The sequence below is a fragment of the Heptranchias perlo genome, unplaced genomic scaffold, assembly GCF_035084215.1.
Source record: "Heptranchias perlo isolate sHepPer1 unplaced genomic scaffold, sHepPer1.hap1 HAP1_SCAFFOLD_191, whole genome shotgun sequence".
Lineage (NCBI taxonomy): Eukaryota > Metazoa > Chordata > Chondrichthyes > Hexanchiformes > Hexanchidae > Heptranchias > Heptranchias perlo.
In genome coordinates this window covers 397,722-469,810 of record NW_027139176.1, presented here as the reverse complement: position 1 = coordinate 469,810, position 72,089 = coordinate 397,722, and positions in this window count along the sequence as shown.

Sequence of the window (72,089 nt, the reverse complement as noted above, 5' to 3'; positions counted from 1 at the left end):
TCAGACAGGAGGAGATTGGTGTCAGTGACTGTGGGATTGGTTTATATCAGACAGTCGGAGATTGGTGTCAGTGACTGTGGGATTGGTTTATATCAGACAGGAGGAGATTGGTGTCATTGACTGTTGGATTGGTTTATATCAGACAGGAGGAGATTGGTGTCAGTGACTGTGGGATTGGTTTATATCAGACAGTCGGAGATTGGTGTCAGTGACTGTGGGATTGGTTTATATCAGACAGGAGGAGATTGGTGTCAGTGACTGGGATTGGTTTATATCAGACAGGAGGAGATTGGTGTCAGTGACTGGGATTGGTTTATATCAGACAGGAGGAGATTGGTGTCAGTGAGTGTGGGATTGGTTTATATCAGACAGGAGGAGATTGGTGTCAGTGAGTGTGGGATTGGTTTATATCAGACAGGAGGAGATTGGTGTCAGTGACTGTGGGATTGGTTTATATCAGACAGGAGGAGATTGGTGTCAGTGACTGTGGGATTGGTTTATATCAGACAGGAGGGGATTGGTGTCAGTGACTGGGATTGGTTTATATCAGACAGGAGGAGATTGGTGTCAGTGACTGGGATTGGTTTATATCAGACAAGAGGAGATTGGTGTCAGTGACTGGGATTGGTTTATATCAGAAAGGAGGAGATTGGTGTGAGTGACTGGGATTGGTTTATATCAGACAGGAGGAGATTGGTGTCAGTGAGTGTGGGATTGGTTTATATCAGACAGGAGGAGATTGGTGTCAGTGACTGGGATTGGTTTATATCAGACAGGAGGAGATTGGTGTCAGTGAGTGTGGAATTGGTTTATATCAGACAGGAGGAGATTGGTGTCAGTGAGTGTGGGTTGGTTGATATCAGACAGGAGGAGATTGGTGTCAGTGACTGTGGGATTGGTTTATATCAGAAAGGAGGAGATTGGTGTCAGTGACTGGGATTGGTTTATATCAGACAGGAGGAGATTGGTGTCAGTGACTGTGGGATTGGTTTATATCAGACAGGAGGAGATTGGTGTCAGTGAGTGGGAATGGTTTATATCAGACAGGAGGAGATTGGTGTCAGTGACTGTGGGATTGGATTATATCAGACAGGAGGAGATTGGTGTCAGTGAGTGTGGGATTGGTTTATATCAGACAGGAGGAGATTGGTGTCAGTGAGTGTGGGATTGGTTTATATCAGACAGGAGGAGATTGGTGTCAGTGACTGTGGGATTGGTTTATATCAGACAGGAGGAGATTGGTGTCAGTGACTGTGGGATTGGTTTATATCAGACAGGAGGAGATTGGTGTCAGTGACTGGGATTGGTTTCTATCAGACAGGAGGAGATTGGGGTCAGTGAGTGTGGGATTGGTTTATATCAGACAGGAGGAGATTGGTGTCAGTGACTGGGATTGGTTTATATCAGACAGGAGGAGATTGGTGTCAGTGACTGGGATTGATTTATATCAGACAGGAGGAGATTGGTGTCAGTGAGTGTGGGGTTGGTTTATATCAGACAGGAGGAGATTGGTGTCAGTGACTGGGATTGGTTTATATCAGACAGGAGGAGATTGGTGTCAGTGACTGGGATTGGTTTATATCAGACAGGAGGAGATTGGTGTCAGTGACTGTGGGATTGGTTTATATCAGACAGGAGGAGATTGGTGTCAGTGACTGGGATTGGTTTATATCAGACAGGAGTAGATTGGTGTCAGTGACTGTGGGATTGGTTTATATCAGACAGGAGGAGATTGGTGTCAGTGACTGGGATTGGTTTATATCAGACAGGAGGAGATTGGTGTCAGTGACTGGGATTGGTTTATCTCAGACAGGAGGTGATTGGTGTCAGTGACTGGGATTGGTTTATATCAGACAGGAGGAGATTGGTGTCAGTGAGTGTGGGATTGGTTTATATCAGACAGGAGGAGATTGGTGTCAGTGACTGGGATTGGTTTATATCAGACAGGAGGAGATTGGTGTCAGTGACTGTGGGATTGGTTTATATCAGACAGGAGGAGATTGGTGTCAGTGACTGTGGGATTGGTTTATCTCAGACAGGAGGTGATTGGTGTCAGTGACTGGGATTGGTTTATATCAGACAGGAGGAGATTGGTGTCAGTGAGTGTGGGATTGGTTTATATCAGACAGGAGGAGATTGGTGTCAGTGACTGGGATTGGTTTATATCAGACAGGAGGAGATTGGTGTCAGTGACTGGGATTGGTTTATATCAGACAGGAGGAGATTGGTGTCAGTGACTGGGATTGGTTTATATCAGACAGGAGGAGATTGGTGTCAGTGACTGGGATTGGTTTATATCAGACAGGAGGAGATTGGTGTCAGTGACTGGGATTGGTTTATATCAGACAGGAGGATATTGGTGTCAGTGACTGGGATTGGTTTATATCAGACAGGAGGAGATTGGGGTCAGTGACTGGGATTGGTTTATATCAGACAGGAGGAGATTGGTGTCAGTGACTGTGGGATTGGTTTATATCAGACAGGAGGAGATTGGTTTCAGTGACTGTGGGATTGGTTTATATCAGACAGGAGGAGATTGGTGTCAGTGACTGTGGGATTGGTTTATATCAGACAGGAGGAGATTGGTGTCAGTGACTGTGGGATTGGTTTATATCAGACAGGAGGAGATTGGTGTCAGTGACTGTGGGATTGGTTTGTATCAGACAGGAGGAGATTGGTGTCAGTGACTGGGATTGGTTTATATCAGACAGGAGGAGATTGGGGTCAGTGACTGGGATTGGTTTATATCAGACAGGAGGAGATTGGTGTCAGTGACTGTGGGATTGGTTTGTATCAGACAGGAGGAGATTGGTTTCAGTGACTGGGATTGGTTTATATCAGACAGGAGGAGATTGGTGTCAGTGACTGGGATTGGTTTATATCAGACAGGAGGAGATTGGTGTCAGTGACTGTGGGATTGGTTTATATCAGACAGGAGGAGATTGGTGTCAGTGAGTGTGGGATTGGTTTATATCAGACAGGTGGAGATTGGGGTCAGTGACTGTGGGATTGGTTTATATCAGACAGGAGGAGATTGGTGTCAGTGACTGTGGGATTGGTTTATATCAGACAGGCGGAGATTGGTGTCAGTGAGTGTGGGATTGGTTTATATCAGACAGGAGGAGATTGGTGTCAGTGACTGGGATTGGTTTATATCAGACAGGAGGAGATTGGGGTCAGTGACTGGGATTGGTTTATATCAGACAGGAGGAGATTGGTGTCAGTGACTGGGATTGGTTTATATCAGACAGGAGGAGATTGGTGTCAGTGACTGGGATTGGTTTATATCAGACAGGAGGAGATTGGTGTCAGTGAGTGTGGGATTGGTTTATATCAGACAGGAGGAGATTGGTGTCAGTGAGTGTGGGATTGGTTTATATCAGACAGGAGGAGATTGGTGTCAGTGACTGGGATTGGTTTATATCAGACAGGAGGAGATTGGGGTCAGTGACTGGGATTGGTTTATATCAGACAGGAGGAGATTGGTGTCAGTGACTGGGATTGGTTTATATCAGACAGGAGGAGATTGGTGTCACTGACTGTGGGATTGGTTTATATCAGACAGGAGGAGATTGGGGTCAGTGACTGGGATTGGTTTATATCAGACAGGAGGAGATTGGTGTCAGTGACTGGGATTGGTTTATATCAGACAGGAGGAGATTGGTGTCAGTGAGTGTGGGATTGGTTTATATCAGACAGGAGGAGATTGGTGTCAGTGACTGGGATTGGTTTATATCAGACAGGAGGAGATTGGTGTCAGTGACTGTGGGATTGGTTTATATCAGACAGGAGGAGATTGGTGTCAGTGAGTGTGGGATTGGTTTATATCAGACAGGAGGAGATTGGTGTCAGTGACTGGGATTGGTTTATATCAGACAGGAGGAGATTGGTGTCAGTGACTGTGGGATTGGTTTATATCAGACAGGAGGAGATTGGTGTCAGTGAGTGTGGGATTGGTTTATATCAGACAGGAGGAGATTGGTGTCAGTGAGTGTGGGATTGGTTTATATCAGACAGGAGGAGATTGGTGTCAGTGAGTGTGGGATTGGTTTATATCAGACAGGAGGAGATTGGTGTCAGTGAGTGTGGGATTGGTTTATATCAGACAGGAGGAGATTGGTGTCAGTGACTGGGATTGGTTTATATCAGACAGGAGGAGATTGGTGTCAGTGACTGGGATTGGTTTATATCAGACAGGAGGAGATTGGTGTCAGTGACTGTGGGATTGGTTTATATCAGACAGGAGGAGATTGGTGTCAGTGAGTGTGGGATTGGTTTATATCAGACAGGAGGAGATTGGGGTCAGTCACTGGGATTGGATTATATCAGACAGGAGGAGATTGGTGTCAGTGACTGTGGGATTGGTTTATATCAGACAGGAGGAGATTGGGGTCAGTGACTGGGATTGGTTTATATCAGACAGGAGGAGATTGGGGTCAGTCACTGGGATTGGATTATATCAGACAGGAGGAGATTGGTGTCAGTGACTGTGGGATTGGTTTATATCAGACAGGAGGAGATTGGGGTCAGTGACTGGGATTGGTTTATATCAGACAGGAGGAGATTGGGGTCAGTGACTGGGATTGGTTTATATCAGACAGGAGGAGATTGGTGTCAGTGACTGTGCGATTGGTTTATATCAGACAGGAGGAGATTGGTGTCAGTGAGTGTGGGATTGGTTTATATCAGACAGGAGGAGATTGGTGTCAGTGAGTGTGTGATTGGTTTATATCAGACAGGAGGAGATTGGTGTCAGTGACTGGGATTGGTTTATATCAGACAGGAGGAGATTGGTGTCAGTGACTGGGATTGGTTTATATCAGACAGGAGGAGATTGGTGTCAGTGACTGTGGGATTGGTTTATATCAGACAGGAGGAGATTGGTGTCAGTGACTGTGGGATTGGTTTATATCAGACAGGAGGAGATTGGTGTCAGTGAGTGTGGGATTGGTTTATATCAGACAGGAGGAGATTGGTGTCAGTGACTGTGGGATTGGTTTATATCAGACAGGAGGAGATTGGTGTCAGTGACTGTGGGATTGGTTTATATCAGACAGGAGGAGATTGGTGTCAGTGACTGGGATTGGTTTATATCAGACAGGAGGAGATTGGTGTCAGTGACTGTGGGATTGGTTTATATCAGACAGGAGGAGATTGGTGTCAGTGACTGGGATTGGTTTATATCAGACAGGAGGAGATTGGTGTCAGTGACTGTGGGATTGGTTTATATCAGACAGGAGGAGATTGGTTTCAGTGACTGTGGTATTGGTTTATATCAGACAGGCGGAGATTGGTGTCAGTCAGTGTGGGATTGGTTTATATCAGACAGCAGGAGATTGGTGTCAGTGACTGTGGGATTGGTTTATATCAGACATGAGGAGATTGGTGTCAGTGACTGGGATTGGTTTATATCAGACTGGAGGAGATTGGTGTCAGTGACTGTGGGATTGGTTTATATGAGACAGGAGGAGATTGGTGTCAGTGAGTGTGGGATTGGTTTATATCAGACAGGAGGAGATTGGTGTCAGTGACTGTGGGATTGGTTTATATCAGACAGGAGGAGATTGGGGTCAGTGACTGTGGGATTGGTTTATATCAGACAGGAGGAGATTGGTGTCAGTGAGTGGGAATGGTTTATATCAGACAGGAGGAGATTGGGGTCAGTGACTGTGGGATTGGTTTATATCAGACAGGAGGAGATTGGTGTCAGTGAGTGGGAATGGTTTATATCAGACAGGAGGAGATTGGTGTCAGTGACTGGGACTGGTTTATATCAGACAGGAGGAGATTGGTGTCAGTGACTGGGATTTGTTTATATCAGACAGGAGGAGATTGGTGTCAGTGACTGTGGGACTGGTTTATATCAGACAGGAGGAGATTGGTGTCAGTGACTGTGGGATTGGTTTATATCAGACAGGAGGAGATTGGTGTCAGTGAGTGTGGGATTGGTTTATATCAGACAGGAGGAGATTGGTGTCAGTGACTGTGGGATTGGTTTATATCAGACAGGAGGAGATTGGTGTCAGTGACTGTGGGATTGGTTTATATCAGATAGGAGGAGATTGGTGTCAGTGACTGGGATTGGTTTATATCAGACAGGAGGAGATTGGTGTCAGTGAGCGTGGGATTGGTTTATATCAGACAGGAGAAGATTGGTGTCAGTGACAGTGGGATTGGTTTATATCAGACAGGAGGAGATTGGTGTCAGTGACAGTGGGATTGGTTTATATCAGACAGGAGGAGATTGGTGTCAGTGACAGTGGGATTGGTTTATATCAGACAGGAGGAGATTGGTGTCAGTGACTGGGATTTGTTTATATCAGACAGGAGGAGATTGGTGTCAGTGACTGGGATTTGTTTATATCAGACAGGAGGAGATTGGTGTCAGTGACTGGGATTTGTTTATATCAGACAGGAGGAGATTGGTGTCAGTGACTGTGGGACTGGTTTATATCAGACAGGAGGAGATTGGTGTCAGTGACTGTGGGATTGGTTTATATCAGACAGGAGGAGATTGGTGTCAGTGAGTGTGGGATTGGTTTATATCAGACAGGAGGAGATTGGTGTCAGTGACTGTGGGATTGGTTTATATCAGACAGGAGGAGATTGGTGTCAGTGAGCGTGGGATTGGTTTATATCAGACAGGAGGAGATTGGTGTCAGTGACTGGGATTGGTTTATATCAGACAGGAGGAGATTGGTGTCAGTGACTGGGATTGGTTTATATCAGAGTGGAGGAGATTGGTGTCAGTGACTGGGATTGGTTTATATCAGACAGGAGGAGATTGGTGTCAGTGACTGGGATTGGTTTATATCAGACAGGAGGAGATTGGTGTCAGTGACTGTGGGATTGGTTTATATCAGACAGGAGGAGATTGGTGTCAGTGAGTGTGGGATTGGTTTATATCAGACAGGAGGAGATTGGTGTCTGTGACTGTGGGATTGGTTTATATCAGACAGGAGGAGATTGGTGTCAGTGACTGTGGGATTGGTTTATATCAGACAGGAGGAGATTGGTGTCAGTGACTGGGATTGGTTTATATCAGACAGGAGGAGATTGGTGTCAGTGAGTGTGGGATTGGTTTATATCAGACAGGAGGAGATTGGTGTCAGTGACTGGGATTGGTTTATATCAGACAGGAGGAGATTGGTGTCAGTGACTGGGATTGGTTTATATCAGACAGGAGGAGATTGGGGTCAGTGAGTGTGGGATTGGTTTATATCAGACAGGAGGAGATTGGTGTCAGTGACTGTGGGATTGGTTTATATCAGACAGGAGGAGATTGGTATCAGTGACTGTGGGATTGGTTTATATCAGACAGGAGGAGATTGGTGTCAGTGAGTGTGGGATTGGTTTATATCAGACAGGAGGAGATTGGTATCAGTGACTGTGGGATTGGTTTATATCAGACAGGAGGAGATTGGTGTCAGTGAGTGTGGGATTGGTTTATATCAGACAGGAGGAGATTGGTGTCAGTGACTGGGATTGGTTTATATCAGACAGGAGGAGATTGGTGTCAGTGACTGGGATTGGTTTATATCAGACAGGAGGAGATTGGTGTCAGTGAGTGTGGGATTGGTTTATATCAGACAGGAGGAGATTGGTGTCAGTGACTGTGGGATTGGTTTATATCAGAAAGGAGGAGATTGGTGTCAGTGACTGTGGGATTGGTTTATATCAGACAGGAGGAGATTGGTGTCAGTGACTGTGGGATTGGTTTATATCAGACAGGAGGAGATTGGTGTCAGTGAGTGTGGGATTGGTTTATATCAGACAGGAGGAGATTGGTGTCAGTGACTGGGATTGGTTTATATCAGACAGGAGGAGATTGGTGTCAGTGACTGGGATTGGTTTATATCAGACAGGAGGTGATTGGTGTCAGTGACTGTGGGATTGGTTTATATCAGACAGGAGGAGATTGGTGTCAGTGAGTGTGGGATTGGTTTATATCAGACAGGAGGGGATTGGTGTCAGTGACTGGGATTGGTTTATATCAGACAGGAGGTGATTGGTGTCAGTGACTGTGGGATTGGTTTATATCAGACAGGAGGAGATTGGTGTCAGTGACTGTGGGATTGGTTTCTATCAGACAGGAGGAGATTGGTGTCAGTGACTGTGGGGATTGGTTTATAGTAGACAGGAGGAGATTGGTGTCAGTGACTGGGAATGGTTTATATCAGACAGGAGGAGATTGGTGTCAGTGACTGTGGGATTGGTTTTTGGAGACAGGAGGAGATTGGTGTCAGTGACTGTGGGATTGGTTTATATCAGACAGGAGGAGATTGGTGTCAGTGACTGGGATTGGTTTATATCAGACAGGAGGAGATTGGTGTCAGTGACTGGGATTGGTTTATATCAGACAGGAGGAGATTAGTATCAGTGAGTGTGGGATTGGTTTATATCAGACAGGAGGAGATTGGTGTCAGTGACTGTGGGATTGGTTTATTTCAGACAGGAGGAGATTGGTGTCAGTGACTGTGGGATTGGTTCATATCAGACAGGAGGAGATTGGTGTCAGTGAGTGTGGGATTGGTTCATATCAGACAGGAGGAGATTGGTGTCAGTGACTGGGATTGGTTTATATCAGACAGGAGGAGATTGGGGTCATTGACTGAGATTGGTTTATATCAGACAGGAGGAGATTGGTGTCAGTGAGTGTGGGATTGGTTTATATCAGACAGGAGGAGATTGGTGTCAGTGACTGGGATTGGTTTATATCAGACAGGAGGAGATTGGTGTCAGTGACTGGGATTGGTTTATATCAGACAGGAGGAGATTGGTGTCAGTGAGTGTGGGATTGGTTTATATCAGACAGGAGGAGATTGGTGTCAGTGACTGAGATTGGTTTGTATCAGAAAGGAGGAGATTGGTGTCAGTGACTGGGATTGGTTTATATCAGACAGGAGGAGATTGGTGTCAGTGAGTGTGGGATTGGTTTATATCAGACAGGAGGGGATTGGGGTCAGTGAGTGTGGGATTGGTTTATATCAGACAGGAGGAGATTGGTGTCAGTGACTGTGGGATTGGTTTATATCAGACAGGAGGAGATTGGTGTCAGTGAGTGTGGGATTGGTTTATATCAGACAGGAGGAGATTGGTGTCAGTGAGTGTGGGATTGGTTTATATCAGACAGGAGGAGATTGGTGTCAGTGACTGGGAATGGTTTATATCAGACAGGAGGGGATTGGTGTCAGTGACTGGGATTGGTTTATATCAGACAGGAGGAGATTGGTGTCAGTGAGTGTGGGATTGGTTTATATCAGACAGGAGGAGATTGGTGTCAGTGACTGGGATTGGTTTATATCAGACAGGAGGAGATTGGTGTCAGTGACTGGGATTGGTTTATATCAGAAAGGAGGAGATTGGGGTCAGTGACTGGGATTGGTTTATATCAGACAGGAGGAGATTGGTGTCAGTGAGTGTGGGATTGGTTTATATCAGACAGGAGGAGATTGGTGTCAGTGAGTGTGGGATTGGTTTATATCAGACAGGAGGAGATTGGTGTCAGTGACTGGGATTGGTTTATATCAGACAGGAGGAGATTGGTGTCAGTGACTGTGGGAATGGTTTGTATCAGACAGGAGGAGATTGGTGTCAGTGACTGTGGGATTGGTTTATATCAGACAGGAGGAGATTGGTGTCAGTAACTGTGGGATTGGTTTATATCAGACAGGAGGAGATTGGTGTCAGTGACTGTGGGATTGGTTTATATCAGACAGGAGGAGATTGGTGTCAGTGAGTGTGGGATTGGTTTATATCAGACAGGAGGAGATTGGTGTCAGTGACTGGGATTGGTTTATATCAGACAGGAGGAGATTGGTGTCAGTGACTGGGATTGGTTTATATCAGACAGGAGGAGATTGGTCTCAGTGACTGGGATTGGTTTATATCAGACAGGAGGAGATTGGTGTCAGTGACTGTGGGATTGGTTTATATCAGACAGGAGGAGATTGGTGTCAGTGACTGTGGGATTGGTTTATATCAGACAGGAGGAGATTGGTGTCAGTGACTGGGATTGGTTTATATCAGACAGGAGGAGATTGGTGTCAGTGACTGTGGGATTGGTTTATATCAGACAGGAGGAGATTGGTGTCAGTGACTGTGGGATTGGTTTATATCAGACAGGAGGAGATTGGTGTCAGTGACTGTGGGATTGGTTTATATCAGACAGGAGGAGATTGGTGTCAGTGACTGTGGGATTGGTTTATATCAGACAGGAGGAGATTGGTGTCAGTGAGTGTGGGATTGGTTTATATCAGACAGGAGGAGATTGGTGTCAGTGACTGTGGGATTGGTTTATATCAGACAGGAGGAGATTGGTGTCAGTGACTGTGGGATTAGTTAATATCAGACAGAAGGTGATGACTTAAGGCATCCACATTTGTCCCGTGTAATTAAACCGATAAAAAATACAACACACTAAAGTTCCTGGGGGCTTCCATCGAGTCTCGCTGAGGCTGTTGTCAGCAGTCAAGACGACAGGCTTGAGATTCCCTGAAGGAGTTCTTGGTCTGTGAGCAGAATTGGGGGCTGTAACCTGATTTTCACCGAATGTAAGGAGTTGTGATTTATTATCTCATTGATTTATTTCAATGATTTAAGCTTTTTCGGAATAATTGTTCATTATAAATAAGGTAACTGGATTTGTTATGATGAATATTGGAGAATGTCCATTTCTTAAGGATGCAAATTTCTTTCTAGAATTTCAGTCAGTAAACACAACAATGGTACAGATTGGGATATACAGTCAGTAAACATAACAATGGTACAGATTGGGATATACAGTCAGTAAACATAACAATGGTACAGATTGGGATATACAGTCAGTAAACATAACAATGATACAGATTGGGATACACTGTCAGTAAACATAACAATGGTACAGATTGGGATAGACAGACAATAAACACAACAATGGTACAGATTGGTATATACAGTCAGTAAACATAACAATGGTACAGGTTGGGATATACAGTCAGTAAACATAACAATGGCAGAGATTGGGATATACAGTCAGTAAACATAACAATGGTACAGGTTGGGATATACAGTCAGTAAACATAACAATGGTACAGGTTGGGATATACAGTCAGTAAACATAACAATGGTACAGGTTGGGATATACAGTCAGTAAACATAACAATGATACAGATTGGGATACACTGTCAGTAAACATAACAATGGTACAGATTGGGATAGACAGACAATAAACACAACAATGGTACAGATTGGTATATACAGTCAGTAAACATAACAATGGTACAGGTTGGGATATACAGTCAGTAAACATAACAATGGCAGAGATTGGGATATACAGTCAGTAAACATAACAATGGTACAGGTTGGGATATACAGTCAGTAAACATACCAATGGTACAGATTGGGATATCAGTCAGTAAACATAACAATGGCACAGATTGGGATATACAGTCAGTAAACATAACAATGGTACAGATTGGGATATACAGTCAGTAAACATAACAATGGTACAGATTGGGATATACAGTCAGTAAACATAACAATGGTACAGATTGGAATATACAGTCAGTAAACATAACAATGGTACAGATTGGAATATACAGTCAGTAAACATAACAATGGCACAGATTGGGATATACAGTCAGTAAACATACAATGGTACAGATTGGAATATACAGTCAGTAAACATAACAATGGTACAGATTGGGATATACAGTCAGTAAACATAACAATGGCACAGATTGGGATATACAGTCAGTAAACATAACAATGGTACAGATTGGGATATACAGTCAGTAAACATAACAATGGCACAGATTGGGATATCCAGTCAGTAAACATAACAATGGTACAGATTGGGATATACAGTCAGTAAACATAACAATGGTACAGATTGGGATATACAGTCAGTAAACATAACAATGGTACAGATTGGGATATACAGTCAGTAAACATAACAATGGTACAGATTGGGATATACAGTCAGTAAACATAACAATGGTACAGATTGGGATATACAGTCAGTAAACATAACAATGGTACAGATTGGGATATACAGTCAGTAAACATAACAATGGTACAGATTGGGATATCAGTCAGTAAACATAACAATGGCACAGATTGGGGCATCAGTCAGTAAACATACCAATGGTACAGATTGGGATATCAGTCAGTAAACATAACAATGGCACAGATTGGGGTATCAGTCAGTAAACATACCAATGGCACAGATTGGGATATACAGTCAGTAAACATAACAATGGCTCAGATTGGGATATACAGTCAGTAAACATAACAATGGTACAGATTGGAATATACAGTCAGTAAACATAACAATGGTACAGATTGGAATATACAGTCAGTAAACATACCAATGGCACAGATTGGGATATACAGTCAGTAAACATAACAATGGCACAGATTGGGATATACAGTCAGTAAACAAAACAATGGCACAGATTGGGATATACAGTCAGTAAACATAACAATGGTACAGATTGGAATATACAGTCAGTAAACAAAACAATGGCACAGATTGGGATATACAGTCAGTAAACATAACAATGTTACAGATTGGTATATACAGTCAGTAAACATAACAATGGTACAAGTTGGGATATACAGTCAGTAAACATACCAATGGCACAGATTGGGATATACAGTCAGTAAACATAACAATGGTACAGGTTGGGATATACAGTCAGTAAACATACCAATGGTACAGATTGGGATATCAGTCAGTAAACATAACAATGGCACAGATTGGGATATACAGTCAGTAAACATAACAATGGTACAGATTGGAATACACAGTCAGTAAACATAACAATGGTACAGATTGGAATATACAGTCAGTAAACATAACAATGGTACAGATTGGGATATACAGTCAGTAAACATAACAATGGTACAGATTGGAATATACAGTCAGTAAACATAACAATGGTACAGATTGGAATATACAGTCAGTAAACATAACAATGGTACAGATTGGGATATACAGTCAGTAAACATAACAATGGTACAGATTGGGATATACAGTCAGTAAACATAACAATGGTACAGATTGGGATATACAGTCAGTAAACATAACAATGGTACAGATTGGGATATACAGTCAGTAAACATACCAATGGTACAGATTGGGATATCAGTCAGTAAACATAACAATGGCACAGATTGGGATATACAGTCAGTAAACATAACAATGGCTCAGATTGGGATATACAGTCAGTAAACATAACAATGGTACAGATTGGGATATACAGTCAGTAAACATAACAATGGTACAGATTGGGATATACAGTCAGTAAACATAACAATGGTACAGATTGGGATATACAGTCAGTAAACATAACAATGGTACAGATTGGGATATACAGTCAGTAAACATAACAATGGTACAGATTGGGATATACAGTCAGTAAACATAACAATGGCACAGATTGGGATATACAGTCAGTAAACATAACAATGGTACAGATTGGGATATACAGTCAGTAAACACAACAATGGTACAGATTGGGATATACAGTCAGTAAACATAACAATGGTACAGATTGGAATATACAGTCAGTAAACATAACAATGTTACAGGTTGGGATATACAGTCAGTAAACATACCAATGGTACAGATTGGGATATCAGTCAGTAAACATAACAATGGCACAGATTGGGGCATCAGTCAGTAAACATACCAATGGTACAGATTGGGATATCAGTCAGTAAACATAACAATGGCACAGATTGGGGTATCAGTCAGTAAACATACCAATGGCACAGATTGGGATATACAGTCAGTAAACATAACAATGGCTCAGATTGGGATATACAGTCAGTAAACATAACAATGGTACAGATTGCAATATACAGTCAGTAAACATAACAATGGTACAGATTGGAATATACAGTCAGTAAACATACCAATGTCACAGATTGGGATATACAGTCAGTAAACATAACAATGGCACAGATTGGGATATACAGTCAGTGAACAAAACAATGGCACAGATTGGGATATACAGTCAGTAAACATAACAATGGTACAGATTGGAATATACAGTCAGTAAACATAACAATGGTACAGATTGGGATATACAGTCAGTAAACATAACAATGGTACAGATTGGGATATACAGTCAGTAAACATAACAATGGCACAGATTGGGATATACAGTCAGTAAACATAACAATGGTACAGATTGGGATATACAGTCAGTAAACATAACAATGGTACAGATTGGGATATACAGTCAGTAAACATAACAATGGTACAGATTGGGATATACAGTCAGTAAACATAACAATGGTGCAGATTGGAATATACAGTCAGTAAACATAACAATGGTACAGGTTGGGATATACAGTCAGTAAACATACCAATGGTACAGATTGGGATATCAGTCAGTAAACATAACAATGGCACAGATTGGGGTATCAGTCAGTAAACATACCAATGGCACAGATTGGGATATACAGTCAGTAAACATAACAATGGCTCAGATTGGGATATACATTCAGTTAACATAACAATGGTACAGATTGGGATATACAGTCAGTAAACATAACAATGGTACAGATTGGGATATACAGTCAGTAAACATAACAATGGTACAGATTGGGATATACAGTCAGTAAACATAACAATGGTACAGATTGGGATATACAGTCAGTAAACATAACAATGGTACAGATTGGGATATACAGTCAGTAAACATAACAATGGTACAGATTGGGATATACAGTCAGTAAACATAACAATGGCACAGATTGGGATATCCAGTCAGTCAACATAACAATGGTACAGATTGGGATATACAGTCAGTAAACATAACAATGGTACAGATTGGGATATACAGTCAGTAAACATAACAATGGTACAGATTGGAATATACAGTCAGTAAACATAACAATGGTACAGGTTGGGATATACAGTCAGTAAACATACCAATGGTACAGATTGGGATATCAGTCAGTAAACATAACAATGGCACAGAGTGGGGCATCAGTCAGTAAACATACCAATGGTACAGATTGGGATATCAGTCAGTAAACATAACAATGGCACAGATTGGGGTATCAGTCAGTAAACATACCAATGGCACAGATTGGGATATACAGTCAGTAAACATAACAATGGCTCCGATTGGGATATACAGTCAGTAAACATAACAATGGCACAGATTGCAATATACAGTCAGTAAACATAACAATGGTACAGATTGGAATATACAGTCAGTAAACAAAACAATGTCACAGATTGGGATATACAGTCAGTAAACATAACAATGGTACAGATTGGTATATACAGTCAGTAAACATAACAATGGTACAGGTTGGGATATACAATCAGTAAACATACCAATGGCACAGATTGGGATATACAGTCAGTAAACATAACAATGGTACAGGTTGGGATGTACAGTCAGTAAACATACCAATGGTACAGATTGGGATATCAGTCAGTAAACATAACAATGGCACAGATTGGGATATACAGTCAGTAAACATAACAATGGTACAGATTGGAATATACAGTCAGTAAACATAACAATGGTACAGATTGGGATATACAGTCAGTACACATAACAATGGTACAGATTGGGATATACAGTCAGTAAACATAACAATGGTACAGATTGGAATATACAGTCAGTAAACATAACAATGGTACAGATTGGAATATACAGTCAGTAAACATAACAATGGCACAGATTGGGATATACAGTCAGTAAACATAACAATGGTACAGATTGGGATATACAGTCAGTAAACATAACAATGGTACAGATTGGGATATACAGTCAGTAAACATAACAATGGTACAGATTGGGATATACAGTCAGAAAACATAACAATGGTACAGATTGGGATATACAGTCAGTAAACATAACAATGGTACAGATTGGGATATACAGTCAGTAAACATAACAATGGTACAGATTGGGATATACAGTCAGTAAACATAACAATGGCACAGATTGGGATATACAGTCAGTAAACATAACAATGGTACAGATTGGGATATACAGTCAGTAAACATAACAATGGTACAGATTGGGATATACAGTCAGTAAACATAACAATGGTACAGATTGGGATATACAGTCAGTAAACATAACAATGGTACAGATTGGAATATACAGTCAGTAAACATAACAATGGTACAGATTGGGATATACAGTCAGTAAACATAACAATGGTACAGATTGGGATATACAGTCAGTAAACATAACAATGGTACAGATTGGGATATACAGTCAGTAAACATAACAATGGTACAAATTGGGATATACAGTCAGTAAACATAACAATGGTACAGATTGGAATATACAGTCAGTAAACATAACAATGGCACAGATTGGGATATACAGTCAGTAAACATAACAATGGTACAGATTGGAATATACAGTCAGTAAACAAAACAATGGTACAGATTGGGATATACAGTCAGTAAACATAACAATGGCACAGATTGGGATATACAGTCAGTAAACATAACAATGGTACAGATTGGAATATACAGTCAGTGAACATAACAATGGCACCGATTGGGATATACAGTCAGTAAACATAACAATGGTACAGATTGGTATATACAGTCAGTAAACATAACAATGGTACAGGTTGGGATATACAGTCAGTAAACATACCAATGGCACAGATTGGGATATACAGTCAGTAAACATAACAATGGTACAGGTTGGGATATACAGTCAGTAAACATACCAATGGTACAGATTGGGATATCAGTCAGTAAACATAACAATGATACAGATTGGGATATACAGTCAGTAAACATAACAATGGTACAGATTGGAATATACAGTCAGTAAACATAACAATGGTACAGATTGGGATATACAGTCAGTAAACATAACAATGGCACAGATTGGGATATACAGTCAGTAAACATAACAATGGTACAGATTGGAATATACAGTCAGTAAACATAACAATGGTACAGATTGGAATATACAGTCAGTAAACATAACAATGGTACAGATTGGGATATACAGTCAGTAAACATAACAATGGTACAGATTGGAATATACAGTCAGTAAACATAACAATGGTACAGATTGGGATATACAGTCAGTAAACATAACAATGGTACAGATTGGGATATACAGTCAGTAAACATAACAATGGTACAGATTGGGATATACAGTCAGTAAACATAACAATGGTACAGATTGGGATATACAGTCAGTAAACATAACAATGGTACAGATTGTGATATACAGTCAGTAAACATAACAATGGTACAGATTGGAATATACAGTCAGTAAACATACCAATGGCACAGATTGGGACACGCAGTCAGTAAACATAACAATGGTACAGATTGGGATATACAGTCAGTAAACATAACAATGGCACAGATTGGGATATACAGTCAGTAAACATAACAATGGTACAGATTGGGATATACAGACAATAAACACAACAATGGCACAGATTGGGATATACAGACAGTAAACACAACAATGGCACAGATTGGGATATACAGACAGTAAACATAACAATGGTACAGATTAGGCTATACAGTCAGTAAACATACAATGGTACCGATTGGGATATACAATCAGTAAACATAACAATGGCACTGGTTGGGAAATACAGTCAGTAAACATAACAATGATACAGGTTGGGATATACAGTCAGTAAACATACCAATGGCACAGATTGGGATATACAGTCTGTAAACATAACAATGGTACAGGTTGGGATATACAGTCAGTAACCATACCAATGGTACAGATTGGGATATCAGTCAGTAAACATAACAATGGCACAGATTGGGGTATCAGTCAGTAAACATACCAATGGCACAGATTGGGATATACAGTCAGTAAACATAACAATGGCTCAGATTGGGATATACAGTCAGTAAACATAACAATGGTACAGATTGGAATATACAGTCAGTAAACATACCAATGGCACAGATTGGGATATACAGTCAGTAAACATAACAATTGCACAGATTGGGATATACAGTCAGTAAACAAAACAATGGCACAGATTGGGATATACAGTCAGTAAACATAACAATGGTACAGATTGGAATATACAGACAGTAAACAAAACAATGGCACAGATTGGGATATACAGTCAGTAAACATAACAATGGTACAGATTGGTATATACAGTCAGTAAACATAACAATGGTACAGGTTGGAATATACAGTCAGTAAACATACCAACGGCACATATTGGGATATACAGTCAGTAAACATAACAATGGTACAGGTTGGGATATACAGTCAGTAAACATACCAATGGTACAGATTGGGATATCAGTCAGTAAACATAACAATGGCACAGATTGGGATATACAGTCAGTAAACATAACAATGGTACAGATTGGAATATACAGTCAGTAAACATAACAATGGTACAGATTGGGATATACAGAGAGTAAACATACCAATGGTACAGATTGGAATATACAGTCAGTAAACATACCAATGGTACAGATTGGGATATCAGTCAGTAAACATAACAATGGCACAGATTGGGATATACAGTCAGTAAACATAACAATGGTACAGATTGGGATATACAGTCAGTAAACATAACAATGGTACAGATTGGAATATACAGTCAGTAAACATAACAATGGTACAGTTTGGGATATACAGTCAGTAAACATACCAATGGTACAGATTGGGATATCAGTCAGTAAACATAACAATGGCACAGATTGGGATATACAGTCAGTAAACATAACAATGGTACAGATTCGAATATACAGTCAGTAAACATAACAATGGTACAGATTGGGATATACGGTCAGTAAACATAACAATGGTACAGATTGGAATATACAGTCAGTAAACATAACAATGGTACAGATTGGGATATACAGTCAGTAAACATAACAATGGTACAGATTGGGATATACAGTCAGTAAACATAACAATGGTACAGATTGGGATATACAGTCAGTAAACATAACAATGGTACAGATTGGGATATACAGTCAGTAAACATAACAATGGCACAGATTGGGATATACAGTCAGTAAACATAACAATGGTACAGATTGGGATATACAGTCAGTAAACATAACAATGGTACAGATTGGGATATACAGTCAGTAAACATAACAATGGTACAGATTGGAATATACAGTCAGTAAACATAACAATGTTACAGGTTGGGATATACAGTCAGTAAACATACCAATGGTACAGATTGGGATATCAGTCAGTAAACATAACAATGGCACAGATTGGGGCATCAGTCAGTAAACATATGAATGGTACAGATTGGGATATCATTCAGTAAACATAACAATGGCACAGATTGGGGTATCAGTCAGTAAACATACCAATGGCACAGATTGGGATATACAGTCAGTAAACATAACAATGGCTCAGATTGGGATATACAGTCAGTAAACATAACAATGGTACAGATTGCAATATACAGTCAGTAAACATAACAATGGTACAGATTGGGTTATACAGTCAGTAAACACAACAATGGCACAGATTGGGATATACAGTTAGTAAACATAACAATGGTACAGATTGGGATATACAGTCAGTAAACATAACAATGGTACAGATTGGGATATACAGTCAGCAAATATAACAATGGCACAGATTGGGATATACAGTCAGCAAACATAACAATGGCACAGATTGGGATATACAGACAGTAAACATAACAATGGTACAGATTAGGCTATACAGTCAGTAAACATACAATGGTACCGATTGGGATATACAATCAGTAAACATAACAATGGCACAGATTGGGGTATCAGTCAGTAAACATACCAATGGCACAGATTGGGATATACAGTCAGTAAACATAACAATGGCTCAGATTGGGATATACAGTCAGTAAACATAACAATGGTACAGATTGGAATATACAGTCAGTAAACATACCAATGGCACAGATTGGGATATACAGTCAGTAAACATAACAATTGCACAGATTGGGATATACAGTCAGTAAACAAAACAATGGCACAGATTGGGATATACAGTCAGTAAACATACCAATGGCACAGATTGGGATATACAGTCAGTAAACATAACAATGGCTCAGATTGGGATATACAGTCAGTAAACATAACAATGGTACAGATTGGAATATACAGTCAGTAAACATACCAATGGCACAGATTGGGATATACAGTCAGTAAACATAACAATTGCACAGATTGGGATATACAGTCAGTAAACAAAACAATGGCACAGATTGGGATATACAGTCAGTAAACATAACAATGGTACAGATTGGAATATACAGACTGTAAACAAAACAATGGCACAGATTGGGATATACAGTCAGTAAACATAACAATGGTACAGATTGGTATATACAGTCAGTAAACATAACAATGGTACAGGTTGGAATATACAGTCAGTAAACATACCAACGGCACATATTGGGATATACAGTCAGTAAACATAACAATGGTACAGGTTGGGATATACAGTCAGTAAACATACCAATGGTACAGATTGGGATATCAGTCAGTAAACATAACAATGGCACAGATTGGGATATACAGTCAGTAAACATAACAATGGTACAGATTGGAATATACAGTCAGTAAACATAACAATGGTACAGATTCGAATATACAGTCAGTAAACATAACAATGGTACAGATTGGGATATACGGTCAGTAAACATAACAATGGTACAGATTGGAATATACAGTCAGTAAACATAACAATGGTACAGATTGGGATATACAGTCAGTAAACATAACAATGGTACAGATTGGGATATACAGTCAGTAAACATAACAATGGTACAGATTGGGATATACAGTCAGTAAACATAACAATGGTACAGATTGGGATATACAGTCAGTAAACGTAACAATGGTACAGATTGGGATATACAGTCAGTAAACATAACAATGGTACAGATTGGGATATACAGTCAGTACACATAACAATGGTACAGATTGGGATATACAGTCAGTAAACATAACAATGGTACAGATTGGAATATACAGTCAGTAAACATAACAATGGTACAGATTGGAATATACAGTCAGTAAACATAACAATGGCACAGATTGGGATATACAGTCAGTAAACATAACAATGGTACAGATTGGGATATACAGTCAGTAAACATAACAATGGTACAGATTGGGATATACAGTCAGTAAACATAACAATGGTACAGATTGGGATATACAGTCAGAAAACATAACAATGGTACAGATTGGGATATACAGTCAGTAAACATAACAATGGTACAGATTGGGATATACAGTCAGTAAACATAACAATGGTACAGATTGGGATATACAGTCAGTAAACATAACAATGGCACAGATTGGGATATACAGTCAGTAAACATAACAATGGTACAGATTGGGATATACAGTCAGTAAACATAACAATGGTACAGATTGGGATATACAGTCAGTAAACATAACAATGGTACAGATTGGGATATACAGTCAGTAAACATAACAATGGTACAGATTGGAATATACAGTCAGTAAACATAACAATGGTACAGATTGGGATATACAGTCAGTAAACATAACAATGGTACAGATTGGGATATACAGTCAGTAAACATAACAATGGTACAGATTGGGATATACAGTCAGTAAACATAACAATGGTACAAATTGGGATATACAGTCAGTAAACATAACAATGGTACAGATTGGAATATACAGTCAGTAAACATAACAATGGCACAGATTGGGATATACAGTCAGTAAACATAACAATGGTACAGATTGGAATATACAGTCAGTAAACAAAACAATGGTACAGATTGGGATATACAGTCAGTAAACATAACAATGGCACAGATTGGGATATACAGTCAGTAAACATAACAATGGTACAGATTGGAATATACAGTCAGTGAACATAACAATGGCACCGATTGGGATATACAGTCAGTAAACATAACAATGGTACAGATTGGTATATACAGTCAGTAAACATAACAATGGTACAGGTTGGGATATACAGTCAGTAAACATACCAATGGCACAGATTGGGATATACAGTCAGTAAACATAACAATGGTACAGGTTGGGATATACAGTCAGTAAACATACCAATGGTACAGATTGGGATATCAGTCAGTAAACATAACAATGATACAGATTGGGATATACAGTCAGTAAACATAACAATGGTACAGATTGGAATATACAGTCAGTAAACATAACAATGGTACAGATTGGGATATACAGTCAGTAAACATAACAATGGCACAGATTGGGATATACAGTCAGTAAACATAACAATGGTACAGATTGGAATATACAGTCAGTAAACATAACAATGGTACAGATTGGAATATACAGTCAGTAAACATAACAATGGTACAGATTGGGATATACAGTCAGTAAACATAACAATGGTACAGATTGGAATATACAGTCAGTAAACATAACAATGGTACAGATTGGGATATACAGTCAGTAAACATAACAATGGTACAGATTGGGATATACAGTCAGTAAACATAACAATGGTACAGATTGGGATATACAGTCAGTAAACATAACAATGGTACAGATTGGGATATACAGTCAGTAAACATAACAATGGTACAGATTGTGATATACAGTCAGTAAACATAACAATGGTACAGATTGGAATATACAGTCAGTAAACATACCAATGGCACAGATTGGGACACGCAGTCAGTAAACATAACAATGGTACAGATTGGGATATACAGTCAGTAAACATAACAATGGCACAGATTGGGATATACAGTCAGTAAACATAACAATGGTACAGATTGGGATATACAGACAATAAACACAACAATGGCACAGATTGGGATATACAGACAGTAAACACAACAATGGCACAGATTGGGATATACAGACAGTAAACATAACAATGGTACAGATTAGGCTATACAGTCAGTAAACATACAATGGTACCGATTGGGATATACAATCAGTAAACATAACAATGGCACTGGTTGGGAAATACAGTCAGTAAACATAACAATGATACAGGTTGGGATATACAGTCAGTAAACATACCAATGGCACAGATTGGGATATACAGTCTGTAAACATAACAATGGTACAGGTTGGGATATACAGTCAGTAAACATACCAATGGTACAGATTGGGATATCAGTCAGTAAACATAACAATGGCACAGATTGGGGTATCAGTCAGTAAACATACCAATGGCACAGATTGGGATATACAGTCAGTAAACATAACAATGGCTCAGATTGGGATATACAGTCAGTAAACATAACAATGGTACAGATTGGAATATACAGTCAGTAAACATACCAATGGCACAGATTGGGATATACAGTCAGTAAACATAACAATTGCACAGATTGGGATATACAGTCAGTAAACAAAACAATGGCACAGATTGGGATATACAGTCAGTAAACATAACAATGGTACAGATTGGAATATACAGACAGTAAACAAAACAATGGCACAGATTGGGATATACAGTCAGTAAACATAACAATGGTACAGATTGGTATATACAGTCAGTAAACATAACAATGGTACAGGTTGGAATATACAGTCAGTAAACATACCAACGGCACATATTGGGATATACAGTCAGTAAACATAACAATGGTACAGGTTGGGATATACAGTCAGTAAACATACCAATGGTACAGATTGGGATATCAGTCAGTAAACATAACAATGGCACAGATTGGGATATACAGTCAGTAAACATAACAATGGTACAGATTGGAATATACAGTCAGTAAACATAACAATGGTACAGATTGGGATATACAGAGAGTAAACATACCAATGGTACAGATTGGAATATACAGTCAGTAAACATACCAATGGTACAGATTGGGATATCAGTCAGTAAACATAACAATGGCACAGATTGGGATATACAGTCAGTAAACATAACAATGGTACAGATTGGGATATACAGTCAGTAAACATAACAATGGTACAGATTGGAATATACAGTCAGTAAACATAACAATGGTACAGTTTGGGATATACAGTCAGTAAACATACCAATGGTACAGATTGGGATATCAGTCAGTAAACATAACAATGGCACAGATTGGGATATACAGTCAGTAAACATAACAATGGTACAGATTCGAATATACAGTCAGTAAACATAACAATGGTACAGATTGGGATATACGGTCAGTAAACATAACAATGGTACAGATTGGAATATACAGTCAGTAAACATAACAATGGTACAGATTGGGATATACAGTCAGTAAACATAACAATGGTACAGATTGGGATATACAGTCAGTAAACATAACAATGGTACAGATTGGGATATACAGTCAGTAAACATAACAATGGTACAGATTGGGATATACAGTCAGTAAACATAACAATGGCACAGATTGGGATATACAGTCAGTAAACATAACAATGGTACAGATTGGGATATACAGTCAGTAAACATAACAATGGTACAGATTGGGATATACAGTCAGTAAACATAACAATGGTACAGATTGGAATATACAGTCAGTAAACATAACAATGTTACAGGTTGGGATATACAGTCAGTAAACATACCAATGGTACAGATTGGGATATCAGTCAGTAAACATAACAATGGCACAGATTGGGGCATCAGTCAGTAAACATATGAATGGTACAGATTGGGATATCATTCAGTAAACATAACAATGGCACAGATTGGGGTATCAGTCAGTAAACATACCAATGGCACAGATTGGGATATACAGTCAGTAAACATAACAATGGCTCAGATTGGGATATACAGTCAGTAAACATAACAATGGTACAGATTGCAATATACAGTCAGTAAACATAACAATGGTACAGATTGGGTTATACAGTCAGTAAACACAACAATGGCACAGATTGGGATATACAGTTAGTAAACATAACAATGGTACAGATTGGGATATACAGTCAGTAAACATAACAATGGTACAGATTGGGATATACAGTCAGCAAATATAACAATGGCACAGATTGGGATATACAGTCAGCAAACATAACAATGGCACAGATTGGGATATACAGACAGTAAACATAACAATGGTACAGATTAGGCTATACAGTCAGTAAACATACAATGGTACCGATTGGGATATACAATCAGTAAACATAACAATGGCACAGATTGGGGTATCAGTCAGTAAACATACCAATGGCACAGATTGGGATATACAGTCAGTAAACATAACAATGGCTCAGATTGGGATATACAGTCAGTAAACATAACAATGGTACAGATTGGAATATACAGTCAGTAAACATACCAATGGCACAGATTGGGATATACAGTCAGTAAACATAACAATTGCACAGATTGGGATATACAGTCAGTAAACAAAACAATGGCACAGATTGGGATATACAGTCAGTAAACATACCAATGGCACAGATTGGGATATACAGTCAGTAAACATAACAATGGCTCAGATTGGGATATACAGTCAGTAAACATAACAATGGTACAGATTGGAATATACAGTCAGTAAACATACCAATGGCACAGATTGGGATATACAGTCAGTAAACATAACAATTGCACAGATTGGGATATACAGTCAGTAAACAAAACAATGGCACAGATTGGGATATACAGTCAGTAAACATAACAATGGTACAGATTGGAATATACAGACTGTAAACAAAACAATGGCACAGATTGGGATATACAGTCAGTAAACATAACAATGGTACAGATTGGTATATACAGTCAGTAAACATAACAATGGTACAGGTTGGAATATACAGTCAGTAAACATACCAACGGCACATATTGGGATATACAGTCAGTAAACATAACAATGGTACAGGTTGGGATATACAGTCAGTAAACATACCAATGGTACAGATTGGGATATCAGTCAGTAAACATAACAATGGCACAGATTGGGATATACAGTCAGTAAACATAACAATGGTACAGATTGGAATATACAGTCAGTAAACATAACAATGGTACAGATTCGAATATACAGTCAGTAAACATAACAATGGTACAGATTGGGATATACGGTCAGTAAACATAACAATGGTACAGATTGGAATATACAGTCAGTAAACATAACAATGGTACAGATTGGGATATACAGTCAGTAAACATAACAATGGTACAGATTGGGATATACAGTCAGTAAACATAACAATGGTACAGATTGGGATATACAGTCAGTAAACATAACAATGGTACAGATTGGGATATACAGTCAGTAAACGTAACAATGGTACAGATTGGGATATACAGTCAGTAAACATAACAATGGTACAGATTGTGATATACAGTCAGTAAACATAACAATGGTACAGATTGGGATATACAGTCAGTAAACATAACAATGGTACAGATTGGGATATACAGTCAGTAAACATAACAATGGTACAGATTGGGATATACAGTCAGTAAACATAACAATGGTACAAATTGGGATATACAGTCAGTAAACATAACAATGGTACAGATAGGAATATACAGTCAGTAAACATAACAATGGTACAGATTGGGATATACAGTCAGTAAACATAACAATGGTACAGATTGGGATATACAGTCAGTAAACATAACAATGGTACAGATTGGAATATACAGTCAGTAAACATAACAATGGCACAGATTGGGATATACAGTCAGTAAACATAACAATGGTACAGATTGGCATATACAGTCAGTAAACATAACAATGGTACAGATTGGGATATACAGTCAGTAAACATAACAATGGTACAGATTGGGATATACAGTCAGTAAACATAACAATGGTACAGATTGGGATATACAGTCAGTAAACATAACAATGGCACAGATTGGGATATACAGTCAGTAAACATAACAATGGTAGAGATTGGAATATACAGTCAGTAAACATACCAATGGCACAGATTGGGACACACAGTCAGTAAACATAACAATGGTACAGATTGGGATATACAGTCAGTAAACATAACAATGGTACAGATTGGAATATACAGTCAGTAAACATAACAATGGCACAGATTGGGATATACAGTCAGTAAACATAACAATGGTACAGATTGGGATATACAGACAATAAACACAACAATCGCACAGATTGGGATATACAGTCAGTAAACACAACAATGGTACAGATTGGGATACACAGTCAGTAAACACAACAATGGCACAGATTGGGTTATACAGTCAGTAAACACAACAATGGCACAGATTGGGATATACAGTCAGTAAACATAACAATGGTACAGATTGGGATATACAGTCAGTAAACATAACAATGGTACAGATTGGAATATACAGTCAGTAAACATAACAATGGCACAGATTGGGATATACAGTCAGTAAACATACCAATGGCACAGATTGGGACACACAGTCAGTAAACATAACAATGGTACAGATTGGGATATACAGTCAGTAAACATAACAATGGTACAGATTGGAATATACAGTCAGTAAACATACCAATGGCACAGATTGGGACACTAAGTCAGTAAACATAACAATGGTACAGATTGGGATATACAGTCAGTAAACATAACAATGGTACAGATTGGGATATACAGTCAGTAAACATAACAATGGTACAGATTGGGATATACAGTCAGTAAACATAACAATGGCACAGATTGGGATATACAGTCAGTAAACATAACAATGGTACAGATTGGGATATACAGACAATAAACACAACAATGGAACAGATTGGGATATACAGTCAGTAAACACAACAATGGTACAGATTGGGATACACAGTCAGTAAACACAACAATGGCACAGATTGGGTTATACAGTCAGTAAACACAACAATGGCACAGATTGGGATATACAGTCAGTAAACATAACAATGGTACAGATTGGGATATACAGTCAGTAAACATAACAATGGTACAGATTGGGATATACAGTCAGCAAATATAACAATGGCACAGATTGGGATATACAGTCAGCAAACATAACAATGGCACAGATTGGGATATACAGACAGTAAACATAACAATGGTACAGATTAGGCTATACAGTCAGTAAACATACAATGGTACCGATTGGGATATACAATCAGTAAACATAACAATGGCACAGATTGGGGTATCAGTCAGTAAACATACCAATGGCACAGATTGGGATATACAGTCAGTAAACATAACAATGGCTCAGATTGGGATATACAGTCAGTAAACATAACAATGGTACAGATTGGAATATACAGTCAGTAAAAATAACAATGGTACAGATTGGAATATACAGTCAGTAAACATACCAATGGCACAGATTGGGATATACAGTCAGTAAACATAACAATGGCACAGATTGGGATATACAGTCAGTAAACAAAACAATGGCACAGATTGGGATATACAGTCAGTTAACATAACAATGGTACAGATTGGAATATACAGTCAGTAAACAAAACAATGGCACAGATTGGGATATACAGTCAGTAAACATAACAATGGTACAGATTGGAATATACAGTCAGTAAACATAACAATGGTACAGATTGGAATATACAGTCAGTAAACATAACAATGGCACAGATTGGGATATACAGTCAGTAAACATAACAATGGCACAGATTGGGATATACAGTCAGTAAACATAACAATGGCACAGATTGGGATATACAGTCAGTAAACATACAATGGTACAGATTGGGATATACAGTCAGTAAACATAACAATGGCACAGATTGGGATATACAGTCAGTAAACATAACAATGGTACAGATTGGAATATACAGTCAGTAAACATAACAATGGCACAGATTGGGATATACAGTCAGTAAACATAACAATGGCACAGATTGGGATATACAGTCAGTAAACATACAATGGTACAGATTGGGATATACAGTATGTAAACATAACAATGGTACAGATTGGAATATACAGTCAGTAAACATAACAATGGTACAGATTGGAATATACAGTCAGTAAACATAACAATGCTACAGATTGGGATATACAGTCAGTAAACATAACAATGCTACAGATTGGGATATACAGTCAGTAAACATAACAATGCTACAGATTGGGATATACAGTCAGTAAACATAACAATGCTACAGATTGGGATATACAGTCAGTAAACATAACAATGCTACAGATTGGGATATACAGTCAGTAAACATAACAATGGCACAGATTGGGATATACAGTCAGTAAACATAACAATGGCACAGATTGGGATATACAGTCAGTAAACATAACAATGGTACAGATTGGGATATACAGTCAGTAAACATAACAATGGTACAGATTGGGATATACAGACAATAAACACAACAATGGCACAGATTGGGATATACAGTCAGTAAACACAACAATGGTACAGGTTGGGATATACAGTCAGTAAACATAACAATGGCACAGATTGGGATATACAGTCATTAAACATACAATGGTACAGATTGGGATATATAGTCAGTAAACATACCAATGGTACAGAGTGGGATATACACACAGTAAACATAACAATGACACAGATTGGGATATACAGACAATAAACACAACAATGGCACAGATTGGGATATACAGACAGTAAACACAACAATGCCACAGATTGGGATATACAGACAATAAACACAATAATTGCACAGATTGGGATTTACAGACAGTAAACATACAATGGTACAGATTGGGATATACAGACAATAAACACAACAATGGTACAGATTCGGATATACAGACAGTAAACATACAATGGTATAGATTGGGATATACAGTCAGTAAACACAACAATGGTACAGATTGGGATATACAGTCAGTAAACATGCCAATGGTACAGATTGGGATATACAGTCATGGAGTCATAGAGTTATACAGCACGGTTAGAGGCCCTTCGGCCCATCGTGTCCCCGCCGGCCAACAAGCCCAGTCTAATCTAATCCCATATTCCAGCATTTGCTCCGTAGCCTTGTATGCTATGGCATTTCAAGTGCTCATCCAAATGCTTCTTGAATGTTGTGAGGGTTCCTGCCTCCACAACCCTCTCAGGCAGTGAGTTCCAGACTCCAACCACCCTCTGGGTGAAAAAGTTCTTTCTCAAATCCCCTCTAAACCTCCCGCCTTTTACCTTGAATCTATGCCCCCTTGTTAGAGAACCCTCAACGAAGGGAAAAAGCTCCTTAGTATCCATCCTATCTATGCCCCTCATAATTTTGTACACCTCAATCATGTCCCCCCTCAGCCTCCTCTGCTCCAAGGAAAACAAACCCAATCTTCCCAGTCTCTCTTCATAGCTGAAGCGCTCCAGCCCTGGTAACATCCTGGTGAATCTCCTCTGCACCCTCTCCAAAACGATCACATCCTTCCTGTTGTGCGGCGACCAGAACTGCACACAGTACTCCAGCTGCGGCCTAACCAGTGTTTTATACAGCTCCATCATAACCTCCTTGCTCTTATATTCTGTGCCTCGGCTAATAAAGGCAAGTATCCCATATGCCTTCTTTAGCACCTTATCTACCTGTTCCGCCGCCTTCAGGGATCTGTGAACTTGCACACCAAGATCCCTCTGACCCTCTGTCTTGCCTCGGGTCTTCCCATTCATTGTGTATTCCTTTGCCTTGTTAGTCCCTCCAAAGTGCATCACCTCGCACTTTTCCGGGTTAAATTCCATTTGCCACTGTTCCGCCCATCTGACCAACCCATCTATATCGTCCTGCAGACTGAGGCTATCCTCCTCGCTATTTACCACCCTACCAATTTTTGTATCATCAGCGAACTTACTGATAATACCTTTTACATTCATATCCAAGTCATTAATGTAGACCACAAACAGCAAGGGACCCAGCACCGATCCCTGTGGTACCCCACTGGCCACAGGCTTCCAGTCACAAAAACAACCTTCGACCATCACCCTCTGCCTTCTGCCACTAAGCCAGTTTTGTATCCAAAGTGCCAAGGCACCCTGGATTCCATGGGCTCGTACCTTCTTGACCAGTCTCCTGTGGGGGACTTTATCGAAGGCCTTCCTGAAATCCATGTATACCACATCCACTGCGTTACCCTCATCCACACGCCTAGTCACCCCCTCAAAAAATTCAATCAAATTAGTCAGACATGATCTTCCCTTGACAAAGCCATGTTGACTATCCCTGATTAATCCTTGCTTCTCCAAGTGGAGACTAATTTTGTCCTTCAGAATTTTTTCCAACAATTTTCCTACCACTGATGTTAGGCTCACTGGCGTGTAGTTCCCCGGTTTTTCCCTACTCCCCTTCTTGAATAATGGTATTACATTAGCGGTTCTCCAGTCCTCTGGCACATCCCCTGTGGCCAGAGTGGTTCTGAATATATGTGATGTGGAGATGCCGGTGATGGACTGGGGTTGACAATTGTAAACAATTTTACAACACCAAGTTATAGTCCAGCAATTTTATTTTAAATTCACAAGCTTTCGGAGATTTTCTCCTTCCTCAGGCAAACAGCAAGGGAAACATTTGCCTGAGGAAGGAGAAAATCTCCGAAAGCTTGTGAATTTAAAATAAAATTGCTGGACTATAACTTGGTGTTGTAAAATTGTTTACAACTGAATATATGTGTTAGAGCCCCCGCAATCTCCTCCTTTGCCTCACACAGTAGCCTGGGATACATTTCGTCCGGGCCTGGAGATTTATCCATTTTTAGGCCTGCTAAAACCGCCAATACCTCCTCCCGCTCGATGTTAATATGTTCGAGTATATCACAGTCCCCCTGCCGTATTTCTATGTCGACATCGTCCTTCTCCATAGTGAAAACAGATGCAAAAAATTCATTTAGAACCCCTCCTACATCTTCCGGCTCCACACACAGATTGCCATTTTTGTCCCTAATGGGCCATATTTTTTCCCTAGTCATCCTCTTACCCTTAATATACTTATAAAACATCTTAGGATTTTCCTTTATTTTGCTCGCCAGTGTTATTTCATGGCCCCTCCTTGATCTCCTAATTTCCTTTTTAATTATCCCCCTGCACTTTTTGTACTCCTAATGGGCTTCCTCCGTCCTCAGCCTTTTGTATCTGCCAAAAGCCCTCCTTTTTTTCCTAATCCATTCTCGTATATCCCCTGACATCCAAGGTTCCCTGGAGTTCTTGGAACCACCCTTGACCTTTACGGGAACATGTTGCCATTGTATGGTCTCAATCTCCCTTCTGAAAGACTCCCATTGCTCCGATGCGGATTTTCCTACAAGCAGCTGATCCCAGTCCATTTTGGCTAGATCCTGCCTTATCCTATTAAAATCGGCCTTCCCCCAATTTAGAACCTTTATTTCCGGCCCCTCCCTGTCCTTTTCCATGACCACCTTAAATCTCACTGAATTATGGTCACTGTCACCAAAGTGCTCACCGACTAGCACTTCTTCCACTTGGCCGGACTCATTCCCGAGAATTAGGTCCAGTACCGCCCCCTCCCTTGTCGGACTTTCGACATGCTGGCTCAAAAAGCTCTCCTGGATGCACGTTAAGAATTTTGTACCCTCTAAGCCTTTTACACTCTGAGTATCCCAGTTAATATTGGGGAAGTTGAAATCCCCCACTGTTATTACCCTTTTATTTGCACAATTTTCTGAGTCAGTAAACATAACAATGGTGCAGATTGGGATATACAGACAATAAACATAACAATGGCACAAATTGGGATATACAGTCAGTAAACATAACAATGGCACAGATTGGGATATACAGACAATAAACATAACAATGGTACAGATTGGGACATACAGTCAGTAAACATACCAATGGTGCAGATTGGGATATACAGTCAGTAAACATACCAATGGTACAGATTGGGATATACAGACAATAAACATAACAATGGCACAGATTGGGATATACAATCAGTAAACATACCAATGGTACAGATTGGGACATACAGTCAGTAAACATACCAATGGTACAGATTGGGATATACAGAAAATAAACATAACGATGGTACAGATTGGGATATACAGTCAGTAAACACAACAATGGTACAGATTGGGATATAAAGACAATAAACATAAGAATGGCACAGAGAGAGATATACAGTCAATAAACATACCAATGGTACAGATTGGGATATACAGTCAGTAAACATACCAATGGTACAGATTGGTATATGCAGTCGGTAAACATACCAATGGTCCACATTGGGATACACAGACAGTAAACATACCAATGGTACTGATTGGGATATACAGACAATAAACATAACAATGGCACAGATTGGGATATACAGTCAGTAAACATACCAATGGTCCTGATTGGGATATACAGTCAGTAAACATAACAATGGTACAGATTGACATTTACAGTCAGTAAACATAACAATGGTACAGATTGGGATATGCAGTCAGTAAACATACAATGGCACAGATTGGTATATACAGTCAGTGAACATAACAATGGTACAGATTGGGATATACAGTCAGTAAACATAACAATGGTACAGATTGGGATATACAGACAGCAAACATACAATGGTACAGATTGGGATATACAGACAGTGAACATACAATGGTACAGATTGGGATATACAGTCAGTAAACATAACAATGGTACATATTGGGATATACAGTCAGTAAACATACAATGGTACAGATTGGGATATACAGTCAGTAAACACAACAATGGCACAGATTGGGATATACAGTCAGTAAACATACAATGGTACAGATTGGGATATACAGTCAGTAAACATAACAATGGCACAGATTGGGATATACAGTAAATAAACATAACAATGGTACAGATGGGAATATACAAACAATAAACATAACAATGGTACAGATTGGGATATACAGTCAGTAAACATAACAATGGTACAGATTGGAATATACAGACAATAAACATAACAATGGTACAGATTGGGATATACAGTCAGTAAACATAACAATGGTACAGATTGGGATATACAGTCAGTAAACATAACAATGATACAGATTGGGATATACAGACAGTAAACATAACAATGGTGCTGATTGGGATATACAGACAATAAACATAACAATGGTACAGATTGGGATATACAGTCAGTAAACATACCAATGGTACAGATTGGGATATGCAGTCGGTAAACATACCAATGGTACACATTGGGATACACAGACAGTAAACATAACAATGGTGCTGATTGGGATATACAGACAATAAACATAACAATGGTACAGATTGGGATATACAGTCAGTAAACATAACAATGGTACAGATTGGAATATACAGACAATAAACATAACAATGGTACAGATTGGGATATACAGTCAGTAAACATAACAATGGTACAGATTGGGATATACAGTCAGTAAACATAACAATGATACAGATTGGGATATACAGACAGTAAACATAACAATGGTACAGATTGGGACATGCAGTAAGTAAACATACAATGGTACAGATTGGGATGTACAGTCAGTAAACATAACAATGGTACAGATTGGAATATACAGTCAGTAAAAATAACAATGGTACAGTTTGGGAGATACTGACAGTAAACATACCAATGGCACAAATTGGGATATACAGTCAGTAAACATAACAATGGCACAGATTGGGATATACAGACAATAAACATAACAATGGTACAGATTGGGACATACAGTCAGTAAACATACCAATGGTACAGATTGGGATATACAGACAATAAATATAACAATGGCACAGATTGGGATATACAGTCAGTAAACATACCAATGGTACAGATTGGGATATACAGTCAGTAAACATAACAATGGTACAGATTGGCATATACAGTCAGTAAACATAACAATGGTACAGATTGGGATATACTGTCAGTAAACATACAATGGCACAGATTGGGATATGCAGTCAGTAAACATAACAATGTTACAGATTGGGATATACAGTCAGTAAACATAACAATGTTACAGATTGGGATATACAGACAGTAAACATACAATGGTACAGATTGGGATAAACAGACAGTAAACATACAATGGTACAGATTGGGATATACAGTCAGTAAAGATAACAATGGTACAGATTGGGATATACTGTCAGTAAACATAACAATGGTCCAGATTGGGATATGCAGTCAGTAAACATAACAATGGCACAGATTGGGATATACAGACAGTAAACATAACAATGGTACGGATTGGGATATACAGACAGTAAACACACAATGGTACAGATTGGGATATACAGACAGTAAACATACAATGGTACAGATTGGGATATACAGACAGTAAACATACCAATGGCACAGATTGGGATATACAGACAGTAAACATAACAATGGTACAGATTGGTATATACAGACAGTAAACATACAATGGTACAGATTGGGATATACAGTCAGTAAACATAACAATGGTACAGATTGGGATTTACGGTCAGTAAACATAACAATGGCACACATTGGGATATACAGACAGTAAACATACAATTGTACAGATTGGGATATACAGTCAGTAAAGATACCAATGGTACAGATTGGGATATACAGTCAGTAAACATACCAATGGTACAGATTGGGATATGCAGTCGGTAAACATACCAATGGTACACATTGGGATACACAGACAGTAAACATAACAATGGTACTGATTGGGATATACAGACAATAAATATAACAATGGCACAGATTGGGATATACAGTCAGTAAACATACCAATGGTCCTGATTGGGATATACAGTCAGTAAACATAACAATGGTACAGATTGACATATACAGTCAGTAAACATAACAATGGTACAGATTGGGATATGCAGTCAGTAAACATACAATGGCACAGATTGGTATATACAGTCAGTGCACATAACAATGGTACAGATTGGGATGTACAGTCAGTAAACAAAACAATGGTACAGATTGGGATATACAGACAGCAAACATACAATGGTACAGATTGGGATATACAGACAGTGAACATACAATGGTACAGATTGGGATATACAGTCAGTAAACATAACAATGGTACAGATTGGGATATACAGTCAGTACACATAACAATGGCACAGATTGGGATATACAGTAAATAAACATAACAATGGTACAGATGGGAATATACAAACAATAAACATAACAATGGTACAGATTGGGATATACAGTCAGTAAACATAACCATGGTACAGATTGGAATATACAGACAATAAACATAACAATGGTACAGATTGGGATATACAGTCAGTAAACATAACAATGGTACAGATTGGGATATACAGTCAGTAAACATAACAATGATACAGATTGGGATATACAGACAGTAAACATAACAATGGTACAGATTGGGATATACAGTCAGTAAACGTACAATGGTACAGATTGGGACATGCAGTAAGTAAACATACAATGGTACAGATTGGGATGTACAGTCAGTAAACATAACAATGGTACAGATTGGAATATACAGTCAGTAAAAATAACAATGGTACAGTTTGGGAGATACTGACAGTAAACATACCAATGGCGCAAATTGGGATATACAGTCAGTAAACATAACAATGGCACAGATTGGGATATACAGACAATAAACATAACAATGGTACAGATTGGGATATACAGACAGTAAACATACAATGGTACAGATTGGGATAAACAGACAGTAAACATACAATGGTAGAGATTGGGATATACAGTCAGTAAAGATAACAATGGTACAGATTGGGATATACTGTCAGTAAACATAACAATGGTACAGATTGGGATATGCAGTCAGTAAACATAACAATGGCACAGATTGGGATATACAGACAGTAAACATAACAATGGTACGGATTGGGATATACAGACAGTAAACACACAATGGTACAGATTGGGATATACAGACAGTAAACATACAATGGTACAGATTGGGATATACAGAGAGTAAACATACAATGGTACAGATTGGGATATACAGACAGTAAACATACAATTGTACAGATTGGGATATACAGTCAGTAAAGATACCAATGGTACAGATTGGGATATACAGTCAGTAAACATACCAATGGTACAGATTGGGATATGCAGTCGGTAAACATACCAATGGTACACATTGGGATATACAGACAGTAAACATACCAATGGTACTGATTGGGAGATACAGACAATAAATATAACAATGGCACAGATTGGGATATACAGTCAGTAAACATACCAATGGTACAGATTGGGATATACAGTCTGTAAACATAACAATGGTACAGATTGGCATATACAGTCAGTAAATATAACAATGGTACAGATTGGGATATACAGTCAGTAAACATACAATGGCACAGATTGGGATATACTGTCAGTAAAAATAACAATGGTACAGATTGGGATATACTGTCAGTAAACATAACAATGGTACAGATTGGGATATACAGTCAGTAAACATAACAATGGTACAGATTGGGATATACAGTCAGTAAACATAACAATGGTACAGATTGGGATATACAGTCAGTAAACATAACAATGTTACAGATTGGCATATACAGTCAGTAAACATAACAATGGTACAGATTGGGATATACAGTCAGTAAACATACAATGGTACAGATTGGGATATACAGACAGTAAACACAACAATGGTACAGATTGGGATATACAGTCAGTAAACACAACAATGGTACAGATTGGAATATACAGACAGTAAACATAACAATGGTACAGATTGGGATATACAGTCAGTAAACATAACAATGGTACAGATTGGGATATACTGAGAGTAAACATAATAATGGCACAGATTGGAATATACAGACAGTAAACATAACAATGGTACAGATTGGGATATACAGTCAGTAAACATACAATGGTACAGATTGGGATATACAGACAGTAAACATACAATGGTACAGATTGGGATATACAGAGAGTAAACATACAATGGTACAGATTGGGATATACAGACAGTAAACATACAATTGTACAGATTGGGATATACAGTCAGTAAAGATACCAATGGTACAGATTGGGATATACAGTCAGTAAACATACCAATGGTACAGATTGGGATATGCAGTCGGTAAACATACCAATGGTACACATTGGGATATACAGACAGTAAACATACCAATGGTACTGATTGGGAGGTACAGACAATAAATATAACAATGGCACAGATTGGGATATACAGTCAGTAAACATACCAATGGTACAGATTGGGATATACAGTCAGTAAACATAACAATGGTACAGATTGGCATATACAGTCAGTAAATATAACAATGGTACAGATTGGGATATACAGTCAGTAAACATACAATGGCACAGATTGGGATATACTGTCAGTAAAAATAACAATGGTACAGATTGGGATATACTGTCAGTAAACATAACAATGGTACAGATTGGGATATACAGTCAGTAAACATAACAATGGTACAGATTGGGATTTACAGTCAGTAAACATAACAATGGTACAGATTGGGATATACAGTCAGTAAACAGAACAATGTTACAGATTGGCATATACAGTCAGTAAACATAACAATGGTACAGATTGGGATATACAGTCAGTAAACATACAATGGTACAGATTGGGATATACAGACAGTAAACACAACAATGGTACAGATTGGGATATACAGTCAGTAAACACAACAATGGTACAGATTGGGATATACAGACAGTAAACATAACAATGGTACAGATTGGGATATACAGTCAGTAAACATACAATGGTACAGATTGGGATATACAGAGAGTAAACATAACAATGGCACAGATTGGGATATACAGTCAGTAAACATACAATGTTACAGATTGGGATATACAGACAGTAAACATACAATGGTACAGATTGGGATAAACAGACAGTAAACATACAATGGTACAGATTGGGATATACAGTCAGTAAAGATAACAATGGTACAGATTGGGATATACTGTCAGTAAACATAACAATGGTCCAGATTGGGATATGCAGTCAGTAAACATAACAATGGCACAGATTGGGATATACAGACAGTAAACATAACAATGGTACGGATTGGGATATACAGACAGTAAACACACAATGGTACAGATTGGGATATACAGACAGTAAACATACAATGGTACAGATTGGGATATACAGACAGTAAACATACCAATGGCACAGATTGGGATAGACAGACAGTAAACATAACAATGGTACAGATTGGTAGAAACAGACAGTAAACATACAATGGTACAGATTGGGATATACAGTCAGTAAACATAACAATGGTACAGATTGGGATTTACGGTCAGTAAACATAACAATGGCACACATTGGGATATACAGACAGTAAACATACAATTGTACAGATTGGGATATACAGTCAGTAAAGATACCAATGGTACAGATTGGGATATACAGTCAGTAAACATACCAATGGTACAGATTGGGATATGCAGTCGGTAAACATACCAATGGTACACATTGGGATACACAGACAGTAAACATAACAATGGTACTGATTGGGATATACAGACAATAAATATAACAATGGCACAGATTGGGATATACAGTCAGTAAACATACCAATGGTCCTGATTGGGATATACAGTCAGTAAACATAACAATGGTACAGATTGACATATACAGTCAGTAAACATAACAATGGTACAGATTGGGATATGCAGTCAGTAAACATACAATGGCACAGATTGGTATATACAGTCAGTGCACATAACAATGGTACAGATTGGGATGTACAGTCAGTAAACATAACAATGGTACAGATTGGGATATACAGACAGCAAACATACAATGGTACAGATTGGGATATACAGACAGTGAACATACAATGGTACAGATTGGGATATACAGTCAGTAAACATAACAATGGTACAGATTGGGATATACAGTCAGTACACATAACAATGGCACAGATTGGGATATACAGTAAATAAACATAACAATGGTACAGATGGGAATATACAAACAATAAACATAACAATGGTACAGATTGGGATATACAGTCAGTAAACATAACCATGGTACAGATTGGAATATACAGACAATAAACATAACAATGGTACAGATTGGGATATACAGTCAGTAAACATAACAATGGTACAGATTGGGATATACAGTCAGTAAACATAACAATGATACAGATTGGGATATACAGACAGTAAACATAACAATGGTACAGATTGGGATATACAGTCAGTAAACGTACAATGGTACAGATTGGGACATGCAGTAAGTAAACATACAATGGTACAGATTGGGATGTACAGTCAGTAAACATAACAATGGTACAGATTGGAATATACAGTCAGTAAAAATAACAATGGTACAGTTTGGGAGATACTGACAGTAAACATACCAATGGCGCAAATTGGGATATACAGTCAGTAAACATAACAATGGCACAGATTGGGATATACAGACAATAAACATAACAATGGTACAGATTGGGATATACAGACAGTAAACATAGAATGGTACAGATTGGGATAAACAGACAGTAAACATACAATGGTACAGATTGGGATATACAGTCAGTAAAGATAACAATGGTACAGATTGGGATATACTGTCAGTAAACATAACAATGGTACAGATTGGGATATGCAGTCAGTAAACATAACAATGGCACAGATTGGGATATACAGACAGTAAACATAACAATGGTACGGATTGGGATATACAGACAGTAAACACACAATGGTACAGATTGGGATATACAGACAGTAAACATACAATGTTACAGATTGGGATATACAGAGAGTAAACATACAATGGTACAGATTGGGATATACAGACAGTAAACATACAATTGTACAGATTGGGATATACAGTCAGTAAAGATACCAATGGTACAGATTGGGATATACAGTCAGTAAACATACCAATGGTACAGATTGGGATATGCAGTCGGTAAACATACCAATGGTACACATTGGGATATACAGACAGTAAACATACCAATGGTACTGATTGGGAGATACAGACAATAAATATAACAATGGCACAGATTGGGATATACAGTCAGTAAACATACCAATGGTACAGATTGGGATATACAGTCAGTAAACATAACAATGGTACAGATTGGCATATACAGTCAGTAAATATAACAATGGTACAGATTGGGATATACAGTCAGTAAACATACAATGGCACAGATTGGGATATACTGTCAGTAAAAATAACAATGGTACAGATTGGGATATACTGTCAGTAAACATAACAATGGTACAGATTGGGATATACAGTCAGTAAACATAACAATGGTACAGATTGGGATATACAGTCAGTAAACATAACAATGGTACAGATTGGGATATACAGTCAGTAAACATAACAATGTTACAGATTGGCATATACAGTCAGTAAACATAACAATGGTACAGATTGGGATATACAGTCAGTAAACATACAATGGTACAGATTGGGATATACAGACAGTAAACACAACAATGGTACAGATTGGGATATACAGTCAGTAAACACAACAATGGTACAGATTGGAATATACAGACAGTAAACATAACAATGGTACAGATTGGGATATACAGTCAGTAAACATAACAATGGTACAGATTGGGATATACAGAGAGTAAACATAATAATGGCACAGATTGGAATATACAGACAGTAAACATAACAATGGTACAGATTGGGATATACAGTCAGTAAACATACAATGGTACAGATTGGGATATACAGAGAGTAAACATAACAATGGCACAGATTGGGATATACAGTCAGTAAACATACAATGGTACAGATTGGGATATACAGAGAGTAAACATAACAATGGTACAGATTGGTATATACAGACAGTAAACATACAATGGTACAGATTGGGATATACAGAGAGTAAACATACAATGGTACAGATTGGGATATTCAGTCAGTAAACATAACAATGGTACAGATTGGGATATACAGTCAGTAAACATACAATGGTACAGATTGGGATATACAGTCAGTAAAAATAACAATGGTACAGATTGGGATATACTGTCAGTAAACATAACAATGGTACAGATTGGGATATACAGTCAGTAAACATAACAATGGTACAGATTGGGATATACAGTCAGTAAAAATAACAATGGTACAGATTGGGATATACTGTCAGTAAACATAACAATGGTACAGATTGGGATATACAGTCAGTAAACATAACAATGGTACAGATTGGGATATACAGTCAGTAAACATAACAATGGTACAGATTGGAATATACAGACAGTAAACATAACAATGGTACAGATTGGGATATACAGACAGTAAACATAACAATGGTACAGATTGGGATATACAGACAGTAAACATAACAATGGTACAGATTGGGATATACAGACAGTAAACATAACAATGGTACAGATTGGGATATACAGACAGTAAACATAACAATGGTACAGATTGGAATATACAGACAATAAACACAACAATGGCACAGATTGGGTTATACAGACAGTAAACATAACAATGGTACAGATTGGGATATACAATCAGGAAACATAACAATGGTACACATTGGGATTTACAGACAGTAAACATAACAATGGTACAGATTGGGATATACAGACAGTAAACATAACAATGGCACAGATTGGGATATACAGACAGTAAACATAACAATGGTACAGATTGGGTTATACAGACAGTAAACATAACAATGGTACAGATTGGGATTTACAGACAGTAAACATAACAATGATACAGATTGGGATATACAGACAGCAAACATACAATGGTACAGATTGGGATATACAGACAGTAAACAAACAATGCTACAGATTGGGGTATACAGTCAGTAAACATAAAATGGTACAGATTGGGATATACAGACAGTAAACATACAATGGTACAGATTGGGATACTCTGACAGTGAACATACAATGGTACAGATTGGGATATACAGACAGTAAACATACAATGGTACAGATTGGGATATCCAGACAGTAAACATACAATGGTACAGATTGGGATATACAGTCAGTAAACATAACAATGGTACAGATTGGGATATACTGTCAGTAAACATAACAATGGCACAAATTGGGATACACAGTCAGTAAACATAACAATGGCACAGATTGGGATATACAGACAATAAACATAACAATGGTACAGATTGGGACATACAGTCAGTAAACATACCAATGGTGCAGATTGGGATATACAGTCAGTAAACATACCAATGGTACAGATTGGGATATACAGACAATAAACATAACAATGGCACAGATTGGGATATACAATCAGTAAACATACCAATGGTACAGATTGGGACATACAGTCAGTAAACATACCAATGGTACAGATTGGGATATACAGAAAATAAACATAACGATGGTACAGATTGGGATATACAGACAATAAACATAACAATGGCACAGATTGGGATATACAGTCAGTAAACATACCAATGGTCCTGATTGGGATATACAGTCAGTAAACATAACAATGGTACAGATTGGGATATACAGTCAGTAAACATAACAATGGTCCTGATTGGGATATACAGTCAGTAAACATAACAATGGTACAGATTGGGATATACAGTCAGTAAACATACCAATGGTCCTGATTGGGATATACAGTCAGTAAACATAACAATGGTACAGATTGGGATATACAGTCAGTAAACATAACAATGGTACAGATTGGGATATACAGTCAGTAAACATAACAATGGTACAGATTGGGATATACAGTCAGTAAACATAACAATGGTACAGATTGACATATACAGTCAGTAAACATAACAATGGTACAGATTGGGATATGCAGTCAGTAAACATACAATGGCACAGATTGGTATATACAGTCAGTGAACATAACAATGGTACAGATTGGGATATACAGTCAGTAAACATAACAATGGTACAGATTGGGATATACAGACAGCAAACATACAATGGTACAGATTGGGATATACAGACAGTGAACATACAATGGTACAGATTGGGATATACAGTCAGTAAACATAACAATGGTACAGATTGGGATATAAAGTCAGTAAACATAACAATGGCACAGATTGGGATATACAGTAAATAAACATAACAATGGTACAGATGGGAATATACAAACAATAAACATAACAATGGTACAGATTGGGATATACAGTCAGTAAACATAACAATGGTACAGATTGGAATATACAGACAATAAACATACAATGGTACAGATTGGGATATACAGACAGTAAACATAACAATGGTACAGATTGGGATATACAGTCAGTAAACATAACAATGATACAGATTGGGATATACAGACAGTAAACATAAAAATGGTACAGATTGGGATATGCAGTCAGTAAACGTACAATGGTACAGATTGGGACATGCAGTAAGTAAACATACAATGGTACAGATTGGGATGTACAGTCAGTAAACATAACAATGGTACAGATTGGAATATACAGTCAGTAAAAATAACAATGGTACAGTTTGGGAGATACTGACAGTAAACATACCAATGGCACAAATTGGGATATACAGTCAGTAAACATAACAATGGCACAGATTGGGATATACAGACAATAAACATAACAATGGTACAGATTGGGACATACAGTCAGTAAACATAACAATGGTACAGATTGGAATATACAGCAATAAATATAACAATGGCACAGATTGGGATATACAGTCAGTAAACATACCAATGGTACAGATTGGGATATACAGTCAGTAAACATAACAATGGTACAGATTGGCATATACAGTTAGTAAACATAACAATGGTACAGATTGGGATATACAGTCAGTAAACATACCAATGGCACAGATTGGGATATACAGACAGTAAACATAACAATGGTACAGATTGGTATATACAGACAGTAAACATACAATGGTACAGATTGGAATATACAGAGAGTAAACATACAATGGTACAGATTGGGATATACAGTCAGTAAACATAACAGTGGTACAGATTGGGATTTACGGTCAGTAAACATAACAATGGCACAGATTGGGATATACAGACAGTAAACATACAATTGTACAGATTGGGATATACAGTCAGTAAAGATACCAATGGTACAGATTGGGATATACAGTCAGTAAACATACCAATGGTACAGATTGGGATATGCAGTCGGTAAACATACCAATGGTACACATTGGGATACACAGACAGTAAACATACCAATGGTACTGATTGGGATATACAGACAATAAACATAACAATGGCACAGATTGGGATATACAGTCAGTAAACATACCAATGGTCCTGATTGGGATATACAGTCAGTAAACATAACAATGGTACAGATTGACATGTACAGTCAGTAAACATAACAATGGTACAGATTGGGATATGCAGTCAGTAAACATACAATGGCACAGATTGGAAAATACAGACAGCAAACATACAATGGTACAGATTGGGATATACAGACAGTGAACATACAATGGTACAGATTGGGATATACAGTCAGTAAACATAACAATGGTACAGATTGGGATATACAGTCAGTACACATAACAATGGCACAGATTGGGATATACAGTAAATAAACATAACAATGGTACAGATGGGAATATACAAACAATAAACATAACAATGGTACAGATTGGGATATACAGTCAGTAAACATAACAATGGTACAGATTGGAATATACAGACAATAAACATAACAATGGTACAGATTGGGATATACAGTCAGTAAACATAACAATGGTACAGATTGGGATATACAGTCAGTAAACATAACAATGATACAGATTGGGATATACAGTCAGTAAACGTACAATGGTACAGATTGGGATATACAGACAGTAAACATAACAATGGTACAGATTGGGATATACAGTCAGTAAACGTACAATGGTACAGATTGGGACATGCAGTAAGTAAACATACAATGGTACAGATTGGGATGTACAGTCAGTAAACATAACAATGGTACAGATTGGAATATACAGTCAGTAAAAATAACAATGGTACAGTTTGGGAGATACTGACAGTAAACATACCAATGGCACAAATTGGGATATACAGTCAGTAAACATAACAATGGCACAGATTGGGATATACAGACAATAAACATAACAATGGTACAGATTGGGACATACAGTCAGTAAACATACCAATGGTACAGATTGGGATATACAGACAATAAATATAACAATGGCACAGATTGGGATATACAGTCAGTAAACATACCAATGGTACAGATTGGGATATACAGTCAGTAAACATAACAATGGTACAGATTGGCATATACAGTTAGTAAACATAACAATGGTACAGATTGGGATATACAGTCAGTAAACATACAATGGCACAGATTGGGATATACAGTCAGTAAACATAACAATGTTACAGATTGGGATATACAGTCAGTAAACATAACAATGGTACAGATTGGGATATACAGACAGTAAACATACAATGGTACAGATTGGGATAAACAGACAGTAAACATACAATGGTACAGATTGGGATGTACAGTCAGTAAAGATAACAATGGTATAGATTGGGATATACTGTCAGTAAACATAACAATGGTACAGTTTGGGATATGCAGTCAGTAAACATAACAATGGCACAGATTGGGATATACAGACAGTAAACATGACAATGGTACGGATTGGGATATACAGACAGTAAACACACAATGGTACAGATTGGGATATACAGACAGTAAACATACAATGGTACAGATTGGGATATACAGACAGTAAACATACCAATGGCACAGATTGGGATATACAGACAGTAAACATAACAATGGTACAGATTGGTATATACAGACAGTGAACATACAATGGTACAGATTGGAATATACAGAGAGTAAACATACAATGTTACAGATTGGGATATACAGTCAGTAAACATAACAATGGTACAGATTGGGATTTACGGTCAGTAAACATAACAATGGCACAGATTGGGATATACAGACAGTAAACATACAATTGTACAGATTGGGATATACAGTCAGTAAAGATACCAATGGTACAGATTGGGATATACAGTCAGTAAACATACCAATGGTACAGATTGGGATATGCAGTCGGTAAACATACCAATGGTACACATTGGGATATACAGACAGTAAACATACCAATGGTACTGATTGGGAGATACAGACAATAAATATAACAATGGCACAGATTGGGATATACAGTCAGTAAACATACCAATGGTACAGATTGGGATATACAGTCAGTAAACATAACAATGGTACAGATTAGCATATTCAGTCAGTAAACATAACAATGGTACAGATTGGGATATACAGTCAGTAAACATACAATGGCACAGATTGGGATATACTGTCAGTAAAAATAACAATGGTACAGATTGGGATATACTGTCAGTAAACATAACAATGGTACAAATTGGGATATACAGTCAGTAAACATAACAATGGTACAGATTGGGATATACAGTCAGTAAACATAACAATGGTACAGATTGGGATATACAGTCAGTAAACATAACAATGGTACAGATTGGCATATACAGTCAGTAAACATAACAATGGTACAGATTGGGATATACAGTCAGTAAACATACAATGGTACAGATTGGGATATACAGACAGTAAACACAACAATGGTACAGATTGGGATATGCAGACAGTAAACATACAATGGTACAGATTGGGATATACAGACAGTAAACATAATAATGGCACAGATTGGAATATACAGACAGTAAACATAACAATGGTACAGATTGGGATATACAGACAGTAAACATAACAATGGTACAGATTGGAATATCCAGTCAGTAAACATACAATGGTACAGATTGGCATATACAGTCAGTAAACATAACAATGGTACAGATTGGTATATACAGACAATAAACATAACAATGGTACAGATTGGGATATTCAGTCAGTAAACATAACAATGGTACAGATTGGGATATACAGTCAGTAAACATACAATGGTACAGATTGGGATAAACAGACAGTAAACATACAATGGTACAGATTGGGATATACAGTCAGTAAAGATAACAATGGTACAGATTGGGATGTACAGTCAGTAAACATAACAATGGTACAGATTGGAATATACAGTCAGTAAAAATAACAATGGTACAGTTTGGGAGATACTGACAGTAAACATACCAATGGCACAAATTGGGATATACAGTCAGTAAACATAACAATGGTACAGATTGGGATATACAGACAATAAACATAACAATGGTACAGATTGGGACATACAGTCAGTAAACATACCAATGGTACAGATTGGGATATACAGACAATAAATATAACAATGGCACAGATTGGGATATACAGTCAGTAAACATAACAATGGCACAGATTGGGATATACAGACAATAAACATAACAATGGTACAGATTGGGACATACAGTCAGTAAACATACCAATGGTACAGATTGGGATATACAGACAATAAATATAACAATGGCACAGATTGGGATATACAGTCAGTAAACACAACAATGTTACAGATTGGGATATACAGTCAGTAAACATACAATGGCACAGATTGGGATATACAGTCAGTAAACATAACAATGTTACAGATTGGGATATACAGTCAGTAAACATAACAATGGTACAGATTGGGATATACAGACAGTAAACATACAATGGTACAGATTGGGATAAACAGACAGTAAACATACAATGGTACAGATTGGGATGTACAGTCAGTAAACATAACAATGGTACAGATTGGAATATACAGTCAGTAAAAATAACAATGGTACAGTTTGGGAGATACTGACAGTAAACATACCAATGGCACAAATTGGGATAGACAGTCAATAAAAATAACAATGGTACAGTTTGGGAGATACTGACAGTAAACATACCAATGGCACAAATTGGGATATACAGTCAGTAAACATAACAATGGCACAGATTGGGATATACAGACAATAAACATAACAATGGTACAGATTGGGACATACAGTCAGTAAACATACCAATGGTACAGATTGGGATATACAGACAATAAATATAACAATGGCACAGATTGGGATATACAGAGAGTAAACATAACAATGGTACAGATTGGTATATACAGACAGTAAACATACAATGGTACAGATTGGGATATACAGAGAGTAAACATAACAATGGTACAGATTTGGATATACAGTCAGTAAACATACAATGGCACAGATTGGGATATACAGTCAGTAAACATAACAATGTTACAGATTGGGATATACAGTCAGTGAACATAACAATGGTACAGATTGGGATATACAGAGAGTAAACATACAATGGTACAGATTGGGATATTCAGTCAGTAAACATACAATGGTACAGATTGGGATATACAGACAGTAAACATAACAATGGTACAGATTGGGATATACAGTCAGTAAACATAACAATGTTACAGATTGGGATATACAGTCAGTAAACATACAATGGCACAGATTGGGATATACAGTCAGTAAACATAACAATGTTACAGATTGGGATATACAGTCAGTAAACAGAACAATGGGACAGATTGGGATATACAGTCAGTAAACATACAATGGCACAGATTGGGATATACAGTCAGTAAACATAACAATGGTACAGATTGGGATATACAGTCAGTAAACATAACAATGGTACAGATTGGGATATACAGAGAGTAAACATACAATGGTACAGATTGGGATATTCAGTCAGTAAACATAACAATGGTACAGATTGGGATATACAGTCAGTAAACATACAATGGTACAGATTGGGATAAACAGACAGTAAACATACAATGGTACAGATTGGGATATACAGTCAGTAAAGATAACAATGGTACAGATTGGGATATACAGTCAGTAAACATAACAATGGTACAGATTGGAATATACAGTCAGTAAAAATAACAATGGTACAGTTTGGGAGATACTGACAGTAAACATACCAATGGCACAAATTGGGATATACAGTCAGTAAATATAACAATGGCACAGATTGGGATATACAGACAATAAACATAACAATGGTACAGATTGGGACATACAGTCAGTAAACATACCAATGGTACAGATTGGGATATACAGACAATAAATATAACAATGGCACAGATTGGGACATACAGAGAGTAAACATAACAATGGTACAGATTGGTATATACAGACAGTAAACATACAATGGTACAGATTGGGATATGCAGAGAGTAAACATAACAATGGTACAGATTGGGATATACAGTCAGTAAACATAACAATGATACAGATTGGGATATACAGACAGTAAACATAACAATGGTACAGATTGGGATATACAGTCAGTAAACGTACAATGGTACAGTTTGGGACATGCAGTAAGTAAACATACAATGGTACAGATTGGGATGTACAGTCAGTAAACATAACAATGGTACAGATTGGAATATACAGTCAGTAAAAATAACAATGGTACAGTTTGGGAGATACTGACAGTAAACATACCAATGGCACAAATTGGGATATACAGTCAGTAAACATAACAATGGCACAGATTGGGATATACAGACAATAAACATAACAATGGTACAGATTGGGACATACAGTCAGTAAACATACCAATGGTACAGATTGGGATATACAGACAATAAATATAACAATGGCACAGATTGGGATATACAGTCAGTAAACATACCAATGGTACAGATTGGGATATACAGTCAGTAAACATAACAATGGTACAGATTGGCATATACAGTTAGTAAACATAACAATGGTACAGATTGGGATATACAGTCAGTAAACATACAATGGCACAGATTGGGATATACAGTCAGTAAACATAACAATGTTACAGATTGGGATATACAGTCAGTAAACATAACAATGGTACAGATTGGGATATACAGACAGTAAGCATACAATGGTACAGATTGGGATAAACAGACAGTAAACATACAATGGTACAGATTGGGATATACAGTCAGTAAACATAACAATGGCACAGATTGGGATATACAGACAGTAAACATAACAATGGTATGGATTGGGATATACAGACAGTAAACACACAATGGTACAGATTGGGATATACAGACAGTAAACATACAATGGTACAGATTGGGATATACAGACAGTAAACATACCAATGGCACAGATTGGGATATACTGTCAGTAAACATAACAATGGTACAGATTGGGATATGCAGTCAGTAAACATAACAATGGCACAGATTGGGATATACAGACAGTAAACATAACAATGGTATGGATTGGGATATACAGACAGTAAACACACAATGGTACAGATTGGGATATACAGACAGTAAACATACAATGGTACAGATTGGGATATACAGACAGTAAACATACCAATGGCACAGATTGGGATATACAGACAGTAAACATAACAATGGTACAGATTGGTATATACAGACAGTAAACATACAATGGTACAGATTGGAATATACAGAGAGTAAACATACAATGGTACAGATTGGGATATACAGTCAGTAAACATAACAATGGTACAGATTGGGATTTACGGTCAGTAAACATAACAATGGCACAGATTGGGATATACAGACAGTAAACATACAATTGTACAGATTGGGATATACAGTCAGTAAAGATACCAATGGTACAGATTGGGATATACAGTCAGTAAACATACCAATGGTACAGATTGGGATATGCAGTCGGTAAACATACCAATGGTACACATTGGGATATACAGACAGTAAACATACCAATGGTACTGATTGGGAGATACAGACAATAAATATAACAATGGCACAGATTCGGATATACAGTCAGTAAACATACCAATGGTACAGATTGGGATTTTCAGTCAGTAAACATAACAATGGTACAGATTGGCATATACAGTCAGTAAACATAACAATGGTACAGATTGGGATATACAGTCAGTAAACATACAATGGCACAGATTGGGATATACTGTCAGTAAAAATAACAATGGTACAGATTGGGATATACTGTCAGTAAACATAACAATGGTACAGATTGGGATATACAGTCAGTAAACATAACAATGGTACAGATTGGGATATACAGTCAGTAAACATAACAATGGTACAGATTGGGATATACAGTCAGTAAACATAACAATGGTACAGATTGGGATATACAGTCAGTAAACATAACAATGGTACAGATTGGGATATACAGTCAGTAAACATAACAATGGTACAGATTGGGATATACAGTCAGTAAACATAACAATGGTACAGATCGGGATATAAAGACAGTAAACACAACAATGGTACAGATTGGGATATACAGTCAGTAAACACAACAATGGTACAGATTGGGATATACAGACAGTAAACATAACAATGGCACAGATTGGGATATACAGACAGTAAACATAATAATGGCACAGATTGGAATATACAGACAGTAAACATAACAATGGTACAGATTGGGATATACAGTCAGTAAACATAACAATGGTACATATTGGAATATACAGTCAGTAAACATAACAATGGTACAGATTGGGATATACAGTCAGTAAACATAACAATGGTACAGATTGGGATACACAGTCAGTAAACATAACAATGGTACAGATTGGGATATACAGACAGTAAACATAACAATGGTACAGATTGGGATATACAGTCAGTAAACATAACAATGGTACAGATTGGGATATACAGACTGTAAACATAACAATGGTACAGATTGGAATGTACAGTCAGTAAACACAACAATGGTACAGATTGGGATATACAGAGAGTAAACATAACAATGGTACAGATTGGTATATACAGACAGTAAACATACAATGGTACAAATTGGGATATACAGAGAGTAAACATACAATGGTACAGATAGGGATATTCAGTCAGTAAACATAACAATGGCACAGATTGGGATATACAGTCAGTAAACATAACAATGGTACAGATTGGGATATACAGTCAGTAAACATAACAATGGTACAGATTGGGATATACAGTCAGTAAACATAACAATGGTACAGATTGGGATATACAGTCAGTAAACATAACAATGGTACAGATTGGGATATACAGACAGTAAACATAACAATGGTACAGATTGGAATATACAGTCAGTAAACACAACAATGGTACAGATTGGAATATACAGTCAGTAAACACAACAATGGTACAGATTGGGATATACAGTCAGTAAACATAACAATGGTACAGATTGGGATATACAGACAGTAAACATAACAATGGTACAGATTGGAATATACAGTCAGTAAACACAACAATGGTACAGATTGGGATATACAGAGAGTAAACATAACAATGGTACAGATTGGTATATACAGACAGTAAACATACAATGGTACAGATTGGAATATACAGTCAGTAAACACAACAATGGTACAGATTGGGATATACAGAGAGTAAACATAACAATGGTACAGATTGGAATATACAGTCAGTAAACACAACAATGGTACAGATTGGGATATACAGAGAGTAAACATAACAATGGTACAGATTGGTATATACAGACAGTAAACATACAATGGTACAAATTGGGATATACAGACAGTAAACATAACAATGATACAGATTGGAATATTCAGACAGTAAACATAACAATTGTACAGATTGGGATATACAGACAGTAAACATACAATGGTACAAATTGGGATATACAGACAGTAAACATAACAATGATACAGATTGGAATATACAGACAGTAAACATAACAATGGTACAGATTGGGATATACAGACAGTAAACATACAATGGTACAAATTGGGATATACAGACAGTAAACATAACAATGATACAGATTGGAATATTCAGACAGTAAACATAACAATTGTACAGATTGGGATATACAGACAGTAAACATACAATGGTACAGATTGGGATATACAGACAGTAAACATAACAATGATACAGATTGGGATATACAGACAGTAAACATACAATGGTACAGATTGGGATATACAGACAGTAAACATACAATGGTACAGATTGGGATATACAGACAGTAAACACAACAATGGTACAGATTGGGAAATACAGACAGTAAACATAACAATGGTACAGATTGGGACATACAGTCAGAAAACATAACAATGGTACAGATTGGGTTATACAGACAGTAAACATAACAATGGTACGGATTGGGATTTACAGACAGTAAACATAACAATGATACAGATTGGGATATACAGACAGTAAACATACAATGGTACAGATTGGGATATACAGACAGTAAACATACCAATCGCACAGATTGGGATATACAGACAGTAAACATAACAATGGTACAGATTGGTATATACAGACAGTAAACATACAATGGTACAGATTGGAATATACAGAGAGTAAACATACAATGGTACAGATTGGGATATACAGTCAGTAAACATAACAATGGTACAGATTGGGATTTACGGTCAGTAAACATAACAATGGCACAGATTGGGATATACAGACAGTAAACATACAATTGTACAGATTGGGATATACAGTCAGTAAAGATACCAATGGTACAGATTGGGATATACAGTCAGTAAACATACCAATGGTACAGATTGGCATATACAGTCAGTAAACATAACAATGGTACAGATTGGGATATACAGTCAGTAAACATACAATGGCACAGATTGGGATATACTGTCAGTAAACATAACAATGGTACAGATTGGGATATACAGTCAGTAACCATAACAATGGTACAGATTGGGATATGCAGTCAGTAAACATAACAATGGCACAGATTGGGATATACAGACAGTAAACATAACAATGGTACGGATTGGGATATGCAGACAGTCAACATACAATGGTACAGATTGGGATATACAGACAGCAAACATACCAATGGCACAGATTGGGATATACAGTCAGTAAACATAACAATGGTACAGATTGGGATATACAGTCAGTAAACATACAATGGTACAGATTGGGATATACAGACAGTAAACACAACAATGGTACAGATTGGGATATACAGACAGTAAACATATTAATGGCACAGATTGGAATATACAGACAGTAAACATAACAATGGCACAGATTGGGATATACAGAGAGTAAACATAACAATGGTACAGATTGGTATATACAGACAGTAAACATACAATGGTACAGATTGGGATATACAGAGAGTAAACATACAATGGTACAGATTGGGATATTCAGTCAGTAAACATAACAATGGTACAGATTGGGATATACAGTCAGTAAACATACAATGGTACAGATTGGGATATACAGACAGTAAACACAACAATGGTACAGATTGGGATATACAGACAGTAAACATAACAATGGCACAGATTGGAATATACAGACAGTAAACATAACAATGGTACAGATTGGGATATACAGACAGTAAACATACAATGGTACAGATTGGGATATACAGAGAGTAAACATATAATGGTACAGATTGGGATATTCAGTCAGTAAACATAACAATGGTACAGATTGGGATATACAGTCAGTAAACATACAATGGTACAGATTGGGATATACAGACAGTAAACACAACAATGGTACAGATTGGGATATACAGACAGTAAACATAACAATGGCACAGATTGGGATATACAGACAGTAAACATAACAATGGTACAGATTGGGTTATACAGACAGTAAACATAACAATGGTACAGATTGGGATTTACAGACAGTAAACATCACAATGATACAGATTGGGATATACAGACAGCAAACATACAATGGTACAGATTGGGATGTACAGACAGTAAACATACAATGCTACAGATTGGGGTATACAGTCAGTAAACATAAAATGGTACAGATTGGGATATACAGACAGTAAACATAACAATGGTACAGATTGGGAAATACAGTCAGTAAACATAACAATGGTACAGATTGGGATATACTGTCAGTAAACATAACAATGGTACAGATTGGGATATGCAGTCAGTAAACATAACAATGGCACAGATTGGGATATACAGACAGTAAACATAACAATGGTACGGATTGGGATATGCAGACAGTCAACATACAATGTTACAGATTGGGATATACAGACAGCAAACATACCAATGGCACAGATTGGGATATACAGTCAGTAAACATAACAATGGTACAGATTGGGATATACAGTCAGTAAACATACAATGGTACAGATTGGGATATACAGACAGTAAACACAACAATGGTACAGATTGGGATATACAGACAGTAAACATATTAATGGCACAGATTGGAATATACAGACAGTAAACATAACAATGGCACAGATTGGGATATACAGAGAGTAAACATAACAATGGTACAGATTGGTATATACAGACAGTAAACATACAATGGTACAGATTGGGATATACAGAGAGTAAACATACAATGGTACAGATTGGGATATTCAGTCAGTAAACATAACAATGGTACAGATTGGGATATACAGTCAGTAAACATACAATGGTACAGATTGGGATATACAGACAGTAAACACAACAATGGTACAGATTGGGATATACAGACAGTAAACATAACAATGGCACAGATTGGAATATACAGACAGTAAACATAACAATGGTACAGATTGGGATATACAGACAGTAAACATACAATGGTACAGATTGGGATATACAGAGAGTAAACATATAATGGTACAGATTGGGATATTCAGTCAGTAAACATAACAATGGTACAGATTGGGATATACAGTCAGTAAACATACAATGGTACAGATTGGGATATACAGACAGTAAACACAACAATGGTACAGATTGGGATATACAGACAGTAAACATAACAATGGCACAGATTGGGATATACAGACAGTAAACATAACAATGGTACAGATTGGGTTATACAGACAGTAAACATAACAATGGTACAGATTGGGATTTACAGACAGTAAACATCACAATGATACAGATTGGGATATACAGACAGCAAACATACAATGGTACAGATTGGGATGTACAGACAGTAAACATACAATGCTACAGATTGGGGTATACAGTCAGTAAACATAAAATGGTACAGATTGGGATATACAGACAGTAAACATACAATGGTACAGATTGGGATATTCAGACAGTGAACATACAATGGTACAGATTGGGATATACAGACAGTAAACATACAATGGTACAGATTGGGATATCCAGACAGTAAACATACAATGGTACAGATTGGGATATACAGACAGTAAACATAACAATGGTACAGATTGGGATATACTGTCAGTAAACATAACAATTGTACAGATTGGGATATGCAGTCAGTAAACATAACAATGGCACTGATTGGGATATACAGACAATAAACAAAACATGGGTACGGATTGGGATACACAGACAGTCAACATACAATGGTACAGATTGGGATATACAGACAGTAAACATACCAATGGCACAGATTGGGATATACAGACAGTAAACATAACAATGGTACAGATTGGTATATGCAGACAGTAAACATACAATGGTACAGATTGGGATATACAGAGAGTAAACATACAATGGTACAGATTGGGATATACAGTCAGTAAACATAACACTGGTACAGATTGGGAGATACTGTCAGTAAACATAACAATGGTACAGATTGGGATATGCAGTCAGTAAACATAACAATGGCACAGATTGGGATATACAGTCAGTAAACATAACAATGGCACAGATTGGAATATACAGACAGTAAACATAACAATGGTACAGATTGGGATATGCAGTCAGTAAACATAACAATGGTACAGATTGGGATATACAGACAGTAAACATGACAATGGTACAGATTGGGATATACAGACAATAAACATAACAATGGTACAGATTGGGATATACAGACAGTAAACATACAATGGTACAAATTGGGATATACAGACAGTAAACATAACAATGATACAGATTGGAATATTCAGACAGTAAACATAACAATTGTACAGATTGGGATATACAGACAGTAAACATAACAATGGCACAGATTGGGATATACAGTCAGTAAACATAACAATGGCACAGATTGGAATATACAGACAGTAAACATAACAATTGTACAGATTGGGATATACAGACAGTAAACATAACAATGGCACAGATTGGGATATACAGACAGTAAACATACAATGGTACAGATTGGGATATACAGACAGTAAACATACAATGGTACAAATTGGGATATACAGACAGTAAACATAACAATGATACAGATTGGAATATTCAGACAGTAAACATAACAATTGTACAGATTGGGATATACAGACAGTAAACATACAATGGTACAGATTGGGATATACAGACAGTAAACATAACAATGATACAGATTGGGATATACAGACAGGAAACATACAATGGTACAGATTGGGATATACAGACAGTAAACATACAATGGTACAGATTGGGATATACAGACAGTAAACACAACAATGGTACAGATTGGGAAATACAGACAGTAAACAGAACAATGGTACAGATTGGGACATACAGTCAGAAAACATAACAATGGTACAGATTGGGTTATACAGACAGTAAACATAGCAATGGTACGGATTGGGATTTACAGACAGTAAACATAACAATGATACAGATTGGGATATACAGACAGTAAACATACAATGGTACAGATTGGGATATACAGACAGTAAACATACCAATCGCACAGATTGGGATATACAGACAGTAAACATAACAATGGTACAGATTGGTATATACAGACAGTAAACATACAATGGTACAGATTGGAATCTACAGAGAGTAAACATACAATGGTACAGATTGGGATATACAGTCCGTAAACATAACAATGCTACAGATTGGGATTTACGGTCAGTAAACATAACAATGGCACAGATTGGGATATACAGACAGTAAACATACAATTGTACAGATTGGGATATACAGTCAGTAAAGATACCAATGGTACAGATTGGGATATACAGTCAGTAAACATACCAATGGTACAGATTGGCATATACAGTCAGTAAACATAACAATGGTACAGATTGGGATATACAGTCAGTAAACATACAATGGCACAGATTGGGATATACTGTCAGTAAACATAACAATGGTACAGATTGGGATATACAGTCAGTAAACATAACAATGGTACAGATTGGGAAATACAGTCAGTAAACATAACAATGGTACAGATTGGGATATACTGTCAGTAAACATAACAATGGTACAGATTGGGATATGCAGTCAGTAAACATAACAATGGCACAGATTGGGATTTTCAGACAGTAAACATAACAATGGTACGGATTGGGATATGCAGACAGTCAACATACAATGGTACAGATTGGGATATACAGACAGCAAACATACCAATGGCACAGATTGGGATATACAGTCAGTAAACATAACAATGGTACAGATTGGGATATACAGTCAGTAAACATACAATGGTACAGATTGGGATATACAGACAGTAAACACAACAATGGTACAGATTGGGATATACAGACAGTAAACGTATTAATGGCACAGATTGGAATATACAGACAGTAAACATAACAATGGCACAGATTGGGATATACAGAGAGTAAACATAACAATGGTACAGATTGGTATATACAGACAGTAAACATACAATGGTACAGATTGGGATATACAGAGAGTAAACATACAATGGTACAGATTGGGATATTCAGTCAGTAAACATAACAATGGTACAGATTGGGATATACAGTCAGTAAACATACAATGGTACAGATTGGGATATACAGACAGTAAACACAACAATGGTACAGATTGGGATATACAGACAGTAAACATAACAATGGCACAGATTGGGATATACAGACAGTAAACATAACAATGGTACAGATTGGGATTTACAGACAGTAAACATCACACTGATACAGATTGGGATATACAGACAGCAAACATACAATGGTACAGATTGGGATGTACAGACAGTAAACATACAATGCTACAGATTGGGGTATACAGTCAGTAAACATAAAATGGTACAGATTGGGATATACAGACAGTAAACATACAATGGTACAGATTGGGATATTCAGACAGTGAACATACAATGGTACAGATTGGGATATACAGACAGTAAACATACAATGGTACAGATTGGGATATCCAGACAGTAAACATACAATGGTACAGATTGGGATATACAGACAGTAAACATAACAATGGTACAGATTGGGATATACTGTCAGTAAACATAACAATTGTACAGATTGGGATATGCAGTCAGTAAACATAACAATGGCACTGATTGGGATATACAGACAATAAACAAAACATTGGTACGGATTGGGATACACAGACAGTCAACATACAATGGTACAGATTGGGATATACAGACAGTAAACATACCAATGGCACAGATTGGGATATACAGACAGTAAACATAACAATGGTACAGATTGGTATATACAGTCAGTAAACATACAATGGTACAGATTGGGATATACAGAGAGTAAACATACAATGGTACAGATTGGGATATACAGTCAGTAAACATAACACTGGTACAGATTGGGAGATACTGTCAGTAAACATAACAATGGTACAGATTGGGATATGCAGTCAGTAAACATAACAATGGCACAGATTGGGATATACAGTCAGTAAACATAACAATGGTACAGATTGGAATATACAGTCAGTAAACATAACAATGGTACAGATTGGGATATACAGACAGTAAACATGACAATGGTACAGATTGGGATATACAGACAATAAACATAACAATGGTACAGATTGGGATATACAGACAGTAAACATACAATGGTACAAATTGGGATATACAGACAGTAAACATAACAATGATACAGATTGGAATATTCAGACAGTAAACATAACAATTGTACAGATTGGGATATACAGACAGTAAACATACAATGGTACAGATTGGGATATACAGACAGTAAACATAACAATGATACAGATTGGGATATGCAGACAGTCAACATACAATGGTACAGATTGGGATATACAGACAGTAAACACAACAATGGTACAGATTGGGAAATACAGACAGTAAACATAACAATGGTACAGATTGGGACATACAGTCAGAAAACATAACAATGGTACAGATTGGGTTATACAGACAGTAAACATAACAATGGTCCGGATTGGGATTTACAGACAGTAAACATAACAATGATACAGATTGGGATATACAGACAGTAAACATACAATGGTACAGATTGGGATATACAGTCAGTAAACATAACAATGGTACAGATTGGGATATACAGACAGTGAACATAACAATGGTACAGATTGGTATATACAGACAGTAAACATACAATGGTACAGATTGGAATATACAGAGAGTAAACATACAATGGTACAGATTGGGATATACAGTCAGTAAACATAACAATGGTACAGATTGGGATTTACGGTCAGTAAACATAACAATGGCACAGATTGGGATATACAGACAGTAAACATACAATTGTACAGATTGGGATATACAGTCAGTAAAGATACCAATGGTACAGATTGGGATATACAGTCAGTAAACATACCAATGGTACAGATTGGCATATACAGTCAGTAAACATAACAATGGTACAGATTGGGATATACAGTCAGTAAACATACAATGGCACAGATTGGGATATACTGTCAGTAAACATAACAATGGTACAGATTGGGATATACAGTCAGTAAACATAACAATGGTACAGATTGGGAAATACAGTCAGTAAACATAACAATGGTACAGATTGGGATATACTGTCAGTAAACATAACAATGGTACAGATTGGGATATGCAGTCAGTAAACATAACAATGGCACAGATTGGGATATACAGACAGTAAACATAACAATGGTACAGATTGGGATATACAGACAGCAAACATACCAATGGCACAGATTGGGATATACAGTCAGTAAACATAACAATGGTACAGATTGGGATATACAGTCAGTAAACATACAATGGTACAGATTGGGATATACAGACAGTAAACACAACAATGGTACAGATTGGGATATACAGACAGTAAACATATTAATGGCACAGATTGGAATATACAGACAGTAAACATAACAATGGCACAGATTGGGATATACAGAGAGTAAACATAACAATGGTACAGATTGGTATATACAGACAGTAAACATACAATGGTACAGATTGTGATATACTGAGAGTAAACATACAATGGTACAGATTGGGATATTCAGTCAGTAAACATAACAATGGTACAGATTGGGATATACAGTCAGTAAACATACAATGGTACAGATTGGGATATACAGACAGTAAACACAACAATGGTACAGATTGGGATATACAGACAGTAAACATAACAATGGCACAGATTGGAATATACAGACAGTAAACATAACAATGGTACAGATTGGGATATACAGACAGTAAACATACAATGGTACAGATTGGGATATACAGAGAGTAAACATATAATGGTACAGATTGGGATATTCAGTCAGTAAACATAACAATGGTACAGATTGGGATATACAGTCAGTAAACATACAATGGTACAGATTGGGATATACAGACAGTAAACACAACAATGGTACAGATTGGGATATACAGACAGTAAACATAACAATGGCACAGATTGGGATATACAGACAGTAAACATAACAATGGTACAGATTGGGTTATACAGACAGTAAACATAACAATGGTACAGATTGGGATTTACAGACAGTAAACATCACAATGATACAGATTGGGATATACAGACAGCAAACATACAATGGTACAGATTGGGATGTACAGACAGTAAACATACAATGCTACAGATTGGGGTATACAGTCAGTAAACATAAAATGGTACAGATTGGGATATACAGACAGTAAACATAACAATGGTACAGATTGGGAAATACAGTCAGTAAACATAACAATGGTACAGATTGGGATATACTGTCAGTAAACATAACAATGGTACAGATTGGGATATGCAGTCAGTAAACATAACAATGGCACAGATTGGGATATACAGACAGTAAACATAACAATGGTACGGATTGGGATATGCAGACAGTCAACATACAATGGTACAGATTGGGATATACAGACAGCAAACATACCAATGGCACAGATTGGGATATACAGTCAGTAAACATAACAATGGTACAGATTGGGATATACAGACAGTAAACACAACAATGGTACAGATTGGGATATACAGACAGTAAACATATTAATGGCACAGATTGGAATATACAGACAGTAAACATAACAATGGCACAGATTGGGATATACAGAGAGTAAACTTAACAATGGTACAGATTGGTATATACAGACAGTAAACATACAATGGTACAGATTGGGATATACAGAGAGTAAACATACAATGGTACAGATTGGGATATTCAGTCAGTAAACATAACAATGGTACAGATTGGGATATACAGTCAGTAAACATACAATGGTACAGATTGGGATATACAGACAGTAAACACAACAATGGTACAGATTGGGATATACAGACAGTAAACATAACAATGGCACAGATTGGAATATACAGACAGTAAACATAACAATGGTACAGATTGGGATATACAGACAGTAAACATACAATGGTACAGATTGGGATATACAGAGAGTAAACATATAATGGTACAGATTGGGATATTCAGTCAGTAAACATAACAATGGTACAGATTGGGATATACAGTCAGTAAACATACAATGGTACAGATTGGGATATACAGACAGTAAACACAACAATGGTACAGATTGGGATATACAGACAGTAAACATAACAATGGCACAGATTGGGATATACAGACAGTAAACATAACAATGGTACAGATTGGGTTATACAGACAGTAAACATAACAATGGTACAGATTGGGATTTACAGACAGTAAACATCACAATGATACAGATTGGGATATACAGACAGCAAACATACAATGGTACAGATTGGGATGTACAGACAGTAAACATACAATGCTACAGATTGGGGTATACAGTCAGTAAACATAAAATGGTACAGATTGGGATATACAGACAGTAAACATACAATGGTACAGATTGGGATATTCAGACAGTGAACATACAATGGTACAGATTGGGATATACAGACAGTAAACATACAATGGTACAGATTGGGATATCCAGACAGTAAACATACAATGGTACAGATTGGGATATACAGACAGTAAACATAACAATGGTACAGATTGGGATATACTGTCAGTAAACATAACAATTGTACAGATTGGGATATGCAGTCAGTAAACATAACAATGGCACTGATTGGGATATACAGACAATAAACAAAACATTGGTACGGATTGGGATACACAGACAGTCAACATACAATGGTACAGATTGGGATATACAGACAGTAAACATACCAATGGCACAGATTGGGATATACAGACAGTAAACATAACAATGGTACAGATTGGTATATGCAGACAGTAAACATACAATGGTACAGATTGGGATATACAGAGAGTAAACATACAATGGTACAGATTCGGATATACAGTCAGTAAACATAACACTGGTACAGATTGGGAGATACTGTCAGTAAACATAACAATGGTACAGATTGGGATATGCAGTCAGTAAACATAACAATGGCACAGATTGGGATATACAGTCAGTAAACATAACAATGGCACAGATTGGAATATACAGACAGTAAACATAACAATGGTACAGATTGGGATATGCAGTCAGTAAACATAACAATGGTACAGATTGGGATATACAGACAGTAAACATGACAATGGTACAGATTGGGATATACAGACAATAAACATAACAATGGTACAGATTGGGATATACAGACAGTAAACATACAATGGTACAAATTGGGATATACAGACAGTAAACATAACAATGATACAGATTGGAATATTCAGACAGTAAACATAACAATTGTACAGATTGGGATATACAGACAGTAAATATAACAATGGCACAGATTGGGATATACAGTGAGTAAACATAACAATGGCACAGATTGGAATATACAGACAGTAAACATAACAATTGTACAGATTGGGATATACAGACAGTAAACATAACAATGGCACAGATTGGGATATACAGACAGTAAACATACAATGGTACAGATTGGGATATACAGACAGTAAACATACAATGGTACAAATTGGGATATACAGACAGTAAACATAACAATGATACAGATTGGAATATTCAGACAGTAAACATAACAATTGTACAGATTGGGATATACAGACAGTAAACATACAATGGTACAGATTGGGATATACAGACAGTAAACATAACAATGATACAGATTGGGATATACAGACAGGAAACATACAATGGTACAGATTGGGATATACAGACAGTAAACATACAATGGTACAGATTGGGATATACAGACAGTAAACACAACAATGGTACAGATTGGGAAATACAGACAGTAAACAGAACAATGGTACAGATTGGGACATACAGTCAGAAAACATAACAATGGTACAGATTGGGTTATACAGACAGTAAACATAACAATGGTACGGATTGGGATTTACAGACAGTAAACATAACAATGATACAGATTGGGATATACAGACAGTAAACATACAATGGTACAGATTGGGATATACAGACAGTAAACATACCAATCGCACAGATTGGGATATACAGACAGTAAACATAACAATGGTACAGATTGGTATATACAGACAGTAAACATACAATGGCACAGATTGGAATATACAGAGAGTAAACATACAATGGTACAGATTGGGATATACAGTCCGTAAACATAACAATGGTACAGATTGGGATTTACGGTCAGTAAATATAACAATGGCACAGATTGGGATATACAGACAGTAAACATACAATTGTACAGATTGGGATATACAGTCAGTAAAGATACCAATGGTACAGATTGGGATATACAGTCAGTAAACATACCAATGGTACAGATTGGCAGAGACAGTCAGTCAACATAACAATGGTACAGATTGGGATATACAGTCAGTAAACATACAATGGCACAGATTGGGATATACTGTCAGTAAACATAACAATGGTACAGATTGGGATATACAGTCAGTAAACATAACAATGGTACAGATTGGGAAATACAGTCAGTAAACATAACAATGGTACAGATTGGGATATACTGTCAGTAAACATAACAATGGTGCAGATTGGGATATGCAGTCAGTAAACATAACAATGGCACAGATTGGGATATACAGACAGTAAACATAACAATGGTACGGATTGGGATATGCAGACAGTCTACATACAATGGTACAGATTGGGATATACAGACAGCAAACATACCAATGGCACAGATTGGGATATACAGTCAGTAAACATAACAATGGTACAGATTGGGATATACAGTCAGTAAACATACAATGGTACAGATTGGGATATACAGACAGTAAACACAACAATGGTACAGATTGGGATATACAGACAGTAAACGTATTAATGGCACAGATTGGAATATACAGACAGTAAACATAACAATGGCACAGATTGGGATATACAGAGAGTAAACATAACAATGGTACAGATTGGTATATACAGACAGTAAACATACAATGGTACAGATTGGGATATACAGAGAGTAAACATACAATGGTACAGATTGGGATATTCAGTCAGTAAACATAACAATGGTACAGATTGGGATATACAGTCAGTAAACATACAATGGTACAGATTGGGATATACAGACAGTAAACACAACAATGGTACAGATTGGGATATACAGACAGTAAACATAACAATGGCACAGATTGGGATATACAGACAGTAAACATAACAATGGTACAGATTGGGATTTACAGACAGTAAACATCACACTGATACAGATTGGGATATACAGACAGCAAACATACAATGGTACAGATTGGGATGTACAGACAGTAAACATACAATGCTACAGATTGGGGTATACAGTCAGTAAACATAAAATGGTACAGATTGGGATATACAGACAGTAAACATACAATGGTACAGATTGGGATATTCAGACAGTGAACATACAATGGTACAGATTGGGATATACAGACAGTAAACATACAATGGTACAGATTGGGATATCCAGACAGTAAACATACAATGGTACAGATTGGGATATACAGACAGTAAACATAACAATGGTACAGATTGGGATATACTGTCAGTAAACATAACAATTGTACAGATTGGGATATGCAGTCAGTAAACATAACAATGGCACTGATTGGGATATACAGACAATAAACAAAACATTGGTACGGATTGGGATACACAGACAGTCAACATACAATGGTACAGATTGGGATATACAGACAGTAAACATACCAATGGCACAGATTGGGATATACAGACAGTAAACATAACAATGGTACAGATTGGTATATACAGTCAGTAAACATACAATGGTACAGATTGGGATATACAGAGAGTAAACATACAATGGTACAGATTGGGATATACAGTCAGTAAACATAACACTGGTACAGATTGGGAGATACTGTCAGTAAACATAACAATGGTACAGATTGGGATATGCAGTCAGTAAACATAACAATGGCACAGATTGGGATATACAGTCAGTAAACATAACAATGGTACAGATTGGAATATACAGTCAGTAAACATAACAATGGTACAGATTGGGATATACAGACAGTAAACATGACAATGGTACAGATTGGGATATACAGACAATAAACATAACAATGGTACAGATTGGGATATACAGACAGTAAACATACAATGGTACAAATTGGGATATACAGACAGTAAACATAACAATGATACAGATTGGAATATTCAGACAGTAAACATAACAATTGTACAGATTGGGATATACAGACAGTAAACATACAATGGTACAGATTGGGATATACAGACAGTAAACATAACAATGATACAGATTGGGATATACAGACAGTAAACATACAATGGTACAGATTGGGATATACAGACAGTAAACACAACAATGGTACAGATTGGGAAATACAGACAGTAAACATAACAATGGTACAGATTGGGACATACAGTCAGAAAACATAACAATGGTACAGATTGGGTTATACAGACAGTAAACATAACAATGGTCCGGATTGGGATTTACAGACAGTAAACATAACAATGATACAGATTGGGATATACAGACAGTAAACATACAATGGTACAGATTGGGATATACAGTCAGTAAACATAACAATGGTACAGATTGGGATATACAGACAGTGAACATAACAATGGTACAGATTGGTATATACAGACAGTAAACATACAATGGTACAGATTGGAATATACAGAGAGTAAACATACAATGGTACAGATTGGGATATACAGTCAGTAAACATAACAATTGTACAGATTGGGATTTACGGTCAGTAAACATAACAATGGCACAGATTGGGATATACAGACAGTAAACATACAATTGTACAGATTGGGATATACAGTCAGTAAAGATACCAATGGTACAGATTGGGATATACAGTCAGTAAACATACCAATGGTACAGATTGGCATATACAGTCAGTAAACATAACAATGGTACAAATTGGGATATACAGTCAGTAAACATACAATGGCACAGATTGGGATATACTGTCAGTAAACATAACAATGGTACAGATTGGGATATACAGTCAGTAAACATAACAATGGTACAGATTGGGAAATACAGTCAGTAAACATAACAATGGTACAGATTGGGATATACTGTCAGTAAACATAACAATGGTACAGATTGGGATATGCAGTCAGTAAACATAACAATGGCACAGATTGGGATATACAGACAGTAAACATAACAATGGTACAGATTGGGATATACAGACAGCAAACATACCAATGGCACAGATTGGGATATACAGTCAGTAAACATAACAATGGTACAGATTGGGATATACAGTCAGTAAACATACAATGGTACAGATTGGGATATACAGACAGTAAACACAACAATGGTACAGATTGGGATATACAGACAGTAAACATATTAATGGCACAGATTGGAATATACAGACAGTAAACATAACAATGGCACAGATTGGGATATACAGAGAGTAAACATAACAATGGTACAGATTGGTATATACAGACAGTAAACATACAATGGTACAGATTGGGATATACAGAGAGTAAACATACAATGGTACAGATTGGGATATTCAGTCAGTAAACATAACAATGGTACAGATTGGGATATACAGTCAGTAAACATACAATGGTACAGATTGGGATATACAGACAGTAAACACAACAATGGTACAGATTGGGATATACAGACAGTAAACATAACAATGGCACAGATTGGAATATACAGACAGTAAACATAACAATGGTACAGATTGGGATATACAGACAGTAAACATACAATGGTACAGATTGGGATATACAGAGAGTAAACATATAATGGTACAGATTGGGATATTCAGTCAGTAAACATAACAATGGTACAGATTGGGATATACAGTCAGTAAACATACAATGGTACAGATTGGGATATACAGACAGTAAACACAACAATGGTACAGATTGGGATATACAGACAGTAAACATAACAATGGCACAGATTGGGATATACAGACAGTAAATATAACAATGGTACAGATTGGGTTATACAGACAGTAAACATAACAATGGTACAGATTGGGATTTACAGACAGTAAACATCACAATGATACAGATTGGGATATACAGACAGCAAACATACAATGGTACAGATTGGGATGTACAGACAGTAAACATACAATGCTACAGATTGGGGTATACAGTCAGTAAACATAAAATGGTACAGATTGGGATATACAGACAGTAAACATACAATGGTACAGATTGGGATATTCAGACAGTAAACATGACAATGGTACAGATTGGGATATACAGACAATAAACATAACAATGGTACAGATTGGGATATACAGACAGTAAACATACAATGGTACAAATTGGGATATACAGACAGTAAACATAACAATGATACAGATTGGAATATTCAGACAGTAAACATAACAATTGTACAGATTGGGATATACAGACAGTAAACATACAATGGTACAGATTGGGATATACAGACAGTAAACATAACAATGATACAGATTGGGATATACAGACAGTAAACATACAATGGTACAGATTGGGATATACAGACAGTAAACACAACAATGGTACAGATTGGGAAATACAGACAGTAAACATAACAATGGTACAGATTGGGACATACAGTCAGAAAACATAACAATGGTACAGATTGGGTTATACAGACAGTAAACATAACAATGGTCCGGATTGGGATTTACAGACAGTAAACATAACAATGATACAGATTGGGATATACAGACAGTAAACATACAATGGTACAGATTGGGATATACAGTCAGTAAACATAACAATGGTACAGATTGGGATATACAGACAGTGAACATAACAATGGTACAGATTGGTATATACAGACAGTAAACATACAATGGTACAGATTGGAATATACAGAGAGTAAACATACAATGGTACAGATTGGGATATACAGTCAGTAAACATAACAATGGTACAGATTGGGATTTACGGTCAGTAAACATAACAATGGCACAGATTGGGATATACAGACAGTAAACATACAATTGTACAGATTGGGATATACAGTCAGTAAAGATACCAATGGTACAGATTGGGATATACAGTCAGTAAACATACCAATGGTACAGATTGGCATATACAGTCAGTAAACATAACAATGGTACAGATTGGGATATACAGTCAGTAAACATACAATGGCACAGATTGGGATATACTGTCAGTAAACATAACAATGGTACAGATTGGGATATACAGTCAGTAAACATAACAATGGTACAGATTGGGAAATACAGTCAGTAAACATAACAATGGTACAGATTGGGATATACTGTCAGTAAACATAACAATGGTACAGATTGGGATATGCAGTCAGTAAACATAACAATGGCACAGATTGGGATATACAGACAGTAAACATAACAATGGTACAGATTGGGATATACAGACAGCAAACATACCAATGGCACAGATTGGGATATACAGTCAGTAAACATAACAATGGTACAGATTGGGATATACAGTCAGTAAACATACAATGGTACAGATTGGGATATACAGACAGTAAACACAACAATGGTACAGATTGGGATATACAGACAGTAAACATATTAATGGCACAGATTGGAATATACAGACAGTAAACATAACAATGGCACAGATTGGGATATACAGAGAGTAAACATAACAATGGTACAGATTGGTATATACAGACAGTAAACATACAATGGTACAGATTGGGATATACAGAGAGTAAACATACAATGGTACAGATTGGGATATTCAGTCAGTAAACATAACAATGGTACAGATTGGGATATACAGTCAGTAAACATACAATGGTACAGATTGGGATATACAGACAGTAAACACAACAATGGTACAGATTGGGATATACAGACAGTAAACATAACAATGGCACAGATTGGAATATACAGACAGTAAACATAACAATGGTACAGATTGGGATATACAGACAGTAAACATACAATGGTACAGATTGGGATATACAGAGAGTAAACATATAATGGTACAGATTGGGATATTCAGTCAGTAAACATAACAATGGTACAGATTGGGATATACAGTCAGTAAACATACAATGGTACAGATTGGGATATACAGACAGTAAACACAACAATGGTACAGATTGGGATATACAGACAGTAAACATAACAATGGCACAGATTGGGATATACAGACAGTAAACATAACAATGGTACAGATTGGGTTATACAGACAGTAAACATAACAATGGTACAGATTGGGATTTACAGACAGTAAACATCACAATGATACAGATTGGGATATACAGACAGCAAACATACAATGGTACAGATTGGGATATACAGACAGTAAACATACAATGGTACAGATTGGGATATTCAGACAGTAAACATGACAATGGTACAGATTGGGATATACAGACAATAAACATAACAATGGTACAGATTGGGATATACAGACAGTAAACATACAATGGTACAAATTGGGATATACAGACAGTAAACATAACAATGATACAGATTGGAATATTCAGACAGTAAACATAACAATTGTACAGATTGGGATATACAGACAGTAAACATACAATGGTACAGATTGGGATATACAGACAGTAAACATAACAATGATACAGATTGGGATATACAGACAGTAAACATACAATGGTACAGATTGGGATATACAGACAGTAAACACAACAATGGTACAGATTGGGAAATACAGACAGTAAACATAACAATGGTACAGATTGGGACATACAGTCAGAAAACATAACAATGGTACAGATTGGGTTATACAGACAGTAAACATAACAATGGTCCGGATTGGGATTTACAGACAGTAAACATAACAATGATACAGATTGGGATATACAGACAGTAAACATACAATGGTACAGATTGGGATATACAGTCAGTAAACATAACAATGGTACAGATTGGGATATA